The 60948-nt window shown below is 37.1% G+C and overlaps 3 protein-coding genes and 1 long non-coding RNA gene across 4 annotated transcripts; all 4 read right to left on the bottom strand.

Annotated features, from left to right (window-relative positions):
* Positions 1 to 1099: 1099 nt before the first annotated feature.
* LOC131163000 (uncharacterized) lies at positions 1100 to 8778 on the bottom strand. Its single transcript, XM_058119662.1, has 4 exons — positions 8655 to 8778; positions 8466 to 8558; positions 8203 to 8308; positions 1100 to 1956 (listed from the first exon to the last, which is right to left on the bottom strand). The coding sequence occupies exons 1-4, from the start codon at positions 8703 to 8705 to the stop codon at positions 1877 to 1879; spliced, it is 330 nt and encodes a 109-aa protein (XP_057975645.1). The 5' UTR covers positions 8706 to 8778; the 3' UTR covers positions 1100 to 1876.
* Positions 8779 to 9356: 578 nt separating this feature from the next.
* On the bottom strand, positions 9357 to 11785 carry LOC131162999 (pentatricopeptide repeat-containing protein At1g62720-like). Its single transcript, XM_058119661.1, has one exon. It carries the CDS (start codon positions 11549 to 11551, stop codon positions 9767 to 9769), a length of 1785 nt encoding a protein of 594 aa, XP_057975644.1. The 5' UTR covers positions 11552 to 11785; the 3' UTR covers positions 9357 to 9766.
* A 5137-nt stretch (positions 11786 to 16922) lies between these two features.
* Positions 16923 to 17756, bottom strand: LOC131162998 (uncharacterized). Its single transcript, XM_058119660.1, has 2 exons — positions 17729 to 17756; positions 16923 to 17643 (listed from the first exon to the last, which is right to left on the bottom strand). The coding sequence occupies exon 2, from the start codon at positions 17584 to 17586 to the stop codon at positions 17134 to 17136; it is 453 nt and encodes a 150-aa protein (XP_057975643.1). The 5' UTR covers positions 17587 to 17643; positions 17729 to 17756; the 3' UTR covers positions 16923 to 17133.
* Positions 17757 to 25243: 7487 nt separating this feature from the next.
* LOC131162997 (uncharacterized) lies at positions 25244 to 34220 on the bottom strand. Its single transcript, XR_009138894.1, has 2 exons — positions 33771 to 34220; positions 25244 to 26156 (listed from the first exon to the last, which is right to left on the bottom strand). It is a non-coding gene; the product is annotated as an uncharacterized LOC131162997 (long non-coding RNA).
* Between the last annotated feature and the right edge of the window lie 26728 nt (positions 34221 to 60948).

Genomic DNA, 60948 nt, shown 5'->3' with positions numbered 1-60948 from the left:
CACCATTTAGATTGTTGCAAGTGTATGTTTGATCCTTTACATATTATTATTCCCCTGTGCATTGTTTGAAGAGGCATTATTTCACAACAATTAATTTACGCAAAGCCTAATCATATATATGGAACCGCTATAGATAATTTGCAATTCAATTTTTTATCTACAAAAACCGCACCCCGTTTCTAGAAAACCAATTTAGTGAAGAAGAGATTCATGAAGTATAAAATTAAATGAATTCAATATGGGAACAGTATCGGGCAAAGACGGTTTCACCATCAAAATTTTTCAAAATTGCTAGGATGCATTCAATGATGATCTTCATCAATTGTTGTCATCAGAAATTCATCAAGAAAGCACATTAGCTAGAAAGGAGCCTTAATCAAAGCTTTACTGCATGTATTCCTAAAAAGAATGGTGTAGGAAGCACATCAGACTTCTAGCCTTTGAGCTTGTTAACCTTAACATACAAAATATATACTAGGAGAGCAGCCATAAAAAGTAATCTTTCTGAGCTATTTGTTCTCTCCATTGGTTCAATTCAGAATAGTTAAGCTCTGAGAGCAACTAGCTGCAAATTGGGTGCACTGCCAACAATTTCCCTTGTTCTAACTGTCGGTACCAAATCAAAGTAATAAGTACATGGGATTCTTTCATTGATGGATTTTGATAAAGATTAGCCTCATGCAGGTTTATGTTTCTAATCAAAGTACCCTTTCGGGAATTTCCATTATTACTGAAGGATAGATTTTTGAGTAAATTCAAATGAATTTTTTATGGAATGAGCTTCAATTGAATTGCCAAATCTAATGGAAGTTGTTGGTACAATGGGACGTATGACACTTAAATTATGCAAGAAAGAAGGCTTCCCTTCACCTCCTTTTCATGGGCATATATATGTTAACATATCAATTTGTTTCACCTGCTGCTTTTTTTAATATATGCTAGTTATTCATGCCGTGTATGGAAGATGCACAAAAGCAGCCGAGGTATCTCTTCTTCTGCTGCTGATGACTGCACCAGAAGTGCGGATTAATTTTTTATAGATAAAAAAAATCATCACAAAAAAATTTTACATTCATTAATGCACTAAATTCAATCGGAATTAGATAAAATTATACTTGAACATTAAGAATATACAATCATCCTTTAATGAACTAATACCCTGCCAAGGTTTTTTTTTTTTAATTTAATTGCAAAAGAAAATTCATTGATAGATTTAAGAATATACAAACAGCAATATAAGACAACTCAATAAAATCTGGGATGATCCTACTCTGCCAAGGTCTATTTATCTCACCTGCAAGAGCCTTACATAGAAATTGGTCTTCATTTCTCAAATTGGCAATTGGCATAGGAGCTGGGAGCCCTACTAAATAATTTTGCTATCACCATTGTCTCTCAGTTCACAGAACTTAAGGATAAGTCATAAAGATTCTTGAACAGGAATGAATCAACCTGAATGGGGATGAATCAAAGCCTACTGCCAGCAGAGGCCGAATCCATACACCCATTAAAACTTCTTTCCACAGTATGTTCCATGAAAACTTCTTGTTCCAGGAGAGTTGTCAACGACACTGCATTGTGTAAATATAGCTTCATGGAGGTTTCCACTTCATGTACAACCAGAACTGAGCTTGGAAATAGAAGTCCAAGTTTCCAAGCTTTCAGTCAGATATTCAGTCCAACTCTATCAATAGTTCTTCTAAATTAGGTTATTCACAAGAAACTTTATTCAGTAACTTCATTCTGTGCACCGCAATGTTGGAAGCAAGTTCAGACATTCATGACAGTTTTTATCCCCCAAGAGAAATTCCGCTAATATGCAGGTGACATCTTTCTCTACCATTTTTGAAAAAGTTCAACCAACTTCGGCATCTCATTATGTGAACATTACAACATCTGGGGTCAAGTCCTTTTCACACGATGTGTAAAATATTTGTGTGGCGATTTCAAGATTCCCTGCTTTGAAAAATCCATCAATTAGGCGGTTGAAACTTTCAATATTTAGTTCAAACAAATCATTTTCCAAAGCATGAATCAGTTCTTAGGCGGTTCAAACTTCCAATATTCAGTTCAAACAAATCATTTTCCAAAGCATGAATCAGTTCCATTGCCACCGCCACACAATTATCCTTGCAAAGCCCATCAAAGAGTACACCGTACATGTAAAAAGTGTTGGTATTTTGTGCAAGAGGTATTTCACAAGTCTTTATTACTTCCAAACTCTAATGGTTATTTCAAAAACTCATTCAGTTTTATTAATCATTATAATAACGGTAGTGATCATTGTTGTTAACTATTTTATGACAATTTTATAATAATTATTTTTATTTATATATCCTGAGGCTAGACATGTTTTGTGAACATAATTGCTACAATTTTCTTCTTTTTCCTTACAAATTCTTTTTTCTCTAAAAGTTCTTTCACCATGGTTTCTTTTTCTTTGTCTGGGTTAACCAAGTCATGTTGTTCTTGTCTCCCAATTGGAGAGTGCACATCAACCAAAAGGATTGTTGTATCCTAGAATAGATGCCTACAATCCTTTTGCACCATATTGGAAGGGCAAAATATTCCCTAAAGGCAGTGCTATCCAAACCTCAACCGATAAGTGATGTACGACAGATGTTAGAATATATATATATATATATAGATATAAGGTGAAGAACAGAGCAGAACCGAGGTGAGAGACAGAATCAGAAGATAAGAGAAAGAAGAAGGAGAAGAAAGGAGGAGGAGGAGGAGGAGGAAGAGGAGGAAGAGGAGGAGAAGAAGAAGAACAGAACCCGAGAGAGACAGAGGGAAACTGCAATCTGATTTAAAACAAAAACTGTACTAGAACTTGCATGCCCAGCACTTATACCTCTACTAATACAACTAACACATATAGAACCCAACTAAACACATAATTACAAATACTAAAAGAAATCCCTAAAAAATACAAAGAGGTCCTCCATACACATCTTTCCTAAACCTTTCTAAACCAATACCTAAAATATGTGTAACAAATGGGCGGCCTAGGGGGTACAGGTGGTCCTCCATCAGTAAGTTTACTCAATTTCATTTTTCGCATCCTATTTTAAGATTCAATTTTCCAACATAAAGTTAGTGTCACATCATGAGGTTGCATCTTATTAAACAATTCATAAGCATCCCCTAGTCTACCTTTTTGGGGAAGACCAACTAATAAGGTGTTATAGAAAAGAACAACACATCAAATTCCCTTGAGGGTCATGGTGCTCATTGCAATCCCTTGTTAACTTAATCTAGAAAAGGCTTTTAATATTGTAAAATGGGCTTATTTACTGCATAGTGTGAGCATGATGGAATTTGGAAAGAAGTGGCTCATCTGGATTGCTTAGCACATTTCTTATCCATCATTATCAGTTCTAGTTAAAGGGGAATTGAAAACATTTTTCAAGGCATTGCATGGTCTACAATATGTGGATCCAATTTCTCCTGTTTTATTTTTATCAGTCACGGAACCTTTAACATCTTATGCCCAATAAAGGCAATAGATGCAGAGCTCTTTAATTACTGATTGCAAATTGGGAACGCCCAGCACCAATAGACTGTCTTTTGTTTGATTACACATTGATTTTTTGTGGAGAAAAGACAAGAAATTTTTCAGATGGTTATGGTTAATCTTCTGCTTTGGATAAGCTTGGGGTTGATTACTCACCATTGAACCAATTCAGAACAGCAAAGATTTGGTAGCAACCTTTGGATAAGCTTCGGGGTTGATTACTCACCATTGAACCAATTCATTACAGCAAAGATTTGGCAGCAAATTAAGATAACTGCCAACAATTTACCTAACTCTGCATTTGGTAACAAAAGCAAAGTAATAAGTACATGAGACTTCATTGAGAGATTTAGTTGGAAGAAGTTTTGCCTCATGGACATTTATGCTTCTACTCAAATTAAGCATCCATTCAAGACTTATAGTATAAAGGTGCTTGCTATTAATTCCATTAGCAGTGAAGGATAGCTTTGAGCAAATTCAAAATGAAGCATTTATGGAATGGTCTACAATTTACTTGGTACAGTGGGATATGTGTATCAATATGTAATGGAGGTTTTTGGTACGATGAGATGTGTGAGACAAAATTAATTATAGGGAAAAGATTGCTTCTTTTGTTTCTCCTTCATTTACAAGGGGAGGCTGTGATGTGCTGAACTCCTTCATAAGGTAGGCTATTTAAAGAAAAAAGCAAAGTTAATTATATGGGAAACGCTGCTTCTCTGTTTTCTTCATTTGCAAAGGGAGGCTGTGATGTGTTGAAACTCTTTCATAAGGTATATTAATTAAAGAAAAGAATAAAAAAAGAAACTAAAGTAGAGAGGCAGACAACGATTGATAAGGATACAAAATATAGCAAATGAAAAGAAGATATAAAATCCGTCTCCATAAAACATCATAAAAAACTATTATTATTGGATAGATTGTAATAACAAGGGAGATAAAATCTTATATTACAATCTAAACAGGGATTGTTGGAGTTTTATAGATTGTAATATAAGGGAAGTGGAAATATTTGTCCCAAATCGAAAGTTTAAAAGAATTGGAAATGGGTTTATAAAATATTTTCATCTTACTAAACAAAGCAGAGTTTGAAGGGATCTTAGCAAGTATATATGCATAGGCACTTGCACTTGTGATCAATTAAGACCTGAAATTCTGAATTAATTTTTCTTCAAATTTGAATGCTATAGTCATGTCTATTTAAAGAGACAACTCTTCGAGGAATGGTGTATATTAGAAGAGTATTAATTCTTTCCCTTCATGTTTTTACACAAGGGGTTTTAATATCAAATATATGGATTAAATGCACTTGTGATCACTGAATTTTTTACTAAAACGGCAAATATCACTAAATTTATTTCTGTAAGCTAAGGTCACTAGACTACAATTCTTTTGCAAAATCCTTCTTTTCTATCCAGTTTAAAGGACCCTTCATCACATATGCTGACATGGAAGTCATATTTTGCATGCACGACAGCCTGGGTCCCACCTTGGCAGCACCACTTCATTTTCTTCCAAAAAATATTTTATTTTAATTATTTATTATTATTTATTTTTAAACTTGCACCACCCTCCTAGCAATCTCCCTTCCCAGTCAGACAACCCACAGCGCCATCACTCCACAATGACCCACCGCCGTGCCTCTGCTTCATGTGCAGCTTTGGCAAAAAGATCCTGCCCAGGCCGCACAACAACCAGCTCCATTACATTGGTGGTGACACCACTTTCCCATCTTCAAAAACTCTTAATTCTGTAGCTCCAACGACATCCTACGCAAATATTGAAATAGAGAAGCTGAGAGTCTTGGCTACAATGTCATGACTGTCACCACTCCATTTCTATTTTTGGGATAAAAATGGAAAAACAATTTGAGCCCATCTTGCTAATTTATGCTGAAGAAATATTGGCCCCTGGATTAGGATTTTTAAAAGGTTAACGACATTTCATTGGAATAGAGTTTGTCTACAGATAGTTATTAATTTTGAAAAAACTATTAGCCACGACTAAATGCTTAATATTTAGAAAGCATCATCGTTAGAAATAAAAACTGTCCTAAGAAAGAAATAAAATTAACACATTCTAGTACAAAGTTTATTGCATAGTGTTGAGTGCAGTGGTTTGCAAGAGAGTTTTGAAAGTGCATGGTTCTTCAAAGGATGTCCATTAAAAGCAAAATCGAGATTTACAATAAGCTTGAAATTGCAATAAGTATCACTCCAATGTAAGGAGCTGAGATTGCAAGCAATTCAGCTGTTAGGATCATGAACAACAAAATCAAAGCACTCAAAAACTTCCCCAACAGATTGGGGCCATCAAATAGCTGCCTTCCTATAACCTAAATAGAAAACTAATCAGCCAAGTGAATAAAATATATTTTATAACAGATTTGATATTAGCAAATTTATGTTAACGTAAAAAAGTTGTTCTACAATTCCCCATTTAAAGTTATTTTAGCATTTCAATCGTTTATTTAATTCCAAGATAGAAATTAAATTATTGAAACATTTAAACTTCCAAATTTTCTTTAAGTTTCAAGCACGAGAAAAATTAATGCCCAATTCAAGATTTTAAACCCTAAAGAATATGGTGTACAAAACCTTCACGTGTCCACATCGAAAGGACTATAGGCTCTTTGCCGCTTTGTAAGGATTGAATAAGCTATGTGTCAGGGTCTAAGAGTTTTGCGACCCTGACAAATGATTTTGGTGTATGATTCATACTTGGAGTGAAGGTCCCTTAACCTAGATTCAACTATGAGGTTGTCATGGGGATGTTTCAGGTATGTCACTACAACGTTGTGGTTGAGGATAGTATTTATATGGTGGTGTTCTTGAACCTAAGATGTATGACCAGTAGATCCTTAGTAGTTACTCGTATGTAAATGAGAACACTTCAAAGACATTATTTTTTGGGGAAACACCGAGTGAGTGGCCTACCTCCCTGTGGCATTCTATTGGATACTAATTACCCTAAGGAGTGCTCAGGGGAGTGCTCTTGACATCCTCAAGGGGTATTTTGGGCTTTCGTGTGGGATTGCGAACCCCATGGATGATCTATTTGAGACTAAAATCACGGGGTATTGAGCCAAGAGTTTTAGGCGTTCACCCTTCTTGGTCATGAACTACATAGCTGGGTGGTGGCATTGAAGACTTCGGATGTACAATGGGGGATGAGATTTACTCTTAGTATTGGAGGAATTTTAGTGTAACTCCCTTAACATTTGAGTTTGGGTTCCTCAATGACTACCTTAATTGGTTCAACGGCGGTTTAGCCATGAGACTTGAACATGGGATTAGACATTTGTGATTCTTTGGATAAGGATTTATACAGCTAGGCTGATCTTGGTGTAGTCTTGCCACCGCACAAGCGTGACCCCTTGACACAAGCTGGGCAAAGGTGATTCCAATTGGCCTTCGAGATCTCCATGTCCATGCCACTATGCTTGGTACCCTTGTTGAAAATGTTTTGCATGGCACCAACATATATGGCCACAGGAAGAGGAGCCATCCCAAAATGGCCAAGAACAAGAGCAACTAGGTCCCAAAGAAAATCTGAGAAAAGAAGCCAACTCCTCTATGGAGGAAGAGGATGGCAGGGCTTATTATAGCTGCAGCTTCCCCATACTTGTCAGACACCTATAGGCTTAGAGACATCATTCTAAAAGTTCTACTTCCTAGTGCAAGTTGAAAAATTACCCATGAAGGAAGACTATTAATTTGGGCTTGGAAACTGCATAATTGAGAGAGAGAGAGAGAGAGAGAGAGAGAGAGAGAGAGAGAGAGCGAGAGAGAAAGAGAGAGAAATTAAGAAATAAAATCGATGGGGAAGAATCATGTCATACAAGAAAACGAACACTTCACCTGAGCCTTGAGCTTAAATTTCCAAATAACCTTCACAAATTGACGCTAATACCATATGCAACCACCAAAGTGGCTAGATCTCTAGTTTATTTTGAAGACACCAAGAATTTTAAAGGTCTTCGTTGTTCCCATTTTGGCCTTTTCCTGCTAAGTTATAAAAGTTCCAAGCTGAGAAATGTTATACAAGAATCTTGATTATCTTATGAAAAACACCCATTTAGCAGATGGATGTGACTTCATCAGCACATAAGCAGTGAGACAAAAAATAAAAATAAAACAAAACAAAAACAAACTGTGTATACAAGAATTTCTGATAACAAAAAATGAAAGAAAATAATTCCATTTATCTAATCAATGAAACATTCAAAATATAGGGCTCAAAACACAATAATCTAAAGAAACAATTATTATCAGTTATACTAATGCTCTTAAACACATATTTTGACTGCATCACAAATTCTATGACAGGCATTCATGTCCCAGTCTGTATGTCTCATCATTTCATTGATGGCCATTAATATCACAATACATCAATTTTTAAGTTGATACAACCAGTCCAAAATATTCATTTTGAATTGAACTGAGTGTCAGAATATTGACTGAGAGGCATTCACACTAATAATGTCGATTTTGGAGGAGATAACAAATGCATGATATTTCATATTTCCAGTGCTTAAATTAAGATGCATGACATATTATTTACTAGTCGTTTAAAAGTGAATAGTTATTGAGCACTTGGAGGTGAGAAGGACAAATTCAAGTTGCTCAACAATCAAAGCGGCTGAAAATGTTACAGAAATATGACAAGCAAAGAAATATTACCTTGGAACAAAGTTACCTTCTTCGTACTACTGGTTGGAAGTGGAACAAGATTGTTCCCCACTGGTAAAGGAACATATATCTTCTTTGCAACCAGAATCCAGTATACCTTTCAACAAAATCCAATCAAAAATAGAAATCAAATAAATCCAGAAAAACAATCCCTAATCCCAACTAAAAGTTACCATGAAATCCATATCATATACATATATATATATATATATATATATATATATATATGGAGAGCAGAAAGGAATGAAAATTACACCATAGAGCAGAAATCTCAATTGGGTGTCTCTGTGATCACCAAAATGATGCCGGGTTTCATAAGAACGGGGAATGTCTAATATGACAACTTCCTGTGCAATGCAAACAAAATTGGAAGGCAGGTTAGAAATTGGCATGAAAAGCGAACAGACCATATAAATATGGAGAGAAAGTGAAAATAAACTTACATCTTGGGTAGAAATTTGAAGCAAGGAAAATGCGATAAATAGGAGTGGCATCAGTGGATCTAATGGCTGCTTGGTGGATCAGGAATCCATGGAAGCTAATATAAGGGCCTCCTCCTGGATCCATTGGAAAAAGGAAAAGAAGGTCAGAGCCTGCCTCTCGTGGTGTTCTGAAATTTTTTTAAAAAATGCTTCTTCTCTTTTTAAGAATACTAAGAGAAGGTAAGTTACTTTTTTTGAAACAAAAGTATACATCTAAAAAAAATGAAAAAAAAAAGAAAGATGAGATGAATAAGAATAAAATAATGAGAGAAGGAAGCACATGGAGACCTGTCTGCAGGTTGCAGCTTACTCGTGGTCGTGGATTAGTCGGTGTCACTGCAACATACATGTCTCATCTAATATAAAGAAAACTATCGCCCATGAAACTGACAAAAATAAAAGCACAACACCTACAAGATTCGGATCCGGAGGTTGATGAGTTGAAGTCCCACCAATCTGTCTCCCAGAAACTCTAGAGAAAGCGAGAAAATAATACGAAATTAAATTAAAAATTTCAACAAATAGCATGAAACCATTGGTGGTCTTCTTTTTTTGGGTGTAGGCGTGCGCATGCGTGTAATTGCAGTCATGGCCGGTGTCTTGCATGCAAAGTCTGTCCACTTTGCAAATAGTCGCACTTACAGCAAATTGATACACAAAATAAACAAAAAAATTTATTTCAATTGTCCAAGTGAACACATTCTAACGTGATGTGTTTTTTTTATTTTTTCCTGTACATATATCTGTTAACTGAATGTGAGCAGGGAAAAAGAAAAAAAAAATCCCAAGAGACCAAATAGATCAATAGCTCAGACCACTAAATAATTTTTGCTTTTTGTTTAAGACAACCTAAAACAAATATTGCTAGATAAGAATCAACAGCAAACCAGACTTGCATCCCCCCCCCCCCTCCCCCCAAAACTCTAATCTCCTCAAAGAACTTCAACAACTTTTTTTAAATCCAAGCTATTGTTTGTAAGTTTTTGCAATTCATCTCATGCCACAGATGATGCACAGAAGCATCCAGCAGCTCTTCTTTTGCTGCTGATCACATTCATTCTCTTTGAAGGAAGTTAAAGCCCTAGTATCTCCTTCCAAAAGGCTCCAGATTCCTGCACGCCAGGTGTTTGTGAAAAAGTCTCTTTGTGTGCTGATGGATTGTTACCTTTCCATTTCAGTAACATGATGGTTGATGTTGGAAGTTCTTTCTGATTTTCACGAAATAATATTATATCCCTCAAGACCGACTCCATTATCATGGACATGGTGGATTCATTGGCTAGAAGATCTTTCTTTGACATTTTTTCAAAAACATCAATCATCTTCAGCATCTCATTATTTCGGAACAAACATTGCAAAAGTGTGTTAAATGTTTTTACATTCGGAGCACAACCCTTCTCATCCATTTTTAAAAATAAATCATAGGCCTTTTCAAACTGTTCATTTTTACAAAGCTCATTGATCATGATGGCATATGTTGTGGCAGTTGGCATCAACCCTTTGTCAAACAATTTGTAGAATAGTTCTGTGGCAATTTCGAGATTCCCTGCTTTGCAAAATCCATCAATAAGGCCGCTGAATATTACAATATCCACTTCAAACCCACTATTTTCCGACGCATAAAACAGCTCCATTGCTTCCGGGACGCAATTGTTCTTGCAAAGTCCATCAATTAATATGCTATATGTACGCGAATCTGGTGTCACATCACAAGTTTGCATCTCATGAAACAACTTATGAGCATCCTTAACTCTGCCTTCTCGAAAAAGATTAGTTAATAAGGTGTTGAAAGTATGAACTTTTGGCCAAATTCCCTTGCGGATCATGGCCTTATAAAGCCCTATAGCTTCCATGATCCTCCCATTTTTGCAACACTCAGTGATCAACACATTGTAACTATAAATGTCTGGCATTATCCCCCTACTCAGCATGGAAACAAACAGCTCCCTTACATCATCAACCCTACCCACCAAACAGAACCCATGCATAAATGTGCTACAAATACATATATCAGGGTTGAAGCCCCTCTGAATCATTAATTGAAGCAAGCTTTTTGCTTCTTCCACCTCCCCCACTTTGCAGTGTGCATCTATAATCACATTAAAAGTGACAATATTAGGCTGGATTCCCTGATTTATCGTTTCAATATAGAAATTATCTGCCAATGTGTATTTACCAACTTGGAAAAATCCACGCATCAAAGAGCTATAAACATACACATTTGGGGAAATTCCCATACTCCTCATCTGAAATACAACCTCTTCTGCCTTGCCCATCGAACCATCTTTACAAAGACCATCAATCAAAGCCCCATATGAAACAATATTAGGCAGACAACCCAACTTCACCATTTTTTCAAAAAACTGGATTGCATCGCTAATCTTTCCCTCCATACACAGCCCCTTAACCAGATCTGTTAAGGTTACAACATTTGGAATATAACCAATTTTCAAGATTCTTCCAAAAATTGCAAAACCGAAACAATAGCAATTAATCAAAATGCAGAAATTAGACAATAGCCCAATTAAATTCATTCTTCTGTCGAAGGATAATGCCTCAAAGTAAAGTTTTCTCTTATCAAGAGCACTCAGCAAAATACTGAATGAAGAAATTGGGGGCGTAGGCTGCACTTGAAGCATGTAATCAAAGAAGTGCAGTGCATCGGGGAGATTAACAGCACCTGATTTACAGTCTGTTTTCAAAAAAATTTCAAGTGAGGGTTGGTTTATAGTATGGGAATGGGAGGTTTTACCTCTTGCAATAGCCCTTCCCCTTGACGAACAGAAGGCATTTGACGAACGGAAGGTGGAAAGTGATTGCAGATGGAGCAATTTTGACGAACGGACAGCCGAAGACATTCTGAAAATGCAGATGGAGGAGAGCAATCCGGCGGCAGGGAGAGCGCAGCCGTTTGGGCTTTTGCGGCGCGCGAAGCAATGTTAGGAAATTGAATAGGTAGGAACAGCATCACACAGCTAAAATAAGAAATTAGAAAAAAGGAATTGACACCAAGATTTACGTGGAAAACCCCCAAACAAATTGAGGGAAAAACTACGGGTAAGAGTAGAAGGATTCTACTATGAAAAATAATGATACAACTTCTCTCAAATTAGGAGAAACTAAAAACACGGGCTACAACAGAGATACTTTGTAGGAGAGTACTTGATCTCTCTCTAAAGGTGGAGTTGGAGATGCTTGGGATGGATACAACTTCCTTCACCATCACTTCCCTATTTATAGGGGTTTTGTAAGCCTCTTTTTCAAAGCCGTCAAATGAATAGTGTAGTCATCTTTGTAGACTTGTGCAGCCACCAAATGAATAGTGTAGCCACCTTTGTAGACTTGTGCAGCCACCAAATAAATAGTGTAGCCACTAGGGGTGTACAAAATTTACCGAAAAACCGAAAACCAGATCGAAACCGGACCGAAACACATTTTGGTTCGGTTTTTCGGTTTGCGGTTTCGGTTTCGGTTTTGAAATATAAAGAATTTCGGTCTCGGTTTCGGTTTCGATTTTGGACCAAAACCGAACCGAAAAAACCGAAAACTGAATTAATAAAAAATAATTATATAATTATATATTATAGATGCCTGTTGGTGTTGCCGTGTTGGATCGCCAGTCGCCGGCGAGAAACCACCTCTGGTCGGTTTGGATGGCGGAGATTTCTAGGACGAAGTCCATGGCTCCATGTGACGCTCGCGCTCCTCTTCTTCGAGTTTAATAGAGATGCCTCGGACACGAGCACGACGGACAGAACACAGATGACAGAACCCTTCTGCCTTCTGGATCCGTTTCATGAGGTGGGTGGAGAACAGGAGAAGCTGGCGATCTTGTTTCGGAGGCGCTTGGAGGGGATAATGGCCACTTCTTGGACGATCACCTACCGGCTGCCGAGAAGATTTCTTCACCGTCTTGGCGTGCAGTGCACAGTGCACACCCCCATCTCTGTTTGTGTCATTGTGTGTGTGTGTTTGCGAGAGAGAGAGAGAGAGAGAGAGAGAGAGAGAGAGAGGCCGGTGGCCACCGGTGAACTGCAAAAAACGGCAAACAAATTTGCGAAGGCACATGCAGGCGCAGCTGCAGGAACCACCGAACCACATGCTAAATTGCTAATTGCTAGCCCTCCCACATCGGTTGGAAATGGGAAATGAACTAGGATCCCACCTTATATATTTTATATGGATCCTCCTTTTAGCATGTCTCATGGTTTGGGCTTTGCAACTAAAGCCTTGGCCCAGGACTTCTGTAATGCCGTAATGGGCTGTGGCTCCCAAGCTCAAGTATTAATTTTTTTTTGATAGTTAAAAATTCGGTAAAACCGAAAATAACCGAACCGAACCGCAAGGTTTACGGTTTGGTTTGTTCATAAACCGACGGTATACGGTTCGGTTTCGGTTTAGTCATTTTGAAAACCGAGGAGTTTGGTTCGGTTGGCGGTTTTGGCAAAAACCAAACCGAACCGAACCGTGTACACCCCTAGTAGCCACCATTGTAGACTTGTGCAGCCACCAAATGAATAGTATAGCCACCATATAAATAGTACAACCACCATATGAATAGTACAGCCCCTATGTTAGACTTTGAATGCTTGAAAAAGACTTTACAATTTAACAAGCAAGAGAAAATCGGTATTGCAGATTGAGCGAGATTTAAAGCGAGCAAATCTCGCAGCTCCATGGCGGGAAGGAGATTCACAGAGATTTATCTGTAATAATGATATAATTTTTTTAATTAATACTATATAATATATATATATACATATATATTTATATATTTTTCAATATAATATATGAATTAATTTAAGGTATTCTTTAAAAATTCATGGGTGCTTCATCAATTTAAAATCCAATTGAGATTAGGAGTTTAAGCTATTGAATCATTTTCCTGTTTTAAGTAAATTAAGAGTTAGGGTCTAAAATTAGTTTAATTTTTTTTAAAAAAAATGATCTATTGAAAAAAAAATTATACCAAGAACTTGAACGTGCATAAGTCAAAATAAAATTATTTTAAGGAGAGTCAAAATTAAAATAGTTTAAGAATGTCATTCAGGCCACTTGATGTGTAACGATCCGGCCCTTTACACGAACTCAGGTGTCACTCACATACATCAAATACCTATACCTGTTCAAGATATGGAAACAACCCGCCCTAAACAGGGACATACGGGTGTAAATCATACATAATCATGATGTAAATGTCGCGGAAAAACATAAACATCCATTGGGATTACTACTAGCCTTATACCAGAGTTCACTAATACATCCATAATTTACATACATTCGGACTTAGAGTAATCGTCATATTACAACCCTCCAAAAAGGACTTTCATCAAGTTTAGTACAAAATTTAGATGTTTACGTAAGCTAACCAAAATAACCACCCCAGTCCCTTTATCTACTAGGACCGACGCACGGACGGACCTGAAAACAAAGGTTGTAAGATAGGGTGAGACACCTCTCAGTAAGGAAGAAGAAGCTACAACAATGTGTGGCTACATACATGCATATTTTCATTCAACATTTGGAATATAAATCAAATATTTTCAATATAGTAATGCATAAGGTATATCATCATTCATATTACAAAATTCCCACATCTTTCTTTCGACCATTTAATGATTTATCAGATGACCAACAGTAAAATATCCCTATAACCAGTTTTACCCCGTGGTTCAGGTTGTGCACTGGTACTCGTCCAATGTCCTGTTCGTGCAGACACTGCCGAGTACCTACATATGATCCGACTGCCCCCATTGGCCCAATATCAGCCAATGGTTTCACCCTGCTAGCCGACCATCTTGCTACCCACATCGTTTAGTACGTGTGGTTGCACGTGTACATATAGCTACGATATCGTGCCGTATTATATAACAGTAGTTTATTTCAACTCTGCAAAGAAAGTATTTTTCAACCCTCCCGGGACTCTCAAGCTGTGGTTTCGTATATCATAAATTCAATTTATACAAATATGATAAGATTTTATTTCCCATAATCTATATCAATAGTATAGAAATAATTCCAACGGGTTCAAACTGGCGTCTTTCCACTCAGTTTACCCCTTTTTGTTTACTGATGCGGCTCGGTGTATCACCAGCCTCTGTTTATCACATTGTCAGTATAACAAATTGGAATTTCATTCTCATATTCTATATCAGTAGTATAGAAAATACATTCATTTCCATTTCAACATATATCACACAAGTTTAATACAAAAACCCGCTAAATGATAGAAATTTAATATACATAGTTTAATTGAATAAATAAAGGATTCAAGCCTCTCCTACTATAGTATAAACACAAATAAACAATATTTGTAAAATTTGGAGATCACACATCGAAATCCTTATTTTTACCAAAAATCGTAAAATCGTCAAACCGGCATCTCTGCTCGGTAGAATTTCATAAATATGCAGTTAAATCATAGATAATAACATAAACTAACTTTTTAGCGGTTTAGTTTTCCAAAATAGTTGTTGTAATCAAGTTCCCCTTACCTTATATTCGAAATGAAACTTCATACGAAAACGGTCCAAAACGACAACCCGAGATCCCGAAAACCTAAAACCACAGAACATAACCTTACTATGTTTTCTATTGCTATCCAAATATCCAATCAAAATTAGGATTAGATTCCTACCTTGATTCTTGGGAAAACCCGAAACTCTCCGAAATGACAATCCGATCCACTAAAAGTGTAGAGTTTCCTCTTCTGAACCACGCAGTACCCTCCGTTTTTGGAAACGGACGACGAACGGCAAAGGATCTTAGAGAGAGAGAGAGAGAGAGAGAGAGAGAGAGAGAGAGAGAGAGAGAGAGAGAGAGAGAGAGAGAGAGAGAGAAAATGAGAGAGAGAGAGAGAGAGAGAGAATGAAAGAGAATAAGAGAATTTATATTATAAATCCTAACTTAGCCCTTAAGTAATCTAAATAAATATCTCCTCCAAGATATTTATATATAAATATCTCAAAATATCTCTTTTCAAAATATCTTCTCCAAAATATCTTTTTTTTTTTTTTTGGGTCGGGTTACTACATGATGTATTGTTCCATAATGCATAAGAAAATTTGTAAATAATTTGAATTAAGGTAATGCATCATGGTTGGACAAATAATTGTTGTAGCAACAGCAAGTTCGAAGGGATCAATAATGAGGTTTAATTTGGTTAGAGCGTATTTGCACAAGCACCAATGTAGAGCTCATTCATCATCGAGGTAAGAGACCTGAAACTGGTTATTACTTGGTCAAAAGGCTAGGCAATTTGCAAACCTAACTGTTGGGGCCATATGAGTTGCCAAATTCAAATTTGAGATTGAGAGTGCAATTAAGGCTATACACTCTTTTTCTTTCTTATAAAAATTTTTTTTTACAATTTTTAATTGCAATCTCTTATATAATTATAACTGGAATGTGAAAAATATGTCATATTAAATAGGTGGATAGATTGTAAAATATTTTAATATTATCTCATTTATTTCATACACGCATTAATATTCTTCACTAGCTCTCATGTAAATTATTAATTAAAATACGATTAACCAAAAGAATCTGCAATAAAAAATTTTATTAATACTTTTTTTTTCTTATATTTCTCAAAATTAAAGACAAATTTTCAATTAACAGATAATTTTTATTATGTAAACTCATATAGATTCACAAGCACACAAGTAAAGGTTATGTATGTATACGGAACAGACATGTTGCAATTCATTCACATTTTACTCTTTCCCTCTCGCGGATGTACAAGCTCACAAACTATTGTTATTCCCAATCTTTTGTTCATAAACTCATAAAACTTCTAGTAGCTCAAAAATTCAACCTATAATCTCACTCTCATTGCATCTTTCTAAATTTTTTTTGAATACACAAGTAATCTTACTTTGACTGTCCACGACACTAAATACATCGCCAAGAGTAAAATCCATTAACCAAATACCATACAAATTTTAGCAATACGAATTTTGCAGTAAAAGATAATTCAATTTCAGGAATGAACTTAACTAGGCATGCAAATTTTAGCGATACGAATTATGTGTCATTTTTTATATTTGACAGTATTTAATTCTTTGGAGCAAAGGTTGAATCTTTCACTGTTTAGTTAAATAAAAGTTATTTTATTCATCTCAATTTAATTTGAAAATTTATATAAATAAACTTCAAGAGTATGAAGTGTGCACAAGACACATGACTATGCAAATGAAATTAAAATAATCAAATATTATACAAGTGAAATAAAAATAATCAATAATATATACAAAAGAATAAAAAAATAATCAATACTATACAAATGAAATCAAAACAATCAATGATATACATACAAATCAAATGCAATGAAAATAATGCTAAACTACTCTGTGCCGCAGCGAGGTTGTCTCCGAGGTCGTGGTGGCTGCCATCTGCGTCCACCCTCTCCCTGCTGGTCAACAACATTAGGTGTCCTATCCTATCGTCCTAGATGTGGATCCTCTCCACCAAGAGGTACTGCATAATCATCATCATCCATGCGGAGCGCACACGGTGAGAACTGATACGATGTCTCGGGAAGAGAACCAGGCGACATAGGGGGTGCATCGACCTCTACCCCATCAAAAAGATCGTCCAATAAAAATGACATCGATGGGGTAGCAGTAGATTCAGATGGGGCATCAGCCAGTCTACTCGACGGTCCGGCAATATCAGCTGTAGTGGAAGGCGCATAAGGGGCTGACGGGCCGAACACGTACTCTGCCTGTACGACCGGTGGCAAGGACGTGGGAGTCACGGGACGACTAGAGGAGGCATGTGGTCCTCCTCGTACTGGAGCTGGTCGACCTCCTCGTGCTGGTACATCAGGTCGACCTCCTCGTCTTGGGATTCGTCGACCGTCCTCGTGGACGAGGTCCAGTGCAACACTCATCAATCGGTGGATCGCAGGATCAAACGAGATCTGGTCTATCTTAATGACTATGTCAGCCTACAGGACATGAAAATATTTGATTAACGCATTCAAATTGTAACGTATATATAACAAAATGAGTTGTGGGTTAAAGTCTTCTTACGAGGCTCAAATATACAGCAGCGGTCCTGTCGACGAAGCGGTATGTGATAGACCTATACCAAGTGAAGTATGGGTCATCTAGACGCATCGGACCGTCCTCCGCCACTCCTACTTTGATGTAGTCTCGCCGATGCTCCCACATAGTGACGAATATCGCATGCGTAGTCGATCAGTCTGTGACCCCTCAACTGTGGCTATCCATGCCGTGGAGGTCATCCCCAACAATATCTACCCCTGACGTAAAAAATTGGGCGGGAATGACCTATCGATACTCGAACTATCGCATGACTCGATCGGGGAGATACCACTCAATAATATAAAAGCATATGAGTGGAACTCGGGTTACCCACAGGTCACTCCCATCTGCATAGTCAGGCGGCAGGTCAGCTAGAATCTCAGTCGTGTAAGGCATCCATAGAAACTGCACTTAGACATAACCAAAAGTTAAGCAAACTATAAACAACTGAAAGAAAGAAAGAATATCATGTGCTATACTTTAATTGGTTTATACCTCATGCTCCTGGTGTATGTCCAACTCAAACCTGTACCAGGGCAATATGTGAAGTGCAACCATCGGTGCCCTCAACTCAAACCTTTACTCAGCTTTTACGATTCATCCCAACGAGTTACCCGTATAGGAAGCTCCTCACCACGTGAAAAATCTACAGTATCTACGTCAATTACACTATACATAGGAGGTTCGTTCATGAACTCGGCGTTATACATGGCATCATTCGTTTCATGGGGGAGTGGGTCAACATCAACGGGGAACTCGTTCATCCCTTCACCAATTTCCTGCTCATATGTGTCATCTTGTAAATGAACATCATTTGTGATGTTCATTCCCTCGTCTAACGCGTTGTTCACAATGGCGAACAATGATCCTGGTTGTTTAGCTAGAACTTCTTTACAAACATCATGATCATTCGTGTCAATAATAGGTCCTTCGTACGTCTCCGGCTCGAACGACGATCCCGGACATTCATTTATATCCACAACAGGCATCCCACCAACATCTGTACTTGTGTATGGCTCTGGATCTTCTTCCTCCCCTTCAACCATATGCTCAATAGACGTTCCCGGCTGCCCATTCGCGGCGACACCCATGTGAGGAATGTTTTCGACATATAATTGCACAGTCAAATATGTCGTCCCTACGCAATGTGCATCCAACACAATGCACAAACCGTAATCATCAATTATGGGAACAGCCTCATAGAGGACTGTATCATGATGCCCTTGAATCGGGTATCTTGCGGTTACCCGCAATGCATATTGATTTGGATCAATATACAAATACTTGTATATCTTCGTATAAATTTTAGTTAATTTACACCTATGGCCAATTCTAACAGGTCGAACTGGCGGAATACTATAACAAACACCGGTTTGTCTGATTATAATGTAACCCCCTATGTACAACAATATCGTCATCGGAGTACTGCTTGAACTTCCTACCATTTAGGTCGACGATTGGGAAAGATATAAAGACCTACGGAAAACAACAATTGTATGTATAAGTGATATGCTAAGTCAATAGTAATGAAGAATTATTTTCACTATGTTCATGCGCACGCAATCTTCTCTAAATGTTTCACTCGTCACATCAAAATTATTTTTGCAAGCATTTATGACTTTTCTGGGAAAAATCCTACCAAAATTTCGGCAGCATGCTGAACATTTACCCATTTTTACAATGACCCTAAAACGTTTGCAAGCAATGTAATAACATAGTTTGAGCATGCGAGAACCTATGATATCTACCAGCATGCAATTCACATCACTGCATCAGCCATGCAGGAGGCATTTAAATTCGCGCTCGAGAAAGAAAAAAGACTTATTCATTTGATAACAACGTATTTTTTATACTTATAATAAAAGTGACTGTCCTAATACCACTTGTATAAGAAAATGTTTGACAAAATAATGGTGATGAAAAAAAAATCATGTGTTAGAAAATATGAACCACAAAAATTGAAACACTATTTTTTTTTTTTTACGAACCCTAGCTAACCCTTTGAAGCACAACACAACGCATTATTCATAGTTGTACCTTTATTTGAAAGAGTTTTGTTAATTATGTAACTAAAAATGATGAGAATGGTAATATTTCTTTTACAACATATTTTTCTAAATAAATGGATTAGTTGATTATGAGTTTGGTCAAATAACAATAAACTTAAAATGATAAGATCTAAATTTGGCTTTACAGGGGTTTGTTTGCGGTTGAGGAATAAGCATGAGAATAGTTGTGAATGTTTGTTCATAAAACAAAATACTTATAAGTGCTCATTGTTATATATATTTAGTCAAATTAATATATAAATAGCGGTAAACATATGCTTAAAGTTAGATTGATCTCTAATTTGTGAGGTTAATGCTTAATGGTTTGAGATGAGGAGGAAGGTAGGAACTAGGTTTTTTAAATTTTGACTTCAATTAAAAATTTGAGGCTTCAAAAGTACACACAAATTTGAATGTTCATATCATTTTTCAATTTTAAGATGATAGAAATTAGTATTAAGGCGTGAAATTCTTTTTTATGAAATTATACTTATTAAATATATTTCAAGTCTTAGTAGCAACTAGTGTTGTCACTAAATAGTGTATGGCCAACTTTGAAAACCATCACAATGGTTGCACCTCTTAAAAAGATTAATGTTTTTTTATCTTGTGAATAAAATTATGCATAGAAAGAATAATTTCACTTTGTCAATCTACACTGATAGATCAACTTATTTTGATCAAATGTCACTTAAATTTGTGTTCATAATTTTTTTTTATGTAGGCATCCACTGTTTCTTTTAAAGGGCAGTTTTGTTTTAATCTACAATAAATTATGCTCCTTCATAATAAAACAGATTTTACATTATATATTATAAATAATGAATAATATACTGTAAAATATACGTTGAACACCTTAAAGTCAATTAAAAAATAGTATTGCATTCAAGAATATATATGTATAAGAATATGCATGTCAAACAAATTTGTACGCAGGTAGTGGGTTATATTAAACTGATCTTCATCAAAACATCATCAATTGCTTAGCAAATTTTAAAATCACAAACACTGGTTTTGAGATTTTACAATTTAATTTCAATTTAACTAAATATACATAATAATGTTGTAGGTAACATCTCAGTTCAATTATGCATAAGTTCACCTACTAATTATTACAAAATAAAATTATTTTATTAATATTATTATTGTTGCAAATAGATATGAAGATGGGGAATCCGAATTTCTCAAAATGTATGTCATGTCAATATACAGTAATTTTAACTTGCAAATATTAGATATACATTTACACCTACTAATTATTACAAAATATTTTCTTAGTATTATGCATGTGAGCAATAAATTTAACAGTTAGAACATGAAAAAAAAAATAAAAAAGCAAATAAATTAAAACTAACATTCGTCTAGATGCAGCAATGAACCAAAATAATCCAAACGAAGTTATGAAATATATCCAACTCAATGCAACAAATTTCTCAGTAAGTAAAACAATGAAATTCATGTTTTTGCTAAATAAAAAATACATATCCCATCTTCTCCCTTAAATAACCTCGTCTTCGCCCGAACGGTCACCTGCAAGCTTCGCCAACGGTCACCTGCAACCCTCTCTGCAATGCTTTCTCCTCTACAAACGGTCGTCTTTTGAGTGCTAGGGAGATATGAGCAGACGAAGCAAATCTCGCAGGTCTATCCTGCGAGATTTCCACGTATCATACGCCGGGCCATTTTAAAGACAAATCTCGCAGCTTTGTGCTCCAAGATTTGTGCCATGCGTCACCTTCCCGCTGGCTTCTCCCTTTAAATCTCACAGCTTGGAGTTGCGAGATTTTCTCTCCTCCGTGCCACGCATCACCTTCCCGCTGGCTGCAAGATTTGCTTCTCTCCTTGCCATGCGTTGTCTTTCCAGTGGCCCATCAGTTTAAATCTCGCAGCATCAAGCTGCGAGATTACGTGAGCATTAGTTTAGGAAAAATTGTCTCAATCAGAGTATTATTTAATATTTTATTTATTTTCAATAATAAAACGGGAAAAAATTCAAGAGGGGAGCGTGTTTTATATTTCTTTTAGGGTTTAGGGCTTAGGGTGGGTTTTAGGGTTTAGGGTTTATTAGGCCTTGGCCTTTTAAAGCTTGCATAATATTAACTTGTTAATGTTATGCATAAATATATATTCTAATAATTTAACTAATAGGTGTTTATTAATTAATATAATTTTATTAATTAATTAGTTTAATTAATGTTTAATTTAACTTTCATGATTATCTAGAATAAATCTGTTAGTTGTCAAATTTTACATATTTTTTTATCATCTTCATTAATCACTTAATTAGTTCTAATCTTTTCTATGTATTCATATTATTTTATTGTACCACTTCTACTATAATTTTTTCCTTCAACATTTAGTTCATAAAATTTAATATTCTCATAAAACTTAAGCTTATTAAAATATCATACATCTATTCATTATTCTTGCATTTGATTCATAAATAATCAAACTCTTTTGAAATGTATTGTTCATTTAAATCTCTCCCCGATCCAATGTATTGTTCATTTAACTCTTTTGAATATGTCACTTTGTTTCTACTTCTGCTTTTTTAACTTTGTTATTTATTTCGCTAGTTGATTTCATTTTTAGCTCTACCATTTATTCTATTGTTTCAATAGTTAATCATCAACATGTAATTGAGAGAAATAAGTTGTTGAGGAATTGCTCAGTAGTATTATTATTAATTAGTTACCGTTATTTGTAGTGGGATAACTTTGGTAAGGTAGATTAAGTAAAAAATAAAAAAATAAAAGGAAAAAAGTAAAGTAAAAAGGGAGTCAACCATCTAGAAGGGTACAAAATACGAAATGAAAATAAGAGAAACTAGATTTTTGTTTAGTTGTTAAATATAATAGATGCCCCAAAAAGACATCATAAAAGCATTAGAATAGAAAGAAGCCTCAGCTAATCCAAGTTTCATTACACTTAATCAAGAAGATTAGTGTAGAAATGATATCATATTTTGGGATTGTATGTCTGTTAAGTCCAATTTATAAAAATACGTACTACTAAAGTGATGCCTGAAAAAAAAAATGATGCCTAAAGAATGAAGAATCAAATCAACATATCATATGCTTGGGAGAGACATTAGATTTGGATTTGTGTAGGTTTGGGCAAATGTAATACAAAATTGTGTTGAATTTTTTCCAAGTCCACTCATATCCAAATTCAAGACCAAAATCCATGCTCCCAAATGCAACAATATAGTGTTTTCAAAAATCTAACATGCCTTTTTACAAGGAACACATATAATCTGAGACATCCCTCATTGAACATCTACAATAGTGCAGGAGATGGCTAGAAAGAGTGAAAAAGGGTCCTATGTAAAGTTAATTTAGAAAAGGCCTTTATAATCATGTAAATGAGTGCTTTAATTTACATGATATTTTGAGAATGATTGCATTTAGAGAGGAGTGGCTTGCCTACAGTTCCTCATGCTTTCGAGGAGAATGATGTATTGTTAATGTAGACGATTCAGAAGACACAATTGGAGGACATGTATGGTTAGGTTCCTGAGGTATTGAAAAAATTTGTCTAGGTATTTGTGTAACCTACATCAAGAGGATCCAATTTATGCTTGGGGAGAAGGATATGTTGTTAGCATAGACGATTTGGAAGATATAATCGGAGGATATGTATGATTAGGTTCCTTGGGAATTGAAAAAAAATTTCAAGGCACTGTGTGGTCTTCATCAAAAGGATCCAATTTATGCTCTATTATTCTTAGAAGCCAATAGCCCTTGTTGGGCTTTTGTAGAGCCTAGTTGTGTTTTAATTTGGATGACGACCAAACCTCTCTTTAATTAGAGATTTCTATCCTAAGGCTTAGTCCATGAAGCGAAGGCTTGAGCCATGAGGAAGCCCATTCGGAACGGAACCCTAGGCGTAACATATAAAAAGGATTACTTTCGGGTGATTAGGGTTTGTGTGGTTGTACCTGCGAGAGAGCGAGAGAGAGAGCATTGTATCACCGCACTCTCTGTGTTTTCTTTCTAATAATATTGAAATCCCTGCAACTCCGTGAACGTAAACAAAATTACCGAACCACGTAAATATTGTCTTTTGCGTGTGATTGTTTTTCTTTGGCGTTATTTTTTCTCTATTTTGTTTCTCAAAAGTTTCGAGAATTTGTTCGTTATTCCCAACAGCCCTTATCTCACTTTTCTTTTTGTTAATGACACATTGAGTTTTTGAGGAGATCTAAAGCAGAAATTGAGATGGTTATGCATACAATGAATAGCAAACCTTAGCCACAAATCTGGTGCATTGCAGATGCTAGTAGACTTCCATTAGACTTAATATATCTCTACTCGTCTCCCATTCCATCATCACTTATGATAGACTTGAAATTTCAAAATTGGTATTGTAAAATAGGCAGCAACTTGTACCAATATTATGCAACTCACATGCCTCACAACAGCTCTTCTTCAGCTGCTGATGACTACATAAGTATGAAATAGCGGAAATGATTTTATTATAGATAAAATAATCTTTTCCTCTATATAACACCTTTTTCCCTTAAAGATTGTATTCGTATTTAAATTATCTTTTGGTTTTGATAATTTAAGAATATAGGAGCAACACCATGTAAACATGCAGTACTTTTCTTCCTTTAAGGTTTCATCTTCATTTCCATTTTGGCAGAGAGTTACTAGGAACGACAATAGTGTATCTATACCTAAAAAAGGTGTATAATTAGGAAACTCATGAAATGTTGTTTTGTCTTAAATTACCATAAAAATCAAAATGGATAAAGCATCAAACAAACAGAGCCTTAATCCAAGCTTTACTGCATGTATTCCTAAAAAGAATGGTATAGGAAGCGCATTAAACTTCTAGCCTTTGAGCTTGTTAAGCTTAACATACAAAATATATACTAGAAGAGCAGCCATAAAAAGTAATCTTTCTGAGCTATTTATTCTCTCCATTGGTTCAACTCAGAATAGTGAAGCTTCGAGAGCAACTTTAGCTGCAAATTGGGTGCACTACCAACAATTTCCCTTGTTCTAGCATCGGTAACCAAATCAAAGTAACGAGTACATGGGATTCTTTCATCGATGGATTTCGATAAAGATTAGTACCCATTCGGGATTTGTACCATTATTACTGAAGGATAGATTTTTGAGTAAACTCAAATGAATTTTTCATGGAATGAGCTACAATTGAATTGCCAAATCTAATGGAGGTTGTTGGTACAATGAGACGTGTGACAAACTTAAATTATGCGAGAAAGAAGGCTTCCCTGGACTTGCTTTTCGTGGTTATATGTTAACAAATCAATTTGTTTCAACTGCTGCTTTTTTTAATATGCTATTTATTCATGCCGTGGATGGAAGATACACAAAAGCAACCGAGATGGCTCTTCTTCTGTTGCTGATGACTGCACGAGAAGTAAGTGCAGATTATTTTTGTATAGATAAAAAAAATCTTCACCAAAAAAATTTACATTCTTTAATGAACTAAATTCAATTCGAATTAGATAAAACTATACTTGAACAATTAGAATATACAAATAGGAAATTCATTCTTTAATAAACTAATACCCTGCCAAGGTTTTTTTTTTTTAATTTAATAGAAACAAAAAATTCATTGATAGATTTAAGAATATACAAACAGGAGTACAAGACAACTCAACAAAATCTGGGATGATCCTACTCTGCTAAGGTTTATTTATCTCACCTGCAAGAGCCTTACATAGAAATTTGTCTTCATTTCTCACATTGGCAATTGGCATAGGAGCTGGGAGCCCTACTAAATAATTTTTCTATCACCATCATCTCACAGTTCACAGAACTTAAGGATAAGCCATAAAGATTCTTAAACAGGGGTGAATCAACCTAAACAGGGATGAATCAAAGCCTACAGCCAACAGAGGCTGAATCCATACACCCATGAAAACTTCTTTCCACGGTATGTTCCATGGAAAGTTCTTGTTCCAGGAGAGTTGTCAACGACGATACAGATTATTGTGTAAATATACCTTCATGGAGGTTTCCGCTTCGTGTACAACCAAAACTGAGATTGGAAATAGAAGTCCAAGTTTCCAAGCTTTCAGTCATAAATTCAGTCTAGCTCTATCAATAGTTCTTCTAAATTAGGTTATTCACAAGAAACTTTATTCAGTAACTTCATTCTGTGTACCGCAATGTTGGAAGCAAGTTCAGACATTCATGACAGTTTTTATCCCCCAAGAGAAATTCCGCTAATATGCAGATGGTGGAGTTATCAAGTGACATCTTTCTCTACCATTTTTGAAAAAGTTCAACCAACTTCGGCATCTCATTATGTGAACATTACAACAGCTGGAGTCGAGTCTTTTTCATACGATGTGTAAAATATTTGTGTGGCGATTTCAAGATTCCCTGCTTTGAAAAATCCATCAATTAGGGGGTTGAAACTTTCAATATTTAATTCAAACAAATCATTTTCCAAAGCATGAATCAGTTCTTAGGCGGTTCAAACTTCCAATATTCAGTTCAAACAAATCATTTTCCAAAGCATGAATCAGTTCCATTGCCTCCGCCACACAATTATCCTTGCAAAGCCCATCAAAGAGTACACCATACATGTACAAAGTGTCGGTATTTTGTGCAAGAGGTATTTCAAAAGTCCTCATTACTTCTAAACTCTAATGGTTATTTCAAAAACTCATTCAGTTTTATTAATCATTATAATAACGGTATCATTGTTGTTAACTGCTTTGAGATCGTTGTTGTTAACTGTTTTACGACAATTTTATAATAATTATTTTTATTTATATATCCTGAGGCTAGACATGTTTTGTGAACATAATTGCTACAATTTTCTTCTTTTTCCTTACAAATTCTTTTTTCTCTAAAAGTTCTTTCACCCTGGTTTCTTTTTCTTTGTCTGGGTTAACCAAGTCATGTTGTTCTTGTCTCCCAATTGGAGAGTGCACATCAACCAAAAGGATTGTTGTATCCTAGGATAGATGCCAACAATCCTTTTGCACCATATTGGAAGGGCAAAATATTCTCTAAAGGCAGTGCTATCCAAACCTCAACCGATAAGTGATGTCCGACAGATGTTAGAATATATATATATATATATATAAGGTGAAGAACAGAGCAGAACCGAGGTGAGAGACAGAATCAGAAGATAAGAGAAAGAAGGAGGAGGAGAAAGGAGGAGGAGGAGGAGGAAGAGGAGGAGAAGAAGAAGAACAGAACCCGAGAGAGAGACAGAGACAGAGAGGGAAACTGCAATCTGATTTAAAACAAAAAACTGTACTAGAACTTGCATGCCCAGCACTTATACCTCCACCACTAATACAACTAACACATATAGAACCCAAATAAACACATAATTACAAATACTAAAAGAAATCCCTAAAAAATACAAAGAGGTCCTCCATACACATCTTTCCTAAACCTTTCTAAACCAATACCTAAAATATGTGTAACAAATGGGCGGCCTAGGGTGTACAGGTGGTCCTCCATCTGTAAGTTTACTCAATTTCATCAGTAAGTTTACTCAATTTCATTTTTCGCATCCTAATTTAAGATTCAATTTTCCAACATAAAGTTAGTGTCACATCATGAGGTTGCATCTTATTAAACAATTCATAAGCATCCCGTAGTCTACCTTTTTGGGGAAGACCAACTAATAAGGTGTTATAGGAAAGAACAACACATCAAATTCCCTTGTGGGTCATGGTGCTCATTGCAATCCCTTGTTAACTTAATCTAGAAAAGGCTTTTAATATTGTAAAATGGGCTTATTTACTGCATAGTGTGAGCATGATGGAATTTGGAAAGAAGTGGCTCATCTGGATTGCTTAGCACATTTCTTATCCATCATTATCAGTTCTAGTTAAAGGGGAATTGAAAACATTTTTCAAGGCATTGCATGGTCTGCAATATGTGGATCCAATTTCTCCTGTTTTATTTTTATCAGTCACGGAACCTTTAACATCTTATGCCCAATAAAGGCATTAGATGCAGAGCTCTTTAATTACTGATTGCAAATTGGGAACGCCCAGCACCAATAGACTGTCTTTTGTTTGATTACACATTGATTTTTTGTGGAGCAAAGACAAGAAATTTTTCAGATGGTTATGGTTAATCTTCTGCTTTGGATAAGCTTTGGGGTTGATTACTCACCATTGAACCAATTCAGAACAGCAAAGATTTGGCAGCAAATTAAGATTACTGCCAACAATTTACCTAACTCTGCATTTGGTAACAAAAGCAAAGTAATAAGTACATGAGACTATATCATTGAGAGATTTAGTTGGAAGAAGATTTGCCTCATGGACATTTATGCTTCTACCCAAATTAAGCATCCATTCAAGACTTATAGTATAAAGGTGCTTGCTATTAATTCCATTAGCAGTGAAGGATAGCTTTGAGCAAATTCAAATGAAGCATTTATGGAATGGTCTACAATTTACTTGGTACAGTGGCATAATATGTAATGGAGGTTTTTGGTATGATGAGATGTGTGATGCAAATTTACTATTCGTCGAAAAATTACAATTCTCACTCTCTCTCTCCCTCTCTTCTTCCTCTTTTTCTCCTCTCTGCTCTCAGAGCTTCTCACTTGTATCTATTACATTTCTCAGCCCTCTATTTATAGGGCTGATATTTAAATCAATATTTAATCACAATTAAACATAATCAATCACAAATGAGAGGTTTACAATCATGGGATAAATGGGATTAATTGCAAACCGCATTCCAACTCATCTCGCGTCTCCAACTTCTAGCTCGCCTGTCTCTAACTACAACAATCTCCCACTTGGAGACGGAAACGCCTCCTCAATCAATATCATGAACAAATGATGTGCTCAAAATATGTCTTCAGGCATGAAGACCAACTGAAGTTGAACACAATTTCAGTTTCTCTGTAGTCACCTCCTTTTTGTCTACTCGATTCCTACGGACTAATCTGATGGCTGTCAGCTTCACAACTGGTGCAAAGATTCCGGTGTAGTCAATCCCTTCCTTCTGTTCAAAGTTTTTGACTACCAAACAAGGCTTGTATCTTCTGGAGCCATCATGCTCCTCTTTGATTTTGTACACCCACTTGTTGCGAAGACCTTTGGGCAACTTCCACGTTCTATTGGAAGTGAGGGACTTCATCTCATAAAACTCCCACTTGCTCGTATCTGCCACCTAACATGCTTCATCATCGCATTCGGGCTCTCATCCATCGGTAGGAAGTAAGTAATCAATATACCTTCTGTTTGGTACCTAAGACCGAGTAGATCTCCTAAGCTTTGGAGCTGGAGTAGGAGGCAGTGGTGCGACGATTTGCTCCACTGGTTCCTCCACTTGAGGATTCTCGGTATTATGCTGTTGTGTCCCAACGCATTTTAAGTTGACTAGTTCTAATCTCTTTTTTTTTGGGGTACGGGTGTTTATCTGGAAACTAACCCTCTTCTATTTCCTGACTATACAACCATCACACATGTCAATCTGCACTGACTGTAGACCACTCAATTTTCCCTTTAAGTGCATCACCCTGAGTCCCTTCTCGCTCATGTGACCAAGTCGTTGGTGCCAGATGTTGCTATTGTCATTTCTTGCAACAACTAAAATAGATATGGAGGCATTGGAGGTTAGAAAAATAATTGTAATTTTTTAGCGAATAGTGAATTTATGGTGTGTGTTCCGTGGATGTAGGTCAATATTGACCGAACCATGTTAAATTTCTAGTGTCACATCTTTCTGATTGCTCTTAGGTTCCTATCAAGACATATCAGAACCCGGTTAGAGCAGGAAAGCCAGATCAGAAGTGATCTCAAAATCAGAGCTCTGTCCAGTGGATCGAAACTGCGTTTTGAGGCCATCATCATATTCAGCTCGCCAAGACGAAGAGAACCGTGCAAGCCGGAGCTTAAATGGAGTCCAGACGAAGCCTCACGCACCCTCACGTGCCTCAATGGAGTAAGACGCTTCGCCTCGCGCCAGTCATGCGCCGGTGACCAACTCCTCACGCGTCGCACGCATTGCACGCGTCTTCCTCACCCAGACCGCCTCACCCAACCTGGACTCCACCCGACCCAAACCGGCTCCTCTTTCAGATCAGATCAACTCACGACCCGATCCGCGAATCCATATTTAACCCGAACTGATCCAGACCCGGCGCCACGTCACTACCACGTTAGCGGGGGTGCCACGTTAGCAGGTGGACCCCACTACCACGTTAACAGGTGGACCCCACTTCTACATCATCCTGCCGCGTCATCAGGTGCCACGTCAACCTGCCACGTCAGCATAGTTGACCAGGTTTGACCTAAAACTTTGACTGAACTTTTCGAAGTCGTTTTGGGTCCATTTTTCGAGCGACTTGAACCATTTCTAAGGTTTTCGATCGTTCCAGATCCAACCGTACTATCCATTTAAGTTAATTTCATCTCTAAATCAGTGAATCGAGATGTCGAATGAATAGAGCTTAAAAATCGAAATGTTCAGTGACAACAATTTCGGTTTCTAGAAGATGCAGATAGAAGATTATTTGTTTGGGAAGGAATTACACTTACCATTGAAGGGTAAGACAGCTTCCATGAACGAAGACGAGTAGGATTTTCTTGATAGAAAAACCCTCAGAGCCATCAGAATGACGTTGTTAAAGTCTGTGGCGTTCAATATCAAGCATATAACATCTACCAAGTCACTGATGGATGCGCTCTCTAATATGTATGAGCAGTCTTCAGCCACAAACAAGGTACATCTTATAAAAAGACTATTTATGATGAGCATGTCTGCAGGTGAAAGTTTCAGTAGGCATTTGAATAATTTCAATGAATTGTCGGATCAACTCACCTCAGTCGGGATAACGTTTGATAATGAGATTCGGGCCCTACTGATTCTCAGTTAATTGCCTGAAAGTTGGAATGGAGTTGTTACTGCCATCAGTAGCTTCGCAGGAAAATCGAAGCTTGTATACGATGAGGTCGTCGGTATGATTTTGACGGAGGAAATCAGAATGCAGTCGAACCATGGCTCCACTTCGAGTTCAGCCTTGAACATGGAGAGTCGAGACAGAGGAAACAAGCATGGATGATCAAACAACCGCAGTAGATCTAGGCCCAGACGGTCTAAATCCATAAATCCTAGAGGTACTCAGGACATAGGTTCCCAGAGCACAAAAGTTATCGAGTGCTGGAACTATGGAAAAACTGGTCATTACAAGAACCAGTGCAGGAGTCAGAAGAAAGAATATGAGACGAGGGCAAAGACAGAAGCAAATATTGTTTCCGAAAATGATGAGATGTTGATCTACTCTTTGGAGAACAAGCAAGAGTCTTGGGTCTTAGTCTCCGGAGCCTCATTTCATGCCACTTGCTGCAAAGATTGCCTAGAGGAGTACACACCAGATAATTTTGGTAAGGTGTACCTTGGCAACGATCAACCTTGCGACGTAACCGGAAAGGGAGTTGTGAAGATCAATATAAATGGGTCAGTATGGAAGCTGAAAGATATCAAATATATTCCAAACTTGAGAAAGAATTTGATCTCACTTGGACAGCTAGCAGATGAGGGATATGACGAAATTCATTGGCGATGAATAGAAAGTTTAAAAGGGTGTACTAACAATTGCGCGAGGTAAGAAAATTGGAACTCTTTTTCTAACCTCCAATGCTTCCATGTCTATTTCAGTTGCTGCAAGAAATGACGACAGCAACATCTGGCACCAACGACTTGGTCATATGAGTGCAAAGGGACTCAGGGTGATGCACTCTAAGGGAAAATTGAGTGGTCTACAGTCAGTGCAGATTGACATGTGTGATGGTTGTATAGTTAGGAAACAGAAGAGGGTTAGTTTCCAAATAAACACTCATACACCAAAGAAGAAGAGACTAGAACTAGTTAACTCAGAATGTGTCAGGACATAACAGCATAATACCGAGAATCCTCAGGTGGAGGAACCAGTGGAGCAGATCGTCGCACCACCACCTCCTACTCCAGCTCCAAAACTTAGGAGATCTACTCGATCTCATGTACCAAATAGAAGGTATATTGATTACTTACTTCCTATAGATGGAGGAGAGCCTAAATGCTATGATGAAGCATGTCACGTGGTAGATACGAGCAAATGGGAGCTTGATGAGATGAAGTCCCTCACCTCCAATAAAACGTGGAAGTTGCCCAAAGGCCTTCACAACAAGTGGGTGTACAAAATCAAAGAGGAGCATGATGGCTCCAGAAGGTACAAGTCTCGGTTGGTAGTCAAATACTTCAAACAAAAGGAAGGGAATGACTACATCGGAATCTTTGCACCAGTTGTGAAACTGACAGCCATCAGATTAGTTTACAAGAATTGAGCAGACAGAAAGGTGGTGACTACGTCTTCACGCCTGAAAACATATTTTGAGCACATCATTTATTCATGATATTGATTGAGGAGGCGTCCTCATCTCCAAGTGGGAGATTGTTGTAGCAAGAGACAGGAGAGCCAGAAGCTGGAGACGCGTGATGAGTTGGAACGCGGTTTGCAATTAATGTCATTTATCCCATGATTGTAAACTTCCCATTTGTGATTGATTATGTTTAATTGTGATTAAATATTGATTTAAATATCAGCCCTATAAATAGAGGGCTGAGAAATATAATAGATACAAGTGAGAAGCTCGGAGAGCAGAGAGGAGAAAGAGAGAAAGAAGAGAGGGAGAGGGAGAGAGAGAGTGAGAATTGTAATTTTTCGGCGAATAGTGAATTTTTGGTGTGTGCTCCATGAACGTAAGTCGATATTGACCGAACCATGTTAAATTTCTGGTGTCACATCTTTTTGATTGCTCACAGGTTCTAACAAAGACTCCTTGCTATGCATAATCCATCAATTAGGCGGTTGAAACTTTCAATATTCAGTTCAAACAAATCATTTTCCAAAGCTTGAATCAGTTCCATTGCCTCTGCCACACAAGTATCCTTGCAAAGCCCATCTTGAGGCTAGACATGTTTTGTGAGCATAATTTCTACAATTTTCTTCTTTTTCCTTACAAATTCTTTTTTCTCTAAAAGTTCTTTCACCTTGGTTTCTTGTCCTTCGTCTGGGTTAACCAAGTCATGCTGTTCTTGTCTCCCAATTAGAGAGTGCACATCAACCAAAAGGATTGTTGAATCCTAGGATAGACGCCGACAATCCTTTTGCACCATATTGGAAGGGCAAAATATTCCCTAAAGGCAGTGTTGTCCAAACCTCAACCGATAAGTGATGTACAACAAATGTTAGTGTATATATATATATAAGGTGAAGAATAGAGTAGAACCCAAGTGAGAGACAGAATCAGAAAAGAAGAGAAAGAAGAAGGAGAAGAAGGGAGGAGAAGGAGGAGGAGGAGGAGGAGGAAGAGAAGAAGAAGAAGAACATAGCCCGAGAGAGAGAGAGAGAGAGAGAGAGAGAGAGAGAGAGAGAGAAACTGCAATCTAATTTAAAACAAAAATTGTACTAGAACTTGTATGCCTAGCACTTATACCACTACCGTTAATACAACTAACACATATAGAACCCAACTAAACACAAAATTACAAATAATAAAAGAAATCCCTAAAAAATGTTGGCCCACTCATGTGGGTGCGTTTATTTCTTGGGAAGATGCAGCCTCTAGAGCATGCGCAGCGTTGAGCATGCGTATTTTTTTTATTGCTACTCTGTCTCGTGTCTCCTCTCCGGTATATATAAATACGCTGCTTTGTAAAGGATGTAGAGTGAGAGAGAAAATATACAAGTGCTGAAGCAAGTGAGCTATGTGCGTGGGGCAAAGGGGTTTGAGCTAAGAGTTGAGTTAGAGTGTGTTACTCCTCCTCTATTGTATTTTTCTTATTGATCATATAGTGAGACTCCCTCTCTCTCGTGGATGTAGGCCGAGTTTGGCCGAACCATGTAATCATTTTGTGTTCTATGTGATTGTGTGTGTAGTGATTGTGTTCTGGACTATCCCCATTTCCCTAACAACTGGTATCAAAGCGTAGAAAGGGTGAGGAGCGTGATTGAAAATCTGATCTTACCATCGGGTCGGTGACGACAAGACGAAGTTGGGATAGCAAACCACATCGCAAAGGCGTGCACGACATCTTCACGGCATCTTCACCAGAAAGTCTTCACGTGCCCAGCAAAGGCGTGAATGGAAACTTCACGCGCCACCTCTAATTTTTTCCTCTCATCTATCAGCCCCTCGAGTTGCTTCCCCGCGAAGATCGCACACTGCTGATCATGACAGAATTCTTCACCGTGAGAGTGATTGCCTGGTAAGGTCTTGCGAAGGCCTCCATTTTTTTTCTCTGTGCAAAGGCGGAGCATGAAGTGAAGGAAGAAGGAATCTTCCATAGCAAGTCATACTAAACAAAAACTAAAAAAGGGGTCTTTTATTAAAAAAAAAAAATGGGCACATCACTCCTTTATTAAACAAAATAAAGGAGTGGATCAGAATTCCTGCATTTTTATATTTGCATCGGAGTAATAATTGCATTGGAGAAGGTAGTGTGCAGAAGAAGGAAGTGCTTGTCTGACGTGCCACATCCAAAGATCCGATTTGTCCACGTCACCAATAGGGGCCACCTGCCACATCATCGTTGGGGCCCACATATATTGGGCATTCCTAGCTATTTTTTTAGTCGTTCCACAAGCATGGGTGCAATTGATTTTTTTCAAAATCAGCTTCTAAGTTGTTGTTTTATAATGGATGATAATTTATCCAAATTTAGTGTGGAGAAATTTGACGGTCGAAACAATTTCAGTTTATGGCAGAGTACAGTTAAGGATATCTTGATTCAACGTGACTTGATCAAGCTACTAATCGAAAAGAAGCCAGATAATATCAAAGATGATGATTTGGCAGAAATGAAAATAAAAACGATTAGTACCATTCATTTATATTAGTCAAATGAAGTTAAATATTATGTGTTAGATGAATCATCAACTGTTGATGTAGTGGCCCAGAGGAATTATAGTATTTAAATAATAAAGAGGGAGAAAAAGAAATTAAAAAGGGGGCATATTAGGCTCGTCGACGAGGGTGTGCTTCGTCGATGAGAAAATACCGAGAGGGAGTTTTGGGTAATTCTAAATTTCGTCAACGAGGAGAGAGTTCGTCGACGAATTTTCTTCTTGACCTCGTCGACGAGGTGACATGGCTCGTTGACGAAGGTCAGTGTATAAGTAGCTCTAAATGCCATTTCTTGGCTGATTTTTTCCGTAGAAGTCCTCTCTCTCTCCTCCTTCGTTTCCCCTCACTTCTCTCTAAGATTTCGGGCCGATCTTTTGCTGATTCGATGATCTGAAGCCACCACGACACTCCTGGGGAAGTTCTCTGCAAATCTACTGGAGTGGATCGTTGGTGGGACTGGTTTGAAATCCATCCCAAATTCAGGGTAAGGCTTTCTACTCAATATTTGACTTTTTGACAGTTGTAGAAAGCGTAGTACGCGTAGAAATATTGAAGTTTAGTTATGGGAAATATCATTTTCAGGGTGTTGAACGGGGAACCCTATGGGTGCAGGACTGTTTATCTTAGGAGCTTTTCAAGAATCAAGTAAGGGGATAAACTAAGGTAGTTGTTTTATGAAAATATAAGTATAATTTTATAACATTTGATTTCAAGAAAATATATGTATATAAATATATATATATATATATATATATATATGTGTGTGTGTGTGTGTGTGTGTGTGTGTGTGTGTATTATGTTGGGAAATACTGTTGGAAATTATGATATATTCTGAATATACAAAATACCCATTTTGTGTGGTATGAGTAGATTTCTTGATGAATTACTATTTTCTAGAAATATGATAATATTATGGATTTTTATAATGAAAAATCGGCGTACGAGCCGAGAATTTTATATGTTTTGCCAGCGTACAGGCCGAGCTATAGATATGATTTGCCGGCATACGGGTCAAGCTATGGATATGATTTGCCAGCGTACGAGCCGAGCTATGAATATGATATGACGGTATATGGGCCGTGAATGATAAAATGTGAAATGTTGGCATACGAGCCGATGATTTTCATGATATATATACATATGCAAAATGATGTGATGTTATTAACTTGACAATTATTAGTATGAAATATCCATGTATCACAGTTTGATTATGTACTATATGTTATGAGAACCTGGTTGGCTTGGTCTAGATTAGCACTTGCACGGTACCATTTCTATGTGTTCATGATCATCATGATATTGTGTTAATGCTGCTGTACGGAGTAGCATGAGGACAGATAGTTGATGTGGTTTTTAAAAAGTGTGGATGCCCCTGGTGTACGGACCAGGTCTGACATACCCATTGGACTTACAGACTGTACTTTTGACTTGGCAGTGGTCGGCCAACCATTGTCGGGTCCCGCCTTCGGGCCACACAACCCAATTATGTGGGGGTAATACATGACAACAGTCAGCTAACCTACTGGGGTTGTTTTTGTATTATATTTATATGAGATGAATTATACTATAAGAATCCTGTATGTTCTGCTATGCTATGATTATACATGTTTTTCCCAGAAATGATACATACAGTTTACTAGTTATACTTATGTATATGATTATATGTATATCACATAAATGCTCATGTTGTCACACACTAGTATTAGTTTATTTCCCTTACTGAGAGGTGCTTCACCCCGAATTATATGAACTTTTCAAGAGCCCCTGATAGGAGAGCGGATAAAGTTCCGCTGAGATAGTACAGTTGGTATGCCCTCTCTGAAGGGTAAGTTTTGGTTGGGTCAATTGGATTTTGTGGAAAATGACCCTAGGACTCTTTTGGGGTTGTATATGTATAAATACAATGGATGTAGAACTCTGGTATTGAGATCGATGGTTTTGTATTTATGGTATTATAATTTTGTGTTTTTTGCTGCTTAGCCTTCCGTATTGTGTTTCTGATATATACCTAGTACCCACAGGTTCAAGTTGATTATGATATGCTAGATGGTTATATTGGTTTCTATTTTATCGAAAAAAAAATATTTATGGAAATTAAGTAGGTCGTTACAGTTGAGCTATGAAACGAATTAGAACGGAGATACATGTCAAAATATTTAACAAACAAGCTATTTTTGAAGACGAAACTCTATCAGATTAAAATGGAAGAAGGCGTAAATATTTTTTACCACATAAATGATTACAACAAGATCATGACCCAGTTAATGAGTCTTGGTGTAAAAGTTAAAGAAGAAGATAAAGTGCTTCTTCTCCTAGCATCTCTACCACCTTCTTATGATAGTCTTGTCACACCATTGTTTGTTGGTAAGGAAACCTTAAAATTGGAAGAAGTGATGACTTCACTACAGGATACTGACACCCTAAGAAAGCCAGTCGTTAACCTCTAAGAGCGCCCCTTGGTCGCACAAGGTGAGAAATAGACCAGGGGCAGAAATCAAAACAGAAATTTTCCTCACAACCGTGGAAGATCGAGAAGCAGATGGTCCAAATCAAGAGCTTTAGGAAATTCCAACAACACTTAGAGCAAAAGGCAAATCGAGTGTTGGAATTGTCGCAAGACTGGCCACTACAAAAATCAATGTTGATCCCAAAAGAATGAGCCAGAAAATAAGACCGAAGCAAATGTTGCCTCTTCTTTAGGAGAAGGAGATACACTACTATGCTCTTTGGAAAAGAAGGGAGAGTCATGGGTATTAGACTCTAAAGCCTCGTTTCACGCAACAGGCAACAAAGACATGCTTAATAGGCATATAGCCGAAAACCTTGGCAATGTTTATCTTGGTGATGACAAACCTTGTGAAATTGCAGGAAAATAAGAAGCAAAAATAAATTTTACAAGTATCACCTAGAGTTTGACGGATGTCAGATATATCCCTGATCTAAAAAAAAATTTAATATCTGTTGGACAACTTGCAAGTGAAAGTTACACTACAACTTTCTGTGGCAATAGTTGGAAAATTTATAGTGTAATGACATACTTGCGCTGTAAGAAAACTAGTACTCTTTATATGACCATAGATGCTTGCATGTCAATTTCAGTTGTTGCAGAGAATGAAGATTCAACCCTATGGCACCAAAGACTCGGTCACATGAGTGAAAAAAGTTTGAAAATCATGAGCTCAAAGGGAAAGATGACAGGTCTCCAGTCAACTAATATTGATCAATGTGAGAGATGCATCCTCGGCAAATAGAAAATAGTCAACTTTCAGACATATGACAGAACTCCAAATAAAGAAAAAATGGAGCTGGTGCACACCAATGTTTGGGGACCAAGCCCAGTTTCATCCATTGGTAGGAAATCCTATTTCATCACCTTTATTGCCGACCATTCCAGTAAAGTATGAGTTTATTTCTTAATACATAAATCCAAAGTGTATGATATTTTCAGGAAATGGAAAGCTGAGAAGTAAGGTGTACTCCCAAGAGGGGGGGTGAATTGGGTTTTTAAAAAAAAATTCTTTGAAATTTTTTTTTTAAAAAAATTCTTTTAGTTAAGGATTAAACCCTTTTTTCAATTTGAGTTACTTTTCAATCATACTCTACAACACAACAACTTCATAAGTACAATTGATTTGTAATAATAAACACTATCAATGAGATGAACTTGATATCGCAATATGAAATAAAATAGAAAATTCAACCAAACTTCTAAAATTCAATATTAATGTTAAATAGGTATCTTGAATTTAAGTTTGTAACCAACCAATATATTAATGGGCTTTGGTATTAATCAGTCAACGTACTCTCTTATGGTATTTGCAATATAATATTGATGAATCAACGTACTCCCTTACGGTTTCCGCAATTCCCAAAAGCAAATTCAGTACACACATCGAGAGATATAAAAAAAACATAGAACTGAGAGTCAAAGCACAAGGAGCAACAAAATATCAATCATTTGTAGCTTCATCATCAGTAGCTGCATTTTCTTCATATTTTTCAGTGCCTTCAACATCACCTTCTTCTTCTTCTTCGGTTTCTTCATCAAATTCATCATCACTTACGTGAGCAGAGCTAATGTCCATAAGATCGATACGACGTGAAGATCTAGCCAAATGCTATTCAATACATCCAAGTCTTTGATCAAATGAGGAATAGTTGATCTGTAGAGATGCAACATTCTTTTGAAGAGATTTAAGTCCAGACCTCATGTCACTACTGAAAGTGGTGAATTGGTGATGAAAAGGAAGGAACCACGAAGGAATATCCTCAGCTTGAGGAGCAAACTGTTTCTCTTATTGCTGAACAGGTAATTGGGGTTCAGGAACTTGGTAGAATTACCTACCTCCTTTGGAAAACCACTCTTGTTCATGTCTTTCATACCCCATCAGCTTAAGGGTAGTAGCAAAGAAGATGTCATAGTGAGTTCTTTTAACAAACATGGAGGATGGTGTGATTATTTGAAGATGTGCAAATATTAAGTTCAGAATACCACCATATGGAAGAACAACGCGAAGAGCTTCTTCCCTCATAATCATCCACTTAAGAATGAGGCTTGACAAATCCAACTTTTTCCCTTTGAGAAGACACCACATTACAAAACAATCTAGAAATGTAACATGGTCATGTGATCTATGATTCAGCGTCAAAACTGCGTAATTGGACGCTTAACCCGGGATTTACCGTTTATATTTTTAATTAAATGTTCAAAATTGTCCAATATTTTAATAAAGTGCCAAAATCATCATTCTTGAACTTTATTGCACTATTTATGAAGTTTTGGTAATTTTTTTATCGTAGGAAAATTCCCGGGAATCAAAACCGATACCTGTTCGTATTTCATGCATAATTTTTCCGTCCGAACTCCGATTGAGACGATTCAAATTTCTGGAGAAAGAGGAAAGGATCATCTACAACTTTCGTGTTTTGAGTTTTGTGAGATACAGGCTCCAGAAGAGCAGAATTTGCAATGAACAGAGAACAAAAAGATGAAAAAGAAAAAATATATATATATATCAAATGGGCTTTGATTTGACCCGGCCATGCAGCCGGGTCGGGTCAGCCCGATGGGTCAGGTGATTGGATCATTAGGGCTGTCCTCCTCCTCCCCTTATTTAATCTATTCTTCTTCTCTTTTCCCGTGTGTGCCCTGCGCACCAATTCTTCTTCTTCTTCTTCTTCTTCTTCTTCTTCTTCTTCTTCTTCTTCTTCTTCTTCTTCTCTTCTCTTCTCTTGATTATTCTTCTTCTTCTTCTTTAATCTTTCCCTGCCTTGTCTTTCTTTTCAAGCTCTCTCTCTATTTTTCTCCTTCTCGTTTCTTCTTCTCTTTTCCTTTTTTTTCATCCTCTGTTTTCCTGCTGAACTCCCTCTGTACACGGCCTCCTCTTCTCTACCCGCAGCAGCAGGTCCCCGACCTCCCAGCAACACAGCAGCCTACCCCGAGAACTTCCTGCTGTGCTTCCAGTCGAGCCACCACAGCTCCATCCTCTGCAACTTGCTGCAATTCTCCATCTCAGAGCAGCTCCAGAATCCGGCCAGCAGCGCCCTTGCAGCCGAGCACCTCCGACCACCGCTGCACAACCTTTGCGGCAAAAAACCAATCACCCGAGACCTCCACAGCAGCCCCTCCATCTCTGCACAGTTCCTACGGCAAAAGGACAGCACATCAGCAGCTTTATCTCCAGACACAGCAGCCCCGTGAGCCTCCACAACCGACCAGCGGACTTGCTCTGTTTTACTCTCTCTCTCTCTCTTCTTTTTCTTCCATTCTTTCTCTCATTTATTCCTTTGACGGATATTATTGTGTTTACTATTATTTATCTATGTTATTTGCAAGTTTGGATACTATTTTATTTTGTAATGGTTATTTAATTGTGTTTTTTTTTCTTGTGTTTGTTTTGTTTTTGTTTTCCATAAATTAGTAGTAGATTAATTTAGTTGTTCTCTTCTCTTAAAAAAATTTAATTTTTAATTGAAGTTTGATTTAGTTTAGGTTCTTTTTGTTAAAGTTCGTATTTTTATATATTGTCTGGGTATTTCTTAAGTTTTCAAAATACTAATTTTTGGTTCGAATTCTCGATTTTTGTTAAAGTTTCGATTTTTAGTGCATATTCATGTCTGTTTAAGTTTCCATTCCCGCGTGCTTAGTTCTGTGTCCAAAGATACCATTTTTAATTAGTGTGTGTTTCAGTGTTTCCTTAAGTAGACTAGGATTTCCGTTATTGTTATTTAATTCCGTGCGTGCTAATTTTAGGACTTTAATTTGCGTGTGTATGTAATTTGAGTCTCCAAAATTCTAAAAATCCCGAATCTGAACCAAGTTTAGTACCTTTTTAATTTTGATTGGACGAACGTAAAATCTGAGATTAAAACGCATTCCCTGAGGAGACGATCTAGCCCTTGGGCTTAATATTACACGACGTAACTCCTGTACTTGGGATAGCTTTCGAGCTGCTCATTTTTCAAGTGAGTCAATCTAGCTCGTGGTAAAATATTGTAGGTGATTAGTTTTTGAAGGACCAGAGCTTGTAGGTTTAGTTGTTTGTAAATCGGGGGATTGCCAAAATAAACAGGCTCTTCTTTCATAACCAACAGCAGAAACTCTTCTAGAGTGAAGTCTTGAGCCATTATCCATGTTTTCTCTGTTTGAGGACATTCAAATTCACCTCATTTAATATGGAGAAGTTTGGCTAAGGATTGTGGGGTGAGTGTAATCGAATTCCCCATAACTTGATGGTCGAGACTTTAAGGATCTTGATCCTCAGGAAATCTCAGGAACTCGACATAGTCGCCCCTTAAGGTCTCTTGGGCGAACACTTCATTGAGGCTCTCGGTGTTTCTACTCTCAATTTTCTCTCAGTATGTCAACATAGTCTCCTTGGAGAGTCACTTAGTCGAGGACTTGATTGAACCTTGCAGTATTTTGATCTCAGTCTGAACCTTGGGGTCTACTGTGGAAGACTAAGTTGCCCCCTTGTGTTGCGGGTTGCGCCACATGGTCGAGCATCCTCTTCTTGTCCCTTGATGATCTGGAGCTTCAGGAGTATGGCTAAGCGTCTGACTTTGAGCTTTAAGTCTTCCAAATCCCCCTTGGCTTCTCGTAATGCCTAACTCCATAGTTTTAACTTGTTTTTCTTGAAAAGACAAACAAACCTTACATAGCTCCGAACAACGATAACTCTGAGCAAATACATAGTAAAATAGGGATAAATAAAGGTAAATTAGGGACTAAAATCATGCATTTTAGGGACTCATCACAACCGCCAACTTACACTTTACTAGTCCTCGAGCAAAGCAAAATCTAAGAAAACTACCAAATCGTACCTACATCCTCTTTCATGGGAAACATGGTTGCATTTACCGTATGCAACAAGGCTTTAAACCCCTAGGTTGATCCTAGTGGACGAGTTCTAGTCTCATGAGGGTTTCTAGGGCAATACCTATAAACACCAGTTCGGTTAACAAAAGATGAGAATACATGCAGCATAATCATACCATTTTACATACAAAGATATAACCTTATTACATACAGGTTCCTTTATACATGACTCTACTATACACACACTCCGCAGCATTTCAATCATGCAAATCTTAACACTACACAGCCATCTCAATACACAACTCACAGAGAAGCAACCCATGATTATAATTCAAAGTTAATATTAGCATGTAAATCCAGGTATGAATAGGCCACTTCATAGGGCATGTGTAAGGTATATGATTCGTCTCACCCAAAGTGCTCTGGGACACCTACAGAACGGTCATCTTGACTCAGCTTCACTGGTTATTCCCTCAAAATTCACTTAATAAAATGGGTTCACTCTTATATGTAAGGAAGAGTGTTATGATCAAACATCCCACATATTTGAAGAAATAAGGCTAGAAATGTGGAGTGGACTAGTCTTATAGGAAAGGAATTCAACCCTTACTGAGGTGTCGGGTCCTTCACCCAAGCATCTTCTCACTTACTCGCCACATTTAATCAAGACCACCCTAGATGAACTTAATCCCAGACTAAGCGTGAATTCAGCAAGTGCATTGGTTAGCAAAAGATTCTTCATACGTGCAGAATTTTAGTGTCGTGTCCTTAACTTGACCGCTTCATATTTGTTCGAAGCAAGTGTATATTTTTGTTTTCATTTTTCTCTACTTAGGTTTTTCTTCCTTTTTCATTTTATTTCTTTGCATGGTCAGCGTTTTCTACAACTGTAGGGAAGGCTAAATATTGAATAAAAACCTTACCCTGAATCTAGGATGGATTCAAAACTCGTCCCACCGTCAATCCACTCCAACATATATGTAGAGAACTTCCCTAGAAGTGTCATGGTGGCTTCAAATTGTCGATTCGGCGAAGAACGGACCCAGAAACTAAGAAAGAAGGATGGGAAACCAAAGAGGAGAGAGAAAATGCAAATTGTGCGTGAGTTTTCAGAAAGAAAGAATCTATTTCAGAATCAAAAAGGATAAAATATAAGGCCAAGTTAGTAGAAAAAGGATACAAAGAGGAAGAAGGTATAGATTATAATGAAATATTTTCTCCTGTTGTTAAGCATGTATCTATTAGATCCTTGTTAGCATTGGTTGTCACGCATGATTTAGATCTGGAACAGATGGATGTAAAGACGACTTTCCTTCATGGTGAGTTGGAGGAAGATATCCTTATGGAGCAATCGTAGGGGTTTGTGGAACAAGGTAAAGAGCATCTGGTATGTAAGTTGAATAGGTCTCTTTATGTTTTAAAGAAATCCTCTAGGCAATGATATAAGAGGTTTTATTCTTATATGTTGAGGATTGGGTATGTTTAAAGCAGTTATGACAGTTGTGCTTACTTCAGATTGCTTAACAGTGGTATATATGTGATCCTTATGCTATATGTGGATAACATGTTGATTGCCTCTAACAGTACTAATGAGTTGAATGTGTTGAAAGCTACGTTATAGGATGAGTTTGAGATGAAGGATCTTGGAGCAGTTAAAAAGACTCTTGGCATGGAAATCAAGAGGGACGGACAACAGAAGAAGATGTGGTTGTCACAGGGTAAGTATATTGAGAAGGGGTTCGAAAGGTTTAACATGGATAAGGCTAAATCGGTAAGTACACCTCTAGCTGCTCATTTTCAGTTCTCTGCTAAACTGTGTCCTTCTACTGATGACGATAAGTTAGATATGGCTAGTGTGCCTTATGCCAGTGCAGTAGGGAGTTTGATGTATGCTATGGTATGTAGTAAATCATACTTGTCATATGCAGTTAATTTGGTAAGCAAATATATGGCTTATCTAGGTAGAATGCATTGGAATGCCATGAAATGGATTTTTATATATTCGCATGGCACTTCTGATTGCGGTATCTTGTTTGAAAGTACTAATGATTGTAATGTTTAGGGTTATGTGGACTCCGACTATGTAGGTGATTTGGATAAGAGGAGGTCTACTTCTGGCTTCATTTTTACCATGGCTAGTGGTTCCATTAGTTTGAAGGCTATGTTGTAACCTACTACAGCTTTGTCTACTACAAAAGCTAAATATATAGCTTCGGAAGAGGCAGGTAAGGAGGCTTTGTGGTTAACTAGACTGATTCAGGAACTTGGTGTTTTGCAAGATAGGTTACACGCATTCTGTGATAGTCAGAGTGCGATCCACTTGGCAAGGAATCAGGTCTACCACTCTCGCAGGAAGCATATTGACGTGCGGTACCATACCGTTAGAGGTTGGGTTGAAAGTGGTAAACATCAGCTATTGAAGATCCACACAAATGGTAATGCTGCAGATATGCTAACGAAGCCTGTTACATTAACTAAGTTCAAGCATCGTCTGGACTTAGTTAATGTAGTCTCTTATTGATTGTTGATAGAGTATCCCAGAGCATAGGGATGGAAGGTTGTGCTTGGCGGTGATTAAAAGCCAAGGTGAAGATTGTTAAAAATATGTTTATTTTTTTTATTTATTGTGGCTTTTATCACAGTTGTTGGATCGTCTCTAAAATCCCACGTTGTTTGGTGTCATATATATGTTTGTGAGCCATGGGAAAATATAGGGATTGCTTGTCATTTTGTGCAAGGTGAGCTCTTCTCTATAAAAAACTTTTCTTCAACGGGTTTAAGGAGAAGGGATGTACAGGGGATCTGGGATCGAGGAGAGACTGATCAAATCTTGTACTGCCATCGTTTCATAGTGGATTTTTCTCTAGGTGCACGCTCTGTGGACGTAGGCAATCTTACCGAACCACGTAAAATCTCTCGTCTCCATTTTTCTGTGAATTTTCTTGTGTGATTTATTTTGTCGATCGAAAGATTAAAATTTTGTCAACAATCTCCACTCATATTCTCCAAATTTACATATATACCTGAGGCTCGAGGACATTATGAATACCAGATTGTGGAATAATATTAATCTCAACTTAGATTCTCCAAATTTCTTGTACCTGTAAATTTGACATCACCCAAAAGCAATTTTATAGACACACGAATTGAAGCTGTTGGATTTGAAGATGAATGTCATGGTGAATGTCACATAGAATCATCGAATGGATAGGGACTGCAGATGTTGTGAGTCTCAGCATTGTCGCTGACGCTATTCATGTTCTGAGTTTTGAAGGGGTTCAGTTTTCCATTCACTTCCTTCTTCTTCCATATATATATTGATGTATAGTGATTCTTCTGCACTTCTTCTTTTTGTGAAGAACGATATTGTAACGCATATAGATTATATATGTCTTTCTTTCTTATGAATTAATTTGCTAAATTTCATTGTGTAGGAATGGCTCTATTCTAATTTCCACCTCCATTTTCTGTTTTCTTTTCTTGAAATTTAAAAACACCACAGCAATGAAAACTATATAATTCCATTATGTCCTGCTAATGGCTTATTTAATAGTTCCGCGCCATTGCAAATTACAACTGAGACCAACTAAATGGGAGTTCAACAAGCAACAACAAGTTTTGGAAGTTCAGTAGAAATATAGTAATCAATTTTGATACCATGGAAGCTTCGCCTATAAGGAGAGAGTTCTTCAATTCGGTGACGGTGCCTTTGTCCTCGACAATTTGGTGACGTGGACGATGGCAAGAGGAAGCGTCCCTCTCGAAGGGACATTCACACAACAGTAGATGGTTAATCTTGTTAGAGCACATAGGCGGTTAGTAAGCGATGTCATGGAAGTCATTGTTCGGCGAGGCACTCTCGCCAGAGTTCATGGAGTTGGAGTCATCGATCATGTCAGTGGCAGATTTGAAGGCCCAAACTACGTCAAGCTTGGAAATAAAAATCTGGTGCTGAATGTTGATTACCCAGATCCAAGGATGCAAACAGCTTCGGGACTAGTTAGAGTTCATTTTAGTTGCAGATCGAAGATGGAGATTGACGATTAAACCCACAAGAACAACCATAAGCACTTGAATATGAACACGAAGACGAAGACCATACTTTAATTATTTTGACTTTGGTAACGATGGTGGATACAAAGGTGGTTTCTTGTCGGTGACTAGTAATCCAATGGGCAACATCTAGAAACATGAGTTAAAAAATTATACAATTATAATTTATTATTTCGGTTTTCAGTTTCAATTTTTTTATATTTCATGTTAGAGAACTCATCCTCAAAACTTAGGTGTAAAAGAGAAAGAGTTAAGAGGATCTTATACTAACTTTGGAACTGCTCACAGAGACGATGTGGGACTGGACGAACTTTAATACTCCCCCTCGAGACCATGGGGAACATGAGGCGACGAGAGCCCATGGGAGGAAATGAGACGAGGAGAATTCTAGCCCACGGAGAAGCTAAGCAGCCCAAGGCTCAACTCTGATACCATGTTAGAGAACTCATCCTCAAAACCTAAGTAATAAGGAGAGAGAGTTAAAGAGGATCTTATACTGACTTTGGAACTGCTCACAGAGACTATGTGGGACTGGACGAACTTTAATATTTCAAAACCGAAACTAAAACCACAAATCGAAAAATCAAACTGAAATATGTTTCGAATCAATTTCGATCATGTTTTCAATTTTTCGGTAATTTTTGTACACCCCTACTCAGACCCCTCAATCGAATCAATCATCCATTTTGCAGATAGAGGGAGAGTAATTTTGCATGATCTTGCATATGGAGGGAGAATAAAGTAACTAAGCTCTTGTTTTATATTTCTTTTTAGCCCTTGGCCTTTTAAAGCCAAATTCTTTATGAATATAAATAATCAAATTCTTTTGAAATGCATTGCTTATTTAAATCACTCTTCCAATGTATTGTTCATTTAAACCCCTTTCCTTGCCTAAGAAAATAAAATCCTAGTCCTAAGCTTTAGAAAAGAATATAATCTTCCTCAACTCTAAAGCTGACTTGCTGCCTATGAAGCTCAATTTTATGGGCCGCCCAATAAAACGATCTCAACACTGATGAGCTCTCGAAGGCAATTAATGAAAAATTTGAGATCTTGATCTCCCCCACTTGATTGATTAATGAGACAATTGTCGATGATGATGATTGATCTCCTTCATCGATAATTATTAATTCCCATGATACTAAAATTTGAAATCGTTGCTACCAAAATCACAAAAAAAAAAAATTGACCCTATCAAGTTATTGAGATTTTGGGCTTGGGATGATGAATTGCAACTCGAGACTCACAGAGTCGGCCCAAAATAACTATCTTTTCACAAGGTTGTTAGGGTCCGATCAAGATTTTATTTGGAGGAAGAAAGGAAAAAATAAAAAGGAAATTTTTTTTTTATTTTAAATTTTAAATATTAATTATTATTAAAAATAAAATTTTATTTTAATATGGTTAAAATTATTAAAAATTAAATATTAATAATATAAAAAATTAAATTTTTATTCATTGATTTGGTATATTTTTTCTTTTATTTTACTTGATTACTAAATATGAAAAGAGATTATTTTTATTTTTTTGTGTTGTTTGTTTGGCACTTTTCAAGTGTCCATAAGGACTTTGAAACTTCTAGTTTAGGATTCTTATGTTGGGACATGGTTTGCACTTGGATTTGTATTATAAATAAAATGTAGCATAAAACAATATTTAAAAATTACATTAAATTTTTTCAAAATTTGTACCAAAAAAAATAAACTAAAAAAAATCATATTAACGATTTAGGTTTCTCCAAATTTTTTTTTTTAAAAAATTGCATTTTATTGATTGACTTTTTTGTTACTCACCAATGCCACCATATTGCTTAGGTTGTTCTAAATTTTTCATATAGACTAGTTACTCCAAATGATAGGCTGATCACCCTTGGGCTTGGGTGGCATAGCTCCTTTTTGAAACTCTTTAAGTGAAGTACTACATAAAAAATAAGTACTTGTAACACTGGGTAATGTTTGGTCAGCACCTTTATAAGTAATTATTCTTAAAAAAAAAAAAAAAAACTACTTTTTCAAATTTACATTTTTGGGGGAGTACCCATTCACATCATTTTTGCATACTTTTAGCACAAAGTAGTGGACCTCTACGTTTTTGTTAGTTTGCACAGAATATGTCTTAAGGTCCACTATACTTTTTTGGTCTTCTTAAATGTCTATGTGTTAAGCTTGGATTTTGTTGTGCAAATATTTTTCAAACAAGTAAAACATTTTCAAACTAGCATTGTATGTATTTCATTGAGGAAAATCTTATTGAACTAGTTTGATTATCCAATTCATTTCTTTGAAATATTAACTTGCTATTGAACTGTGCATTGCTTAGATTCCTATATACTGCTTGTTTTGAACACTCTTGAGCATATCACTGATTATATCATATTGAGTGTTGATAGCACAATAATTTGTATCACTGAACTTACACTATGTCCATATCATTGATGTGTATGTGAATGCGCGTATTGGGTACATATCTGCTTTACGTGAAAGCATAATCATTATACCATCCGATTGAGAGAATACTGTTGTATTTTCAGGCATGGCCTGAGGGGGCGGTAATCCAGCCCGGTAAGGATTGGTTGTAAAGGTTGAGGTCAGCCCTATGCTAATTGACCTAATTTGTTTAGGTGCCGCTCCACCCGTTTAAGTGAGCATTATAGTGGTAATCCTTGTGCTGGTATAGCAAAGGCGGGGACGTAGGCAGTATTGGCCAAACCCCGATAACATATCTTGTGTGCACTATTTATCCTTCTGTAATTTACATTCCTACATGTGTATGTTATGGTAGGTGAATGTTGCGCATGATCTAATTTACGCACGTTATATCATTATTTGCGCAATTAGTGTATAATTAGAAAGACCATAGGTTGCGTTATATGGCTATCTAGTTTTACCTAGGAAGTAATTTTTAAAATTCCAATTCACCCCCTCTTCGGAATACACCAAAGCTAACTATTGGTATCAGAGTCTCGTTGCACTAGACTTAAACGTTGCTGCAAAAAGATCACAATGGTTCGATTTGGTGTATCCCCATTCGGCGAGGGACAGACACCTTCTAGTCCTCCTTTGTTTTGTGGTGTAAATTACACCCATTGGAAAATTTGAATGAGCATATTTGTAAAATCTTTGAATTGGAGGGTCCGGCAGGTGATTGATAAGGAAATTTGTATGCTAGTAGACAATGATATAAATTTAATGCATGCAAATTCACTTGCCATGGATTTATTACATTGTGCTTTATATTCTCACATTTTTCATGAGTTTATGGCATGTAGAAATGCACAGGAGATCTGGATTGAGCTGGAAAAGAGATATAGAGAGACCTAGGAAAAAGAGATTACCACTCCAAACGATGATCAGGTAGTGGCTTATCATGAGCAGGTTGCATTAGTAGATGATTAGGTATATGAATCTTACCCTACCTCATTTACTAATTCATGTAATGAAGCATGTGATGATTCTTATACTGAAACTTATGATATATCATATGTTGAATCATCAGTTGCTCCTAAAAACTGCTTTGACAATGATGCATGTATTAATTCATATGATGTTTACTGTGATGATTCTCATGCCAAATCATGTGATGTTTAATTTTTTACATAATTATCTTGAAAAATATTTCACTTTCATCAGTTCAATGTCACATATAAATATCTAATAAAACAGCCCTAAACTCAAAAAACATAATTTAAACGGCTGGCATTTTAAACTCATACCAAACATATACACGTATATACAACACAATTCATTTTCCATTAAATTCATAAAAATTCTGGTTTAATATATATTTTTCCTCTTACTTGAATCCTTGAACTAGGTCGGCAGGATCCCGGAAAATACCTGCGGTGCTCACCCAGACCCTAAAATAAAATTTCTAGTTCCATTAAATTAACCCTAAATAAAATAATATTTTAATACTTCCTAGGGTCATAAATTCCCAATCAATAATTATACCCTCAAATATAGTCAATTTGCCAAATTTTTCAAATCTCACTCTCGCTTTAGAGTGAGACCTAGAAAACCCCAATTGAAAATTTACCCACATCAAAATGACGACAATTGCGATTAGGACCACGTGGTGGTGCCCGATCGTATATTTAACGGCATATTTAAAGAGAAATTAAGAAAGTAGGGAAAAGTTGTCTTACCCCAGGAATGGTACCTACGCCGCTCCCACGACAAATCCACCCTAGTAGAAATATCGGCGACGGACTTAGAAATCCAATGGTACCTTCCGTTTCCCGATCCGCCACAAATTCGTTGAGAAATTGAGAAAGAGAGAGACGGAGACGAAGATGGAGTTGCAGCAGGGGGGGTGGCCCCCTCTATGTTTCTAAAATCAAAAATTAAATTGATCCTGAAGCTTCCAACCTTCAGGATCATTTACACACACACACACACACACACACACATATATATATATATATATATATATATATATATTATAATAATATATTATATTATATTAACATATATTAATATGTTATATTATATATTTTAATTAATGATTATTATTTAATTTAGTTAATTATTTAATTTTAATTTTAATTTTTAATTTTTTTATTTTTTATTTTATTTTTTTTTATCACTACATTCATATCCATAGCTCAGCCCGTACGCCGGTTTTCATCATAACAATCCATATCATTATCATATTTTCAAAAAATAGTAATTTATTATAAATTCTACTCATGCCACACAAAATGGGTATTATGTATATTTAGAACATATCATCATATTCAACAGTATTTTCCAACATAATATATAATTATATATATACATATATTTCCTTGAAATCAAATGCTATAAAATCTTACTTATTTTTCATAAAACATCTAACTTAGTTTATCCCCTTACTTGATTCCTAAAAAGCCCCTAAGAAAAACAGTCCTGCACCCGCAAGGTTCCCCATTCAACACCCTGAAAATGATATTTTTCAGAACTAAACTTCTGTATTTCTACGCGTACTACATTTTCTACAACTGTAGAGAAGGCTAAATACTGAATAAAAATCTTACCCTGAATCTGGGATGGATTCCAAGCTTGTCCCACCGACAATCCACTCCAGCAGATATGTAGAAAACTTCCCCAGGAGTGTCGTGGTGGCTTCGAATTGTCAATCCGGCGAAGAACGGATCCAAAAACTAAGAAATAAGGATGGGAAACCGAAGAGAAGAGAGAAAATGCAAATTGTGCGTGAGTTTTCGGCCAAAAATGAAGATTTGGCCTATTTATACATTGGCCTTCGTCGACGAAGTCAAGAAGACAATTCGTCGTCAAACTTTCTCCTTGTCGATGAAATTCAGAATCACCCAAAACCCCCCTCTCGGTATTTTCTCATCGACGAAGCACACCCTCGTCGACGAGCCTGATATGTCACGTCGTCGAAGCGTTCGTCGACGAAGACCTGCTTTGCCCCTTTTTTTAATTTCCTTTTCTCCCTTTCTTTTATTATTTAAATATTATAAATTCTCTGGGTCACTACATACAATGAGACAGGCTATAGTTCCTTTAGAAATTCCTCATACGGGTGATAGACATGAGCCTACAGGGCTAGCCACCGACAGAGAAAGGAGGAATATTAAGCCTCCGGTCAGGTATGGGTTTGAGGACTTAGTTGCATTTGCTCTGATTACTAGTAGTGGAGATCCTTATGATTTTCAGGAAGTAGTTCAGAGTTCTAAACGAGATAGTTGGCTTGGAGACATGGTTAAGGAAATGGAGTCTCTTCATAAGAATGGCCCTTTGGTGTTGGTTCAGAAGCCCAAGAACAAGAAGTTGATTGGTTGTAAGTGTAGCGACCTACTTAATTAACTGGTTTTTTTTTTTTTTTTTTACTATGATAATCTACATGCTCTGATACCATACTGGTGGTAAGCCCAATCTTTAACCTAAGCAACGAGAAGCAGAAATCACATAGACATAACCATATGTAAATATATACAATATCATACAATACAATACCAGAGTTCTAACATGTTTCCCAAAATATACACATAACTGTTTCCCAAAATACCCTCAACTATACTAAGATATACAAAAATCCACCACAATACTCACTTCACTGACAGGGCACTACTGAAGTCCCTCTATCTACGAGCCTGGTCTACTCGCCTACCTGGATCACCTAAAAAATGATTCAACACTGGGATGAGCCAACGCTCAATAAGACGAAACTAGTGTGTGGCAAATGAGCTACAATATTATGAAAATCTGTTTTCATATAATCATGTATAACTAAATATGTAAATACAGTACAAGTGATTAAATCCACCACCCCTTCCATGTTGCTTAACATAACAGTATTGTAGGTTACTATTCAAAATACTTCTAATGTACATAAGTATATTCCCTATTTCTGTAAATCTGTATATACGTAATAATAACTGAAAATTGTTCCTGTGGATAACTGTGTGTCATGATTTAACCCCTCATGACAGGGTTGTGCGGCCCGTAGGCGGGATTTACCCTGGCTGGCCAACCAGGAATAAATCACTATACTCCATCGGTCTGATCTGCCCACCTCAACCCATATCTGATGGGGAGCCTGTCCACGTCAAGGGTTTAGGTGATCGACCTACTACCACGTATTATCTAAAAAGGTGGTTGCACTCATAGCATAACATAATATCTGTAGCAACGGTACCATGCTCTGTAACTACATAGTCCAACAGGGTCTGATACTATATAATATATCTTTATATACAACTATCTGATTTACCATGATTCTGAAATAATCGTAATTACCATGATGTTGCATAAACTGTAACTGTAATTCATACGTCATACTATTGAGAACTGTATAATCATAACACTGAGAACTGCATAATCATAGTACTGAAGTTCGTATAATCATGGTACTAAAGCTCGTATAATCATAATACTGAAATTCATAAAAATCATATCCCCGTACTATATTCGTATTCTCAAGTCACACCATACTTTAATACATAATTTTCATAATTTAATAAGTTCTATAATATTTTAAAAATACCTAACATAGCATATCTCCCTTACTTGACGACTAATAAGCTCCTATGGTATACTGGCCTAACACCCACAGGGCCTCCTTCATAACACCCTGAAAACAACATTTTCCAGAATAGAATATCAGTATTTCTTCACTTACATCATTTCTTATAACTATCATAAGATTAAAAGATGGACTAAAAGGCCTTACCCTGAATTTGGGATGAATTCCAACTCGATCCCACCGATAATCCGTCCTAGCAAACTTGAAGAAAACTTCACCAGGAACGTTGTGGTGGCTTCAGATCTTCGATCGGCAAGGAATAGGCCCCGAAACGAAGAGAGAAGTAAGAGAGGGACGTAGAGAGAGAGAGCAGCATCGAAAATGGATAAAAATCCGATTTTTAGGTATTTATAGGGTCAGATTCATCGACGAGACACGTCACCTCGTCGATGAGTCCTTCATTAAATTCGTCTATGAAACCCTGTATTCGTCGACGAATTTCCTTATGCACTCGTCGACGAACCCTTGTATTTGTCGATGAATTTCCTTATGTACTCGTTGACGAACCCCTATATTCGTCGACGAATTCTGGCAATTTCTTGAAATTATTATTATCCCAAAAATACAATGACGTCGACGAACACTCTACTCCCTCCTTCTGTTCCTGTTTCTATTTTCCTCCCTCTTTATTATTAAAATAATATTATTCTTCGAGTCACTACAGTAAGTGGGTTTTCAGAAAGAACGAACCTATTTCAGAATCAGAAATGATAAAATATAAGGTCAGGTTAGTAGCAAAAGGATACAAAGAGGAAGAAGGTATAGATTATAATGAAATCTTTTCTCCTGTTGTTAAGCATGTGTCTATTAGATCCTTGTTAGCATTGGTTGCCACATATGATTTAGATCTGGAACAGATGGATGTAAAGATAGCTTTCCTTCATAGGGAGTTGGAGGAAGATATCTTTATGGAGCAACCGTAGGGGTTTGTGGAATAAGGTAAAGAGCACCTGGTATGTAAGTTGAATAGGTCTCTTTATGTTTTAAAGCAATCCTCTAGGCAATGATATAAGAGGTTTGATTCTTATATGTTGAGGATTGGGTATGTTTGAAGCAGTTATGACAGTTGTGTTTACTTCAGATTGCTCAACAGTGGTGTATATGTGATCTTTATGCTATATGTGGATGACATATATATTGCCTCTAACAATACTGATGAGTTGAATGTATTGAAAGTCGGGTTACAGGATGAGTTTGAGATGAAGGATCTTGGAGCAGTTAAAAAGATTTTTGGCATGGAAATCAGGACGGACGGACAACAGAAGAAGATGTGGTTGTCATAGGGTAAGTATATTAAGAGGGTGTTGGAAAGGTTTAACATGGATAAGGCTAAATCGGTAAGTACACCTCTAGCCGCTCATTTTCAGTTCTTTACTAAACTGTGTCCTTCTACTAATGAGGATAAGTTGGATATAGCTAGTGTGCCTTATGCCAGCGCAGTAGGGAGTCTTATGTATGCTATGGTATGTAGTAAACCATACTTTTTATAAGCAGTTATTTTGGTAAGCAAATATATGGCTAATCTATGTAGAATGCATTGGAATGTCGTGAAATGGATTTTCAAATATTTGCATGGCACTTCTGATTATGGTATCTTATTTGAAAGTACTGATGATTGTAATGTTCAGGGTTATGTGGACTCCGACTATGCGGTTGATTTGGATCAGAGAAGGTCTACTTCTGGCTTCATTTTTACCATGGCTAGTGGTTCCATTAGTTTGAAGGCTATGTTGTAACCTACTACAGCTTTGTCTACTACAAAAGCTAAATATATAGCTTCGGCAGAGGCAGGTAAGGAGGCTTTGTGGTTAACTAAACTGATTCAGGAACTTGGTGTTTTGCAAGATAGGTTACACGCATTCTATGATAGTCAGAGTGCGATCCACTTGGCAAGGAATCAGGTCTACCACTCTTGCACAAAGCATATTGACGTGCGGTACCATACCGTTAGAGGTTGGGTTGAAAGTGGTAAATATCATCTATTGAAGATCCACACAAATGGTAATGCTGCAGATATGCTAACGAAGCCTGTTACATTAACTAAGTTCAAGCATCGTCTAGACTTAATTAATGTAGTCTCTTATTGATTGTTGACAGAGCATCCCAAAATGTGGGGATGGAAGGTTGTGCTTGGCTATGATTAAAAGCCAAGGTGAAGATTGTTAAAAATATGTTTATTTTTTTTATTTATTGTGGCTTTTATCACAGCCGTTGGATTGTCTCTAAAATCCAATGGTTCTTTGGTGTCATATATGTTTGTAAGCCATAGGAAAATATAGGGATTGCTTGTCATTTTGTGCAAGGTGAGCTAGAGGGGTTTTCTCTAGAAAAAACTTTTCTTCAACGGGTTTAAGGAGATGGGGTGTACAAAGGATATGGGATCGGAAAGAGACCGATCAGATCTTGTACTGCTATCGTTTCATAGTGGATTTTTCTCCAAGTGCACGCTCCGTGGACGTAGGCAATCTTACCGAACCACGTAAAATCTATCATCTCCATTTTTCTGTGAATGTTCTTTGTATGATTTATTTTGTTGATTGGAAGATTAAAATTGCATCAACAATCTCCACTCAGATTCTCCAGATTTACATATATTTCTGAGACTGAGGGGCATTGTGAATACCAGATTGTGGAATAATATTAATCTCCACTCAGATGCTCCAGATTTCTTGTCCCTATAAATTTGACATCACCCAAAAGCAATTTATATAAATAAATAAATAAATATATATATATATATATATACACACGAATTGAAGCTGTTGGATTTGAAGATGAATGGTGAATGTCACACAGAATCATCGAATGGATAGGGTGTAAAACCTAATAATTCAATAGGAAAATTAACACAAGATATCTTTGGCTTGGCTAACACACTTTAGCCATATAGTTTTCCATTATAGTTATAGTTGTACAATTGAACTATCAAGCGTACAATAAGGAAACAAATATGAGCAAAATAAGGAAACAATCAAATACACATTTGTAGGAGAAAATCACACTAACGGCTGGATCATTTTAAATTAGTAACAGAATGGATGGAGTAAGGAATTGGTGCAGATGCTCCTAGATTTTCTGCTGAAATTTTTGATAGTCTCACACCCCCCCCCCCCTTTCGAATTAATGGGGTTTTGACAGACCATTAATTTTCTCTTTAGATATTGAAAACGTTGTGCAGTTTGGCCTTTGGTGAAGACATCCGATATTTGATCCACGGTTGAGATATGTTGGACTTTAATATCATTTTTGCATACTTTGTCCCGAATAAAATGATAGTCAATCTCTACGTGCTTCGTTCGTGCATGGAACACCGGATTTGAAGCGAGTGCAATTGCCCCAATGTTATCACACCATATAGTTGGTATGTGGACTAGGCCAATAGCCAATTCTTTGAAAAGCATTCTGAGCCAGTATACTTCAACTGTAGCGAGTGCCAGTGAACGGTACTCGACTTCAGTACTCGAACGAGAGACCACGTTTTGTTTCTTGGAGCTCCAAGAAACTAGGTTGCTGCCCAGAAAAATGCCATAACCGCTAGTAGACCTTCTATCGTCTGGATTGCCTGCCGAATCCTAGTCGCAGTAGGTATGTAATTGTAGAGAAGATGGTGTGTAAAACAGTCCATGGTTTACAGTGCCCTTTAAGTAGCAAGGAACTCGCTTCATAGCCTGCCAGTGTGGAGTTCTTAGCTGGTGCATATACTGACATAGTTGGTTAACAACATAAGAAATATCGAGATGTGTTATTGTGCAGTATTGGGGTGCCCCAATGATTTTTTTTTTTTATTTAAGTAGAAGGATCAGATATTAGTTCTCCCTCTATACTGGATAGTTTGATACTTGCTACCGTAGGCGATGCAAGTGGCTTGGCACCAGCCATTTGAGTCAGGTCTAAGAGATCACAAATGTACTTGGTTTGACATAAATGTAGTCCTTGTGAGCTCCTATCAGCCTCAACGCCTAAAAAATAAGACAGAGAACCAAGATCCTTGACATGAAAAATACTCTGCAGATGTCGAATGAGTTTGGTAATTTCTGAGGCGTCAGATCCTGTTACCAAAATATCATCTACATATATTAAGACAAAAATTCTAACATTATCAGTATATAGAGTAAACAGAGAGTAGTCATTGACGGATTCTTAGAAACCAAGCTTAATAAGTTGCTGTGATAATTATCGAAACCAAGCTCTTGGGGCTTGTTTAAGACCATAAAGAGACTTGTGTAATTTGCAAACATAGTTTGGTTTTGTTTCATCAACAAAACCTCTTGGCTATTCCATAAACACCTTTTCATCTAGAAATGCATTCGACACATCCAATTGTTGGATGGGCCAATGAAAATGAACGGCAATAGCCAAAACTAGTTGAATAGTAGTTGGCTTAATGACGGGCGAAAAAGTTTCGCGGTAGTCTACGCCACGCTTTTGATCATACCCTTTGGCCACCAGTATAGCCTTAAAACATTCAATACTGCCATCTGGTCTCCTCTTAATTTTGTATACCCATTTGTTCCTGACAATGTGTTTATCAAGTGGACGAGGACATAGAGACCAAGTCCCATTTTCCATCAATGCATCAAATTCTCTTCCCATTGCAGCACGCCATTGTGGATCTGAAACTGCTTGAGTGTAGGATGTTGGTTCAGGAGTATCCAAGACTGCAAAAAAAGCTTGCAAAGGATGTCGAGTATTATAGAATAATTTGTAATCCGGAAATGATTTTGGTCGAGAGTGACTTGTTTTGGAACGGGTTTGAATTTGAGTGAAGGTAGGCTGGATAATTGGATTGTTGAAGATATTAATAGGTTCTTGCGGCACCTGTGGAGAAGGAGATACTGGTGGAATGACAATTTCTGGTTCAATGGGATTGTCAAAATTTAAAGTGGTAGGAGGAGGGAAATAGTCATTGGTTGCAGGAGGTGGAGATTATGGGGCAGAGTTGGATGCCGCAAGAATTGGCATTTGAACTAAAGGGGGAGAAGGATCATTTGGAGATGGCACAGCTGCAGAAATGTTAGATAATAAGTTACTAGATAGAACTGGACTAGGAATTATCAGTGGTTCACCTGCAGCAGGATTTGTTCTTCGAGGTGTGTGGAGCTCGCCTAGTTCCTTAACTGGGAAAGATTTCTCATCAAAGATGACATGTCATGAGATGTATACCCATTTAGTAGCTAAGTCAAGACACCTATATCCTTTTTGACAGTTGGAATAGCCCAGGAAGAGACACTTTTTACTTCGGAATGCCAGCTTATGGTCGTTATATGGCCGAAGGAGTGGATAGCAAGCGCATCCAAAAACACACAAGTCCATATAAGTTGGCTCAATTTTATGAAGTAAAAAATAAGGTGTCATATTATCTAAGATTTTGGTAGGCAATCTGTTTATTAAGAACACTGAAGTGAGGAACGCATCAACCCAATATTTGGGGGACAAACTTGATTGAGCTAAAGTGTCAGTCCCATTTCTTGGATGTGTCTATGTTTCCGCTCAGCAATTCCATTTTGTTGAGAAGTGTGTGGGCAAGCCAGCCTATGGAATATTCCTTATGCAATCAAAAAAATTTTAAACTGGTTGGAGGTAAACTCTCCACCGTTATCTGTTTGTATTTGCTTTATTGATGTTGAGAAAAAATTTTCTGCAATGGTTTTAAATTTAACAAAAGTTGCAAATACATCAGATTTTATGTGCAAAGGATATAGCCAAGAATATCTCGAATAATCATCAATAAACAAAACATAGTAGGAACAACCCCCAATTGATTGGACAGGGGAAACCTATACATCAGAGTGGATTAAAGCAAGAGGAACAGAAGACTGACAACTAGACTCTGGAAAAGGTAGTTGCTTAGCTTTGCCAAGTTGACAAGCGGAGCAAAACTCTATTTTATTTGAAGAACCTTTGACAAAGAGTTTATTTCAATGAAACAAACTATCTAAAATGACACTAGAGGTATGTCCTAGTCTTGAGTGCCAAGTGTCTGCATTAGCTCGAACTCCTATTGTTGCTGAAAGGCATGTGAGGCTCTTATGAGAAGTCTTGCACCCAGCTAGTGGATATAGGCCGTTTTCAACCACACCTTGAAGTAGAATTCTGCCTGTCAGGTTCTTCTTCATGATAAAATCATTAGCAGTTAAGATACAGTAACAATTATTATCTAAACAAAATTGATTGATAGAGATAAGATTGGTAGCTGCTTGTGGGCAATAAGGAATTTTGTTTAGATGAAAATTGGATTGGCCAAAGTTAAAAATGGTAGAGCAAGTATTTAGAACTTGTAGACCTGAACCATTTTTGACAGTTACAGTTTTTGATTCATGAAAGGGCTGCTGATGAGTGAGATTAGTTGCATCATATGTAATATGGGCATTAGCACCGCTATCTATGTACCGAACTTGATGATCAAATGTGGCATTACTCTCAGCCACCATTACTGCGAGATCTTGAGGAGGAAACCGACCCCGATATGAATAATAAAAATGGTGAAAACAATCAATAGCAGTATGGTCAGATTTACCACAAATTTGACAAACAAGGCAGTTATTTGGGAGTTGTGGAGGAGTAGATCTGGTCTGTTGGTTTGGCTGGGAAGCTGCATTCTGCATTTTGGCGGGAGGGAGTGGAGGTCCTTTCTTTTTCACATAGGTAGGCGCCTTAGATTTGTTTGCAGCAAATGCAAAGTGAGTACTATCCGTGCCATGAACAAAGTGATTGACATCCAGAAGATTTTCATGGCCCAACAATTCAGCTTGAAAGTCTTCGAATGTGAAATCAGTTTCACAAGATCCAAAATTAAAAGAGGTGACAAACGGTGTGTAGGATGATTGCAGGCCACCAAGAAGAAAGAAGATCAAGTCTTGATCGTCAACAGGCTTACCAGCTGCTGCCAATTGATTTGCAAGACTTTTGGCATTTTCAAGATATTCAGAACAAGATTTGGTACCTTGAGTCAATGTTTGAAGTTGACGTTTAAGATGGAAAATTCAAGAACGCAATTGAGAAGAAAAACGAGTCTGCAGGGCAGTCCAAACTTGTATAGACGTTTCCAATCCATAAACAGTGGAAACAAGTTTTTCCGAAAAAGATGCAAGGATCCATCCAAGGAGAAAAACATCTTTCTTCTGCCAAACAACATAGGCAGGATTCAATGAACCAAAGGTAAGATTTTTTGGAGGATAGGCTTCAGTACCATCAATGAAGCAAACTAAGTCATGTCCTTGGAGGAGATTAAGGAGCTGCATTTTCCATGCCAAATAATTGCGGGAGCCGTCTAGTTTAACAGAATTAGTGGTGGTAGATGGTGGTAGGATAGGTTCTGGGATGGAGGTGTCATCGGTGTTGGCCATTTGGATGATGCGGAAGCTGCAGAAAGGATCGTTTGAAAAGCGTGAGCTTATAGAAGGAAAGGCTGATACCATGTAAAACCTTAATAATTCAACGGGAAAATGAACACAAGATATCTTTGGCTTGGCTAACACACTTTAGCCGTATAGTTTTCCATTATATTTATAGCTGTACAATTGAACTGTCAAGCGTATAATAAGGAAACAAATATGAGCAAAATAAGGAAACAATCAAATACACATTTGTAGGAGAAAATCACGCTAACAGCTGGATCATTTTAAATTAGTAACAGAATGGATGGAGTGAGGAATTGGTGTAAATGCTTCTGAATTTTCTGCTAAAATTTCTGATAGTCTAACATAGGGACTGCAGATGCTGCAAGTCTCAGCATTGTCGCTGATGCTATTCGGTTCTGTTTTCCATTCACTTCCTTCTTCTTCCATATATATTGATGTATAGTGATTCTTCAGCACTTCTTCTTTTTTGTGAAGAACGATATTGTAAAGCATATAGATTATATATGTCTTTCTTTCTTATGAATTAATTTTCTAAATTT

Source organism: Malania oleifera, chromosome 8 (assembly GCF_029873635.1).
Source record: "Malania oleifera isolate guangnan ecotype guangnan chromosome 8, ASM2987363v1, whole genome shotgun sequence".
Taxonomy (NCBI): Eukaryota; Viridiplantae; Streptophyta; class Magnoliopsida; order Santalales; family Ximeniaceae; genus Malania; species Malania oleifera.
Note: the sequence above shows the minus strand (reverse complement) of the source record. Positions and strands in the feature narration are given on the sequence as shown.

What these genes read in the sequence shown, in the direction of transcription:
- LOC131163000 (XM_058119662.1), bottom strand. Translation starts at nt 8,705, where the DNA reads ATGCCACTCCTATTTATCGCATTTTCCTTGCTTCAAATTTCTACCCAA. An exon ending in TGAGATTTCTGCTCTATGGT is followed by an intron (nt 8,309 to 8,465) that starts GTAATTTTCATT and finishes TTTTGTTGAAAG; the next exon opens with GTATACTGGATTCTGGTTGC. An exon ending in GAAGGTAACTTTGTTCCAAG is followed by an intron (nt 1,957 to 8,202) that starts GTAATATTTCTT and finishes TTTTCAAAGCAG; the next exon opens with GGAATCTTGAAATCGCCACA.
- LOC131162999 (XM_058119661.1), bottom strand. Translation starts at nt 11,551, where the DNA reads ATGTCTTCGGCTGTCCGTTCGTCAAAATTGCTCCATCTGCAATCACTT.
- LOC131162998 (XM_058119660.1), bottom strand. Translation starts at nt 17,586, where the DNA reads ATGAGTGTTGCACTGGACCTCGTCCACGAGGACGGTCGACGAATCCCA.